The sequence below is a fragment of the Gymnoscopelus microlampas genome (assembly GCF_963454915.1).
Source record: "Gymnoscopelus microlampas genome assembly, chromosome: 18".
NCBI lineage: Eukaryota > Metazoa > Chordata > Actinopteri > Myctophiformes > Myctophidae > Gymnoscopelus > Gymnoscopelus microlampas.
The window spans coordinates 39,680,169-39,752,257 of NC_139955.1; the positions used below are offsets into that span (position 1 = coordinate 39,680,169).

The following is a 72,089-nucleotide window of genomic DNA, read 5'->3' on the forward strand; positions in this document are numbered from 1 at the left end:
CTATCTAAGAGGCAAAAAAACACAAAACAAACTGTAGATATATAGTAAGAAACCCATGGGGAGCTAATATTATTCAGACAAGGGATCTTCCATCCTATTTACATCAACACATTTTTCAAATAAAAATTGTATTTAGCAAGTGGTTCGGCAGTGTAATCTCTAAATAGTCTGTATGGAAAGGTTTTGGCAACATAATATATCCATCAGGTTCAGGGGCTAATTTCCTAACTACAATTTTATGACTTATTTTAACATTACTCTGAAATGTCATGGCCTTGAAAAATAGGTCATAGTTTGGTCTAGAAGTGAATAATGCGCTGTTCATTTTGGCCAGTTCATAGATGAACATCTAGCTACACAGGCCAAAGAAAAATATCTTATATCTTTTTCCCCTATTTTCCCTATAGCGATACTCTTGACTCTTGCTTGGAAACTGTTCTACATTCAAGGGTGTCAAAACAGTGAGGGCTAGATGACCAAATCATAATTTTATGTACGTATGTATCTTGGATTCCTTCCCTGGATCAAGTTTGATTGGGGGAGAAGACGACAGACTCTACGCAGCCTGTCCCACAAGTAGCACAATAGGCTCTATGCACAGCACCCATATTGGAAAGAAATTGGGCCTCTTCCTTACTTCCTTCACAGGTCTTACCAATTATTACGGCTCTGTTCCATTCTGGTCAAACAGAGTCAGGGTCCTGATATTGTGGTGCTCTGTTTGACGAGTGTTTTCGATTAATCTATCATGGTTAAAATGGAGTTTGAAGTTACAATGGGTTTGTATAGGAAGGGGGTGTGTCTGATAAAATGAATATCAAATATCTAAATACTGTATCAAGCAACTTAAAAACTGTCCAGGGTGCTCACAAAAGCCTGAGTACTGTAGATGTTAAAATGACCCCAAACATGTTTGAAAGTGAAACTTTCTCTTTTCCTTTAAGAGATGGAATTTTCGGAAGGCTAACTGGCAGTCGTTCGCTGCGGAGACGGAAAGAAGCACTGTCTATATTCACAAGCAGTATTTCATGACCATTTATGTTGACTTTTTCAACATAAATTAAGTAAATGTTTTCCAGGCTGAATTCAATTATCTCAGTCAGAGAATAATGAATAACAGTCAGTGCATGCTGCTCTTATTCAATTTATATATCCCCTGAGGAACGATGTTTGTGTATCTCTTGATTTGTTTGTTTTAAACAATTATGTTATTTTAATGGTTGCTTAGTCAGGCAAAACATCAATCAAGCACTAATTTGATTATATGCATCAGTAGATGACAGCACATATGGTTTTCGTTTTCTTCTGTTGAGTGGGAAATTACTTGTGCTTTTGTAACATTACAGTCCTCTTTAGTCAAATAAACAATTCTGACACATGTTCACCACTTCCTTCAAAGTTGGGGCCAACAAAAAAAGAGAGGCAATTTCAGAAAAGTCAACAGATGCCAACTCCTCAATCCCTTCAATCATGTTGCCATGAATGTAAACAAAAAGCACTCTACAGTAATTGGATGTCAGCCAGCTCATTCCAGCTTCAACATACAGTATTAATGGAAAAAGGATGGTCGATCCTCTCCGATCTGAAGACTTGTACCATCATGAATTTGTTCAGTTAACAGGGACATATCTCATGAATTATTCAAATTCAATTACTGCACAGTAAATGTGACCCAGACCTTGTGGGTATCTTAACCATCATGGCTGTATTGCATTTTTAAGAGTCATTCAGCATGTCCGTATTCCCATAGCTGTCACATACACATTAGGCAAAAACAAATATAAATAGATTGGACACAAAAAGTGCCACTGTATAATACACTATGATTTCATAGATTTCCTCAACACAAAAGTAAAAATTAACATTATACTTTGATCACACAAAACACAAGGTGTGAGTTTTGTGCTTTTGCTTCCTGAAAATCTGGGAAATATATCACTTATTATCATTTTTCCATAAAATTATGGTACTATAATCGTGTGGAAACCTCATTATGCCCAAAACTGTTACTTTTCAGGATTCAAATTCAAAAGCAGCAAAAGAAGCAGATCTACGAGCTTGTAGATCTGCTACTTTTGATGCCTTTGTGTGACGTTGCAGTATGATCAAGTAGGGCGTTAATTTACGAGAAAAAAAACACAAAAAGTTAAAATATGGAGACAAGAGGTTTCTGCTCGACAGCAGCGTTATGTTGTACTAATAATATGCCCTTTCGAACGAGAGGTGGTTTCAGGTAGCTGCTCTGAGACCTGTCAGTAAGAGGGGATGATATTTAAAGGTTCCGCTCAGTTTAGCACTGCAGTGTTATTTGGTATCATCCATCTGGAGATCAATGAATGGTGCCGTTGCGGCTCAGACAGGAGCGAAAAATGTCACACGTTGAAGGTCAGAGGTGCCTCATTAACACATTGCGTGCCAAACACGAGAATGTTCGTGTTTGCGAATAGACCCGTCGAGTTCCATAAACGAGAATCTTCGTGTTTGCAAATTCTTTTTTTATTTCATTTTTTCCACAAGGGGGCGCTCTAACGCAACCTAGGAATCATCCTAGATCCCTGTAAAATGGAATGGACGGATGTGACAAGGGCCGAAAAAAAACGTCTCTTTCGTCCTCTCCAATGATACGATCTGGAGAAAAAAGGGCCATATCTCCATATCTTTTTACCGTGGTGAAAACAAGCCATTTTCGACGTGCGATCACTCTGCAATGGCGGATCGCGTTAGAAATATTATTGTTCCAGTCGTTAGTCGGGACCTTCGACCATCGCACACACACCCTTTGTTTACATCCGCTTCCTCGTGGAGGCTTCTACAGCTCTAAACACATCAGCGTAAACAGTAAGAACGGTGGCACTAGATGTACCCCGTTTAAAAAAAACTTCTGCCACTAAATGTGTTAACTCCCATCGCCCCGTGTCTAGGGAAAGACAGCTCATTCTGCGCTCAGGACAGGGGGGAAACCTTTGTCTTTTGGATTCTTCGTGGCATCCCGTGCCCTCTACTTATCTGAATCTCTTTCATTTTAATTAAGCCTATATAGCCTGGCTTTTTCCTCCTCCACTCTTACCTTCAACATTTCTTCCCCCTGCCCTGATAATTAGCAAATGATGATGTGGACATGGAAGGTTGAGGTGACTTCCTGACCAGATAGTCACACCTCATTAACAGAGTGGTGCAGTGTCGCAGTACACAGACTGGTATCTCCCTATAGTTAGGAGGAAAGTAATGGGGTGCATGGGCATCATTAAAGTACTATATATATATACAGACAATGTGTTTTTGGCACCACAACCTTTCTTTGACACTTTTAGTTTTTTTTCCAGGGTGAGAGGGGACAGCTTGGAGTCTGACAGCGTTCTCTAAACTAGATTTGACCAAATTCAAAAGGAGACCACCAGACTATAGTCTCTGGGTAATTTCCTTCCAGCATGAATATTAATGGAAATGGGTTTCACAGTGCAGAACTACTGTGAACCAGGGGTGGACAACGAAGTGGGCAGACAGGGAGGGAAATGCAAGAAAACTGGGTCATTTCGCGAAATGGTCGTGTCATGGGGGACAACTGGGGCCTTTTGCAAATCATTACGTTTCATTATTTAATCAAGTATCATTACTTATAATTGTAAAATATGATTACTGTATATCTTACAAAAGTATTACACAATGTCACTGATTAAACAAAATACACAAATATATAAAGAAATTGTAAAATATGACTACTTTATATATTACTAAAGTATTTAGTTTTATTATATACATAATGTCACTGATTAAACAAAATACACAAATGCAAAAAAATTGTGCATGCGTGCTGTTAACCCCTCTTCACAGAACCACAATGTTCCTGGTTCAAACCCTGGCTCAATGACTGGCTCCCTGTCAATCCCTGGTCATTTCGAATTGTTCTTGAGCGAGACACTGAACAGCCAAACTATATGGTGAGCAGGGTGGGGCCTTGCCTTGCATGGTTGCCTCGTCAGATTGAATTAAACACATGCATTTCCACAGATGAAGTTGCATCTCAATATTTCAAGGCACTTGCTCGGCAGGCGCCACGCTCGGGCACGCATCTCGGCTTTCAAGCCCACTGCTGTCAACTCAGCACATACCGATGGCCAGAGAATAGTAAATGATCCGTATTATAATATCATTAAAAGTTGAACTTGACTTAAAAAACTATAGGATTGAGTTGAGTCGACATGGTCCGCATTTGGAAACGTTGATAGGCAAAAATCTGCTTCAGTTGTTCCCAACCTTTTCCTGGATCAGGGCTTGAAAATATCGAAAGCATTTGCGCCGGCCACCCATTTGACCACGCGGTTAAGTGGTCAGATGGGTGGGCCACATGCATTTTCAGAGGCGTTGCCAAAAAAAGACTACTGCAATGAATGTATGTTACACCGTATGACTATAACCTTGAATGTCAGGACTTTTCCTCCCTCTGCTGTAATGAAATTAGACCTGTTTGCTAATACAAGAATGACACAGTGACAGGCCATCTTCTGATGGCAAGTGCAGTTAATGAACAGACAAATAGAGACAGACGGGGACAAACAGAGTGGGAGAGACATAACATCTTCATAATGGTACAACCGGACAAGTGAGCACATGTAAAAGGCCAGTGCTACAGAGCTGAGCTGTGATTACTGGATAATTGAATACCGTATAATTATTATTATTGCGATATACACAACTATACATGAAGTTATAAATACTGTTTTTAATGTACTATTTCAGTACTTGGTGTGTACTCATTTCCCAACACAGAGGCAAATTGTACACCCTAAAAAATATACTTAAAACCTTTTATTTGGCATTGGTAAAAGAAAGAAATACAGGTTTATGAATGATAGCACATTTTTTTTAGGCTATTTTGCACAGATACTGTGCAGGTGTGAGATTGTGACTTGCACTTTGGTGTGCCTTGGGCAAGAAAAGTTTGAAAAGCATTGGATAGATGAGACACAGAGGGAGCAAGCTGGGCAGGTGGGTAGGAGGCAGCGAGCGAGGTACCAGGTCTCACAAAGAGCATTCATTATCACCTGAGCGACCTGCACACAGCGCTGCATGGGAGTAATAGGAGAGGACACGCTCATCAGCTCCAAGCCCAACCAGAAAATCAGCCTTTTCATTCCTCTCCTCTCTTCCCTCTCGTCTTCACCACTCCATTCGTCTCTTACGCCATTCAATTTCTATTCCTGTGCTCATTGTCTTGGACCAGCCTTCTATTCCTCTTTCATTTCTCTCTCGCTGTGACTGTCCTGACATGTCAGATCTAGTCTAATAACCCTGCATGAACAATATTGCCCTAATTGTGACCATATGAGTCATGGTTCATCTTTATGCACATATCCTGAATATTGTTGCTGTCGGGCAGGAACCTTGAATCTCCATATTTGTATGCCCCCCCCCCACACACACCCATAAATTAATGCCCTACTTCGTCCTACTATATACTGTATATCTACCTATAACCTTTGCCAGAGGAAATGAGCCTTCACTTTCATGTAAAACCCCTCTAAGAGAGAGGTGAGGTCTATGACGTCACTACTGTCAGAGTCTGGGTGTTGTATGAATCACACCAGGATGCTGGTGGTATGGAAAGTAAATGTAGGGAAAATGTGGGGGATAAGTCAACATGCCGGGCATGATGGGGGAGCGGTTGGTTTTGTTTCACTCAATGTCCTGCACATGTGAAAACAGGTAATAATAACCTATTCCATCCACCACCACGGCTTGCCAATCCGGATGCCATACTCGTCGTCGACAAGCGAGGCCATCTGCAAGCTCGCAGTGGCCTCCAGGGGACAATGGTACCATAATCAGACACAAAGTACTTACCAGAAAATCCTCTTTGTGCTGTGAAATCTGTACACTCCGCCGGTCATGAGAAGTAGCCTCCAGTGCTGTAGAGCACACCTCGTGTGGATGCAGTGGTGGAAAAAGTACAAAATGGTTTTACTTGAGTGAAAGTATCAATACTGCAATGTACTAGAAATACTCTGTTACAAGTGAAAGTATTATTAGTATTGGCATCAACATATACTTAAAGTACCACAAGTAAAGGCCATTGCACACAGGATGTGATTATTGCGATTATTAGGTTGGCTCAGACAGGGTGCGTTTTTTACGTGCGAATAATCGCATCATGTGTGCAATGGCCTTTAGAGTACTCATTGTGCAAAATGTCCCATTTCACATGTTCAAAATGTAAACAACATGGCAGATCTACAAGCTCACAATGCGTCGCATTGGGACGCATTGTGAGCTTGTAGATCGGCTATTTTGAAATGGCCCAACTTTATATAGGGAAGTGGTTATTGTATGTTTTGTGATAATAATCTAAATCTGCAAAGTAACTAAAGCTGTCAATTAAGCTGCCTCTGAGATGTCGTGGAGTAGAAATAAAAGTATTGAAAATGGGAAATACTCCAATAAAGTACAAATTCCTCAAAAGTGTACTTAAGTACAGTACTTGAGTAAATGTACTTAGTTACTTTACACCACTGAGTGGATGAACAGGCACGCACGCGCGCACACACGCGCACGCACGCACGCACGCACGCACGCACGCACACACACACACACACACACACACACACACACACGAAACAGCCTCTTACCTGATCTGTAGTCTATTTGTACATCTTAGAGTTGTGGCAGCATCACCGTGGGTTCTCAGCTGTGAGCAAATCTCCTGTATTTTTGGAAAACAACAACTAAGATGACAAAGGCCTGAGATCAGTCTCTATTGATTGTCTTTAGAAGCACACAGCCAAACAGAAAGTCAAGCCCAACAACACTGGAGTGAATCCCAGCTGATCTATTCTGTAGCCTCCTCAAGCATACTGAGAGGACCAGGTAATAAAAGGAACCTAAACCATTTCAAAACACACAAAAGTTATTTCGACAACGTGGAAAACAAAACAGAGAATCAGTGGTGGATAGCAACTAAGTACTGTACTTAAGCACACTTTTGAGGTATTTTCACTGGAGTATTTCCAATTTTCAATACTTTTACCTCTACTCCACTACATCTCAGATATTGCACTTTTTACTTCACTATAATTATTTGAAAGCTGAAGTTACAAGTTTCTGTCTATATTTTGATTATTATTACAGGACATACATTAACCACTTAAGCCCTATATATATACTTTGGCTATTTGAAAATAGCCGATCTACAAGCTCACAACGCGTCACTTTGCAACGCGTTTTCAAAGGACATTTATACTTTTTATACATTTGAAAACTTGTGAAATGGGAAACTTAATGAGCACTTTTACTTTTGGTACTTTAAGCATATTTTGATGACAATACTTTTGTACTTTTACTCAAGTGAAATTTTGAACCTCTGACTTTTACTACAGAGTATTTCTACATTGTGCTATTGATACTTTTACTTAAGCACAATATCTGAGTACTTCTTTTCCACCACTGCAGAGAATTAAAGTGTGTTTGGTGCAGAAACAGAAACACAAGCGCATTTCAAGACGGAGGACACACTCACTTGAGCTGCAGGCCAGGGCTTTATCACAGCTCACCAAGCAGACATGTTCTTTCTAACACAATATACACATCACCATCACCAGGAACAGAACTGTTGTGTCCAAACCACCAAAAGCTGAAGAAAACCACTTAAGAAAGCACTGAACTGTGGTTTTCTAGAAAACTGCAATTAATCAAAGCACTGCTTTTAAACTGGAGAAAAGCAGCACTTGTATGGTGATTTTCTCTTGGTTGCCTCTGTTAAATGTCAGAGTTACGGATGAGAAATGTGTTGGCGTTCTAACTATTGAGCATTAGTTCATGTGCAGAGTTGACCAAACAGCTAGTATACTTAATGGCATGTCAGCCAGGTTAATGTGAAATAATTAGGTTTACTTAATACATTTCCAACAGACTAGGCTATGTTATGCTGGTGAACAGCAAAACTCAATTGAGATGGATAAATCACTGTTGCTTAAGTGTTGCATTCATTTAAATAAAAGTACCTTAACCTGACTGAAGGCAGTCAAAGCTATGGAAACAGCACCTTCCACAATGGTAGCTGCACTGGTTCAAGGTTTTTGGGGATCCTAAACAAAACGCCTCTATGGGCCCTCTGATTAATACATAAGTCGCACACAAAATGCACCCCCCTATAACCTCTTGGTTAGGGTCCATCGGGTTGCTCTTACGGGCAGTATTCAAAATTGTAATATGTATCCCTCTATTCAATCTACCATCCCCTGTGTCATCCCATTAAACCTCATCCACTTATTGCACTTATCTCCCTCTACACCAAATCTCTTCAATGCAAATAGCCAGTCCACAAGCTCCACAATGTGTTCATGTCAGTGGGTGTTCCGTGTGTTTATCCTCGACTACATCTCTTTTCACACTAAGTTGAGCGTTCAGATCAGAGAATCCCCACAGCGAGGAGGAAAAGATTATCAGAGTCAACAGGCTCTGGTGATGGAGAAGAGAGATACGGTAGCACTCAACATCTCATATGATATAGAGTCATTCATCGCCAAGATGAATGACTCTTATATGAGATAAAGGAACTACAGTACGTTTATCACACGGCTTGGTTGAATGCTTGATTCTGATTGGTCAATCACTGAATTCAGTTGTGTGTTATTTCTGAATAATGACCGATGATGAGCTTGATAACGGACCGCTGTCTAATCGAAGGCTCAGAGCACCTGCTGCGCTGCTTGATTTTATGCCACATCAATGTCATTTACAACTAAACATTGCTCTCAAGAATGTTTTTGAAAACACTTGAAGCGAGAAATAGACAATGCAGTAACCAAAAAATGTATTCTATTTGATCAACACTTCCTTGTTTTCCGAGGTGACCGTGTTGTGTTGGACGGATGGCCAGCGAAACACTTATGAAATACTTTCATCTTCAATGGGACCTTCTGCATAATGAGTACGTTTGGTACTTTAAGTACATGTTGATGCCAATACTTTTGTACTTTTTAAAAGTTCAGATTCCCCCCCAAAAAATGACTTGAGTAATACTCAAGTAAATTTTCAATACCGAACTTGTACTCGTAACAGACTATTTCTACAATAGGGTATTGATACTTTTACTTAAGTAAAAAGTTTGAGTACTTCTTCCGTCACTGCTCAGGAGCTCATATAGAGCCATTCATCTTCTGACTGCACTGCAGGGACACGACAGCCCAGCAAGGCACAGGACAATGCAGGGCTCTGCAGCACTTTCCAAACATTGGATTCATCATAACAGCTTTACCAGAACTGATCCATACTTCACAAGAAGCTCCCTGGACTCTTCTTCCCCCTCTTGTGGTCTCAGCACACATACTCATCTTTATAAGGACATCCACCTGTAACAAGACACACAGGAGGTTTTTAACATGATTTTGAAAGTCATGGCTATACTGTATGTGCAAATTGGGAGAGGGGAAAGGTGGTTCACAATTGCTGTCCACCCCCCTTTGCTGTAGCACAACTATGCTACTCCTGCACTAATCTGAGTTCCCAGAAGTTTTCGGCAGCTCTCGACGAGGAACTTCTGGGCCAGAGCCCTGGTATTTGTGGGCGGGATGTAACTTACGCTCAGAATCTGAGCGGACACGCCTCTTACCGGTCTGAGAGCTGTGCAACTCGTCTAAAAAGTCCGACGAGAGGCAAACAGCAGTACACAACAATGGTGGCCGCAATTCCTCAAGGGGAAATTGCTTCCCGTCGATCCTATTTAGATGCAACACCCACTGCATGTGGATCCCGCCCCCTTTTCTTCATTGGCTGTTGATTTGAATCACAACGCAGTGGCCGCGCCCCTGCTGTCCAAGCTCCGACGCAATGCCTCCCAGACTACTCCTGCACTAATAATACACTTTGTGTGCCGTTGTTGTCAAGGTGTAGAAAGTATTGTGTTGGACCTTACACTAACCATAGAAATGATAGGTTATGTATGTACTCATTATGGGTAGCAGCGCCCCCTGGCGCCTGTCAGAAGAACTCAAAGCTCCGGTACAGAAATGATGCCTGGATTATACTTGCATGCACATGTGTGTCGGGACCATGTCGGTCATCAAGGTCCCTCAGGCTGGCCATCAGAAAGATTCAGCTACAGTATGTGCATAATGTGTGAGGACCGTGCTCGCCTCCGATTCACTGTTGACAAGGATGGTTAACCTATAGCAACACCCCTGTCTGTCGAGGGGATGTACACTGGCGTTATTATCCTCATGCGTCACTGTCATGGCAAACTGTCATGGCAACTATGCTGCTCGAAGGGAAGGTCAGCTGCAGCGTTAGAACACTGCTAAGCTGTAGATACAATTGTGTAGGACTGAATTGATAGAGGTAACGAATGAAAAACGGTATAACATCCACAGCTCATGAACCAGCACAAAGGAATTGACTTCCTTGAACTATTGGCAGCTTGCTCGAGAATTGCATGCTGATCGGTGCACACGCACGCACACATACGCACACACACGCACACACACACACACACACACACACACACACACACACACACACACACACACACACACACACACACACACACACACACACACACACACACACACACACACACACACACACACACACAGTCTCAGACTCCGCCCCAGCCTGGTGGAGATTATGACCTTATGGTCAACAGAGACCTGGCCCCCTCTAACGGGAGGCTTGAACTGCTTGGAACCCTGGCCTGCAGCACGCTAGCTGCCACAGTTAATCCTAGTTGAGATGGTTAGGTTTTGAAGATCCAGAATGAACAGCATGGTGCAGGAAGCATGCCCTCACTGTATGTGAAAATTGCATCATCCTTTGAAAAGAGGAAAAACACATGAATTCACTGCAAAGTAACCTGGTTCAATAAAATCCTAATGTGTGAAGATTCAGCATGCTACACAGTTTGTTTGCACCCTTGCAGCGATCGAACAATTTTGAATAGTATTACTAGCATTTTTGCTTTACTTACAGCATACAATATTTTGTACAATCTATCAAACATAAACCAAATATTCCTTTGCTCATGTTATAAACTGATTAAATAAGGAATAATATTGTTATGCTGATAAAAAAAGTTAAGTTAAAGCGGCAATACATTTTATTCTAATGAATAAAATGTAATTTTGTCCAATCTGTACGGTAGAGTATGTTAATACAATATAATTTATACAATTGGGGTGGTTGTATTTTGTCTCCCTGCTCTTCTATTGAGACATTTAAATCGTGACAAAGATCATGTCTCACCTTGACACAGGATCTGACACATATGTTGACCTGATGGTCAAGATTCAATTTATCCCCTGAGCAAGCAGTCCGACTTGGCTCAACGGTAACATTTTCAGCAAACCGGGTTCAAATCCGGGATAGAAGAGGAAAGTTACATAGTGCAGCTTTTAAGTGATACAAAACCAGGGCAAGAGATTTGAATAGACTCCTAAATGGTTCAACCTGTGAACATTAATGCCTCTTCAATCTTTCATGCATACGGCTCAATATTTCTGCTGGGGTTAACCCATTAAGACCGGGAGCGCATCTGTTTCACTTTAGATTTCTTGGCTATTCAGAAATACGTAGCAAAACATCTGTGAATACATGTTTTTTAAAAGCAAACTAAAATCTTTGCGTCTGGGGGGGTCCCTGGAACAGAATATTTTGAGATGGGGGTCCATGGCCAAATACATATCATTTTGAGGGTCATTGACATGAAAAGGTTTGAGAACCACGATGAAGCAACATAGGTTTTTAAAAAAAAAAACTGTTCTGGATTTAGAAGACATTTTGTAGAATCGGCCTCAGGTCTGAATGGGTTAACACAATTCTCTAACCTTCATTTGGTTTTAAACATGAAGCAAACTCAGTTTAATCGCTGCACTCTGACAAGATCTGTGAACATTTTAATTGAGTCAGAATGGTAATGGAGATGACTCATTACCACTGATAATGGCTGATTGGTTTCACTAAATTTGCTCAACACTTAGCTCCAACACTCAGTTTCTCCTCTACCGTATAGCATTATGGCGCCACCGTGAGGTCCATTTGAACGATCTTGTGGATTGCGTTGATCTTCCATTCAACACACTAGCTCACGTTCAACATAGTAGATCAGTGGTTCTCAAACGTTTTCAGGTCAAGGACCCCCAAAATGATATGTATTTGGCCGCGGACCCCATTTGAAACAAGCCATTAGGCTTTCATGGGCTTTTTAATTCTATTTAGCTGACTTTGTATTGAAACTGTACTTTCATGTGCTTTTTTTCTGCAAACTTCTAAATAAAGTATTCAATCAATCAATCAATCAATCAATCAATCAGCAAAGATTGTTCGCTTTAAAAAATATATTCAAAAGGTTTGCAAAATTGTTCATGATTTTTCAAAAATGCTATTTTTGAATAGCCAAAGTATAAAAGGTTAAAGTGGTTAAAATTACTGTGACGCTAAATTAACACATTTTGCTGGGGACCCCCATGGAACCCCCCCAAAGGACCCCCTGGGGGTCCCCGGACGGACCCCACTTTGAGAACCAATGTTGTAGATGACATTTCTGCAGTGGTGGTAAAAGCACTCTTTTTTTTTTTAACTTAAGTAAAAGTATCAATACTGCAATGTAGACTTACTTTGCACCATCGCTGTTTCTATTCATGGTGACAGGCTGGATGGCCCAGACATATTGTGCGCGGATAGGCTACTGTGTGATTTAAGTGCGTCTGTCATGGTTGGCCAAACAAGGAGCCGATTCCCTGGTCTTGAACACAAGCTGTGGCCATTTCCCATATAAGACCCTGTGGAGACAGACACAGTTAAATAACCTGGGCTATAGGGAGCATCACAAATCAACAGCCTAGAAGAACAGATACTGCACTTCATGACACGGCCTGTTAGAGAGAACAGAGTATGTTTTGTTTAAATCTGACAGACTGCAAAAAAAAAAAGAGACTCTAGCAATAAACACGACTGTTTCCTCAAGACAATTTTCTTACTTTTACTTTAACTTTATTATTTTATTCATTTCTTTAGACGGATTTTAATGAAAAATACATAATTACATTACCAATGTAATGTAAATACACCGGATTTTGCAAAGATGCTAATTTACACCCACAGTCCCCAGAAAAAAACATAAAAACAAGCAGACAATAGAGAATTACATTACATTACACAGGGAAAACAAAGCATAAATACAAAAACAGAGGTACGAAACAAACAGGTACAAAAGGTATATCCATTTAAGGCTAAGACTAAAACTGTTTTCTTCTTTTCTTGGCAGGGTAAGGAAAGAATCTGGAATATTTAACAACAAAAATTAGAATAATTCTCCTGATCCTCTTGACTTGATCCTCAGCATGTGTGTACTCAGTTTTGGGGGGAAAAATGTATGCACAGTAAAACGAAGGAAACATGAGATAATTTTAAAAGTGGATGACACATGATCCTGTCCTTCCACATTGTTCATGCTAATATATCAATCAAAGGCTGCAAAGCCAACAATGCATATACCATACATCTAATTCAGCAAATAACGTAAAGGCAGCAGGGTGCACCATAGCATCAATTTAACATACTGTATATCTAAACATGTAGGCCTATTATCCATTGGCTTGTTTAGGTAACCTAAGAGTGTTCGAAAATGAATGGCAGTAGGTGAGGTTAGATTGAAATGCAGACCAGTAAATGTGAGACTGCGGTGGGGTAGGAGACTATTACTTAACTGGGGCAAACTGTCAAGAGTTGTTACTCACATACAGGAACTTGTTTCCTCCCATCCTTTGTAGTGAGTGGGGTGTAGCTGCAGCATGGCTCTGTCTGCAAGGTCTTATCTGGCTGTGAACCATGGAGCTCTATGTGCTGCTGTCTCTATTGGCATGGTGATGGAGGCAAGGCCTGTCTCCCCAGATAAACATTGCTCCTGTTCTCCCAGCAGCACGCCTCCTGGTTTGCATGTGACAGAGAGAATGGCACAGAGAGAGAGAGAGAGAGAGAGAGAGAGAGAGAGAGAGAGAGAGAGAGAGAGAGAGAGAGAGAGAGAAGAAAGAGAGACAGACAGACAGACAGACAGACAGACAGACAGACAGACAGACAGACAGACAGACAGATACATTACACTGATGCTGGCAGGTTGGTTGCCTTGCCTCTGATTGGAAACAACTGTAAATGGAAGACCGGTGGTGGGAAAAGTACTACTTTTAAAGAAAAACTTAAATCAATGCTGCAATGTAGAAATACATCCTAAAATAAATAGTTTAAATCAATACTTTCAATGTGGTGTCTCTATTGTGTATGTCATCATAGTGCTTTCATCATAGTGCTACAAGCTACGAGCTTGTAGATCGGCACATTTCGCAACGAATACTGCCTTGGACACAAGGTAGTATAATATGATATTATTAAACATCCATTAACCACTTTAGCCCTATTTTATACATATGGCTATTTGAAAATAGCAGATCTACAAGCGCATCGCGACATGTTGTGAGCTTGTAGATCGGCTATTTTCAAACACTTTTGTACTTTTACTTTTGGTACTTTTGGTACGTTTTCATACCAATACTTTTGTACTTTTACTCAAGTAAATTGTGAATTCCGGACTTTTACTTGTAACAGAGTACTTCTGCATTGCAGTATTGATACTTTTACTTAAGTAAAACATGTGAGTACTTTTTCCACCACTGTGGATGCCTAATAACAAGGATGGTGAACAACACTGTGTTTATTATCATGATTCATGAGGGGTCTTCCTCCTCTAGCAGAACATGGAACGATGCACGGTGTTCCCCCGGTATCACCTCCTGGATCTGTGAAAGAGTTCTGTGCTGAAACCATCCTTTTCACAATGTATCAGTCAGCTGGTGTGTTGGTACAGCTGTATGATGGCTGTGTTTGCATGTGGTAGTTTGTGTGTTTACTTTGGTGTGTCTGCCTTCTACCCAATATGCACTATAGACATTACAATTACATTACAATTTATATTCATAGTTTCATTATTTAGTTCAAGGGGAGCCTAATATTAATCTAACCCGTTCCATGTCAATGTTTCATGTAGATTAATGAAGTGTAGTTAGTATGCATCTACTTCACAATTTTCAGGCATTTTATTTTTTTAATTAATTTTTTTCATTATAACCACTTAACATCTATTTCAGGGGTCTTCAACAGGGGGTCCGGGACCCCTAGGGGGTCCTCAGAGTTACTACAGGGGGTCCGCCAAATCTTTGTGTGATATTATTTTTTATTTTACCTTAACCACTTGAACCCTAGCATCCCTTTTCTGAGGAGAACTTTAGCCAAACATAGCAGATCTACAAGCTCACAAGCTTGTAGATCGGCTATTTTTTGGCAAAGAGGCATACACTGTAGGTGTAGAGGGAAGAAAGAGCACACCACGTGAACAAAAATGTTTTAATCTGAAACACAATAATATACGATATAGAGGGGGGTCCCTGCTTCATCTCTCTCTCAGCTAGAGGGTCCTTGGCCTGAAAACGTTGAAGACCCCTGATCTATTTCTATTGTATGAATAGGTTATTCAACAATAATAATGTAATTTCCTCAGTCAACTCAAAAACAGAAAAAAAGAGAACCGGACAAGGAGAGGAAAAAAAGATGAACGTAAACAACTAAAATAGATTAGGACCGAGTGAGGTGAAAAATGGCAGGAATAAAAGGAGGCCAGGCAGAGGCTGTAATGACCCCCTGATGAGGATGGTTATTTCTGGGAGCCAGGGGACAAATCTTGTCTTATTGAATATTCAGCGGCCATATTGTTTCCAGGGAGATGGAATGAATTTATATGAGAGCAAAATACATCATGTTCTGTTACTGTTTAGGTAAAGTGAACTCAGGGCTCATGTATAATAACGCTGCTGTTAATTCGAACCCTCCCTTTGAAAGCAAGTAGCTGATCTCAACTAGCCTCTGTGAAGTGACGACTAAATTACAACAGCCAGCTGATGTGAGTGGACTGTTCATTTGGAGGATCAATTTCAACCACTTAGGGCACGGTCACACCGCACTTTTATTCTACCTATGAGGGCGGATTCTGCCAATGAATTTCAATGGGAATGGAGCGTTTTTTTGTGCAGAAATCCGCAAATGGCAGCAAACCGCTCTATTCCCATTGAAATGCATTGGCAGAATCCCTCCTCATAGGTAGAATAAAAAGTGCGGTGTGACCGTGCCCTTAAGCCCTATTTCAAACATAGCAAAAATACTGTAGCCACTCTGCAAGTTCACAATGCACCCAAAGACAAGACAGGCATAGGGTATAGGGCATATGTTCAGACGAGCTAGCATTCCCTCTCAGCTATTCAACTATACTCTCTCCAAGAGAACACCATCCCTATTACTGTGGATTGGAAGAATTCTGAGATAGGCTACCAATCGATCGTTTTTTGCCTATAGGCCAAATCGATCAGTGGAGGTTACAGTGATGATGACTGTAAACACCACCTGGAGTCTAACAGAGAGGCATATTATGCCAGGATCCTGATTGTGGAGGCTGTTTCTCCTCAGCCTTCAGTCCCAGATCCACTGTGCCAAACTGCAAGAGCTCCAGGTGGATTCCCCACATGATCCTCTGGATAATGGATTTCTTCCTTAACACGGAGCAGTTTGTTAAGGTCAACAGCCCCACCTCTTCTGTCATGCTCACATCCACCGGTGCCCTCAAGGGAACAATGATTTACTCAGTCCTGTTTGCGTTAGACTTCAACAACGAGAGGGGCTCGGCCAGTGTGAGCAGCATGGCTGTGAAGTTCACAGATAATACTCCACTGTTTTTATTTTTTTATCTGACTAGGGCTGCAATATCAATTATGTCCTCTGCGATTATTCTATTGATTACTTTTTATGGGGAAAAAAATGTGTGTGTGTTTATTAACTAACACATTGGGATAATAAATACAACCATGGAGTGCCAAAACCGTATATATACGGTTTTTGAAAACATTTTTTTTTCCCCTTCACAGCACCAGGAGATATCATTTTCCGAAGATTTAGACTCCAATCCACTTCCTGGTTAACTTATGACTTCAAAAGCCTGTATCTCGGCTCCTAAAAAATGGTTAAAAATCCTGGCACTCAGTGTACTCTGTTTTTAAAAAAACCTGGCACCCCATGTGTTAATATGTACATATTTTTTTCATAATGATACATTGATTAGTTCGATTAACTGTTGCACACATGCCCTTTAGTTTGTATTTTTCAGCTTGGTATTGGGGGCTCTCAGAGACCAACAAGGTCCAGCTACGGAGGGTGACCACCTTGGGGTCCAAGCTCTGTGGGGAGTGCTCCATCCCTCCAGCAGAGGGCAGTGGAAAAAAAATCAAGAACGCATGGATTATTAAAGTTCTCAGTCACCATAAAAGGTTATTTGTATTCCATAGAAGCCAGCATGTCTTCTAAAGCATGTTGCGCAGAGAAAATAGTCAATCTACAAGCTCTCAATGCGTGTATAGACTATTTTTGGTTTCTATTCTTTAAAGATTAGTGCATTTGAAGTGGTCAAACTAGCAATTATGTTTAGAAGCATTTTCGATGAAACCCTAATAGTCTCGGATATTTCCTAAAAGCAACAAGTAAAGCCTCAGTCTGTGATTAACTCACCTGGTTGGCAGTCAGGGACGTGCTGATCACTGGGAAGTGTGGGACAACTCCCGAACGGCCGGTCCATTCCAGGCCGAACCAGGCAAGCCGCTTAATAACATTTCTGATAATAAAGTATTCAATCAATCAATCAATAATTTTGTTTTTGATAAAAATATGTATGTTCACCGCAATAACCCTGCCATCCTTATTTTAGGCACAAAAGATTGCCGGTTGAAAAAATTCAACCGGCACTCACTAATAGTAGATGGCCTGTACAGTAGATGGCCTGCCTCTGAAAGAGGGTAGCCGTAGATGTCATCCATGGCCATGATAGCTTCCAGCTTCCTCGCTGTTCTCACATTAACCACCACCTCCATCCCAACAAGGGAGCCAGCCTTCCTCGGCAGCCTGTTCAGGTTGTTGGTGTTCCCAGTGCATCATGTGATTTTTTTCACATGATGGATCATCTGTTGCATCTGAACACACCTCTGTGGACATTCTGTTTTTTTATGTGTGTGATGTGTGTGCTTTCCTTTAGGCTTATACACACTTGACTGGAATACTTGTTGAAAGAGAGCAAACTTTTGGGGGTCTTACTGTGTCACACATCAAAAGTAGAAAAGAAAGCCGACAAAATCCGCGCCGACGTGAGCACAATACTGACGATGAAAGAGCACATGCAATATTTTTTGTCGTGCCTTCTGCAACTTTTCTTGAGGTTCTCACCGAGTCTTTGTGGGCCAGAAGAACCTCACTGCCACTATGAGCAACGTGCTGGCTTGTGATGGGGACAGTGTTAATTCTGGAAAATCTGATGATAATGATGCTTATAAAATACAATACCAATTGCAAAGGGGAGACCGAAGTTAAGTTTCCAAACGTTTTGTGGGCAGTTCCTTTTATTCACCATTGTCTTGTTGTAGTTGTGGTGTGGACTCTGCCATCCACTTGAGTTAGAACGGCTTTTAAAACGATATCTTTATAGTTATAGTTAGTTATAGTGGTTGTGAACAGCCTTTAACCAATTAAACCCCAGCATCCGTATTGTGGGGAAAGCTTTCGCTGAAAATAGCCTATCAACAGGCTCACAAGGCGTTGCGTTGCAACACATTGTGAGCTTGTCCATCGGCTATTTTCAGCTACAGAATAAGATATTTAATGTAGAGCAAAAACAGAAAAGGCCCTAGTATAGAGCCCTGAGGGACTCGGCTTAACCATATGGATTTGAATTGGTTAAGAGAGAGGCCAACAGAAAGAAGAGAAAACAAGAGAGAGAGAGGAGAGAGAGGAGAGAGAGCTCAGCGGGGACAAAGGGAGATGACCTTTCCAGCTTTCCTTTTTCTCTCTTTTCAATATGAGGAATTACGTGAGGAAGCCTTGGAGAGGCAGAAACACACATATTGTCTCCTTTCACTGACAGTCTATCAGCAATGAATATTGCCACTGTCAGGCAGAAACCTTGTATGTCCAAAGTCGACAAAAAGAACCCGTGTTCCAGTGGATCCAATGTAATTATTATTTATTTACAAACTCTTGTTAAGACTTTTCAATTGGTTCAATGTTTTAATAACCTTGCCCGACAGCAAAATGTAAATGTTTCTACAATCTATCATTAATGAATACATATATAGTTATCAAGTTAACAAGCACATGGTAGGTAGGTACTTTATTTATCCCGAGGGGAAATTAAGGTGTTACAGCAGCTCTCATATGTAAATAAAAACACATTGTCATAAAAAAACATATAAAATAGGTATCTAAGCATAGTCAACCTACAATATAAAAAAAGACAGACCAAACACAACTAAAGAGTCCGATGGCTTGCATCCCACATCCCCTCCATCCTAATCATCCTGATCAAGCCAACCAGATGAGGAGTTGTACAGTTTTATTGCTGCATGCAGGCAGAAAATATCTCCTTCAGCGCTCCATCCTGCAACTTGGGTGTAACAGGGGGTTGCTAAAGGAGCTTTTCTGCCCTGCCACAGTGTCATGTAGGGGATGAGGGGGATTGTCCATGATGGCCAGGAGTTTAGTCTTCATCCTGCTATTGGCCACCTCCTCCAACAGTATCCAAGGTGGTACCGAGGACAGAACCAGCCTTCTTGATAAGCCTATTCAGCCTCCTGCTGTCGCCTTCCTTGATACTACCCCCACCCACCCCCCCCAACATACCACCGCATACAGCACTGCGCTGGCCACCACTGACTGGTAGGACATGTTCAACGGAGTCCTATCAGCTGCATACTTAAATAAATGGCAAGTAGCTGTATTGTGCCTGAAATCTGAGGTGTAGAGGCTAAAAAGGAAGGGAGCCAGAACTGTCCGCTGGGGGGCGCCAATGTTACTCACTAGTGGTGGAAAGGGTACTCCAATTCTTTACTTAAGTAAAAGTACCAACACAGCAATATACTCTGTTACAAGTAAAAGTCCAGAATTCAAAATTTACTTGAGTAAAAGTACAAAAGTATTGGCATCAAAATGTACTTAAGGTAACAAAAGTAAAAGTACTAAAATGTTTGAAAATAACAGATCTACAAGCTCACAACGCGTCGCTACGCTATCAGTCCACCTACACTCACTCACTGAGGGCCAAAGGTATGAGTTCTACTCAGCAGGATACAAGAGACAGAGATACAGTCAGTATGGGAGTAAATAACTGACTTTGTAAATCATAATGACCCTTTTCCTGTAAACTTGGCCTGCATTAGAAACAGCAATGTCAAACAGTAATGATTTTCTTTTCTCTCACAGCAAGAAGGGATAAATTCCATTTTCATGGGTCATGATGGGAGGTCGATACTGGATATCGTTGCTGTCGGCCAGAAACCTCTTATCTCCATATTATTATTTTTGTTGTGTTTTTCCCTAAATGAATGCCCTACTTGATCATACTACAGTGTCACACAAAAGTATCAAAAGTAGCAGAAGTTTTGTTTTAACCAGAACTATAACTTCAAAAATCTGCCTAGGGATTCATGCACCTTTACACATGATTAAAATAAACATGGAAAACAGCTTATAGGCTATGAAACACACATTAAATACGTCCACACAGCAGCATAGCAATCGCCAAGTAAATTGGAGGGATTATAATGATTGAATTAGCCATTAACCAATCCAATCCAGCATTACGCTTCAGCTTCAGCACGATTCTTAAATGTACTAAACTGGAGAGAACAAGTTCATTCTCAGTTCAACCAGACTGTTGCATTCTGACTTTCTCATTCCAATGCAGTAATACTGGAATGACCAGTAAAGTCATGATTATAATGATTTTTACTGACAACTTTTAAAGCCTCCAACTACATTTCAGACATGCCGGAGCCGTATTAGCGGCCGCGCAGCCTTAGATCCTCGGGCAGGGCTCTGCTGGAGGTTCCTACTACTCGCCTTGTTGTCACCATGGGTGACCGGGCTTTCTCGGCCCGGGCACCTACAGTATAGGCTCTGGAATGCCCTGCCCGAGGCTCTAAGACTAGCTAGCTCACTGCATTCTTTTAAGTCACAGCTGAAAACATACCTTTACACCCAAGGCTTTCACTTAGACTCTTGGATTCGTTTATGTATATACATTTAGTTTTTTACTTGATTACCTTTTATTTTTATTACCGGTAACTGTTGTTGTTATTTCACCCTGTTGCACTGTATCGTTTTTTTCCTGCCATTGGAAAGCACTTTGTAACTTTGTTTTGAAAAGTGCTTCATAAATAACGTTTATTATTATTTTATTTTTTTATAAAATGGAACATGTTTTATTCGGTTCATTGACTTCATAGTGCCACTGTGCTGTGGTGGGCCCACACATATGATATGTTGCTGTAATCTCACGATGTCTGAAGGGCAGCTAAACTAAGCTGTAGCTCAAAGCAAAGCCATCTGCAGAGGACTGAGGAGTTAACATAGTAAACTGACCTACAGTATAAGCTAAGTTGCACAACGTATTGTAGCTATAGGGTTGGGATCCGTTAGGATTTTAACGATTCCAGTTCCTCAACGATGCCCTCTTAACGGTATGATTCCTTAACGGTTCCCCTTAACGATTCCTATGTATTCAAAAATATATATTTAATTTAGACTTTCGTTCAAATTTTTGGATAAAGACAAATTGAATCATGCGTACAATATTGCATATATTATGGTAATGGTTCTCAAAGTGAGGTGCAGGGACCCTCCGGGTTACTTGAGGGGGTTCCAAATGGACCCTTAGAGGTAAGTAACTCTGAGAGTGTACAAATGGAACCAAATGGACCCGTTAAGGTCCATTTGGTTCCATTCGTACACTCAGAGTTGTGGTGGTCCTTGAAATTTAAAAAGTTTGAGAACCACTGATAGCGTAATAAACCGGTTCTGGAAACGGTTCCAAATGTGAGTCCGGTTCCACAATGTTGGATCCGGTTCCTCCGATTCCACATCCCAACCCTAATTGTAGCATCCTGAAGGTGTGCCATTGGCTATTGTAAATGAGCAAAAGAGTTCTTCATTTGAACCCCTGTTTCATTACATATAATATATATTCAAAGATTTTTTTCCCCACAAAATTGTTATGAGCATATGCGCGCGCGCGAGCGCACACACACACACACACACACACACACACACACACACACACACACACACACACACACAGACACACACACACACACACACACACACACACACACACACACACACACACACACACACACACACACACACACACACACACACACTTGGATTGAACAGGTTAAAGTCTCTTTGCAGACATCCACTGCATGCTCCCATACTGTCATCTCTCACACGATTCTTGTGTTTTTGAATATAAAGAGATGGTTAAAGTTCACATAGAGATGTATTTTTAACAAGTGCCATCATTGAAATAGAACAGAAACTGGGTAAAGTGAGACCCCTGGAGAGCAGGTAAGAATAATTAAGCTAGTCGGAGTGGCTTATTGTCAGTATCAGCAATATTAGTAGTCAAGCTAAATGTCTTCAGCTGTGTAAAATAAGTCTTCTTTTCTTTACCTGTGAAACACATAAACCTGATGATGAGCCAATCCTGCTGATAGTGACATACTGTACCAGTGTGGCATAATACACAGGTTTTCAAAGCTGCAGCAGGTTTTCAAAGCTTTACACTATTTCATTTTTATAAATAAAAAAGGCTATATGGCTATTTGGGGGTCCTTTGCATGGAAATCTTAATGGGAACCTCTGGCTTAAAGGAGTAGTTCACCCCAAAAAAAATTACTTATTTTCTATCAATTACACACCCCATGAAGTCTTGAATTCATGGATTTTGATTTTGTTGTATTCCTGAGCCAACAATTTCATGACCGGGTCATCGGTCAATAGGATACTCAGTAGGAGACTCTTTGAGTCTCCTGCCGGAGAATCTTTGCCGGTCATCACATTATTGGCTCAGGAATGCAACAAAAAACAAAAAATTTCCATGACTTCAAGGCTTCATGGAGTGTGTAACTGATAGAAAATAAGTCGTTTTTTGGGGTGAACGACTCCTTTAAGCAATTAGCCAAATAAATGAATTTCCTAAAGCTTCCTATATTCCATGAGGCCTTGGATACAGCACTGCGAAAGAGTAGAACAATCTTTACAGTAGGCTCTCATCGAATATGTTCCTAGAAGTTCAAAAGAACAATCTTTAGTTAACCACCACACAATCAGAGCTAACTTCCATAACAACCAGTGACAAATAAATGAGTGAGAGGATCTTGCGATTATTTTGATCAGGTTTCAGTAATCCTGAGAACACGACTGAACCACATAAATGCATTTTAACGGCTGTGACAGCAAATAATACAGTAGAACCAGACTTTCAAACAGTATCATCACAAAGTGGAAGTGTGCCTTTTGAAGCGTTGCTACTTTTATGGTCTAGTTTGTATTTCAGTTGATTAAATAAATAGCCATGCTGGTCTTGCAACCAAAAAAATCGTTTTCTATATCGATTCACAGATGTGATATCATGATTCAGCTGGTGCATCTTTCTGCAGGGGGGGCAGAAATATGCGACTGCTCCTCCACTGCTCCAGGAGGGCAGACTACAACTATCGATTGGCTCGGATGGCACCTTCTCTCTCTGCCAGCCTGTTCTTTTATCATCTCACCAATTCCCTTGAGGGTCAATTAAACACCCCATAATGAGAAATGCCACCCTACCTCACCCCGAGAGGAGCGAAAACTATTTCACTCAGAACATGAGGAAATGTTTTCAACATTTTTCAGCAAAATATTGCATGATAGCCTGAGGCAGAGAGGTCTAGACCAGGGGTTTCCAACTGATTTATGAAACAGGGACCACCACCCTGACTGAGAATCAACTTGGGGACCACTGTTGTGTTGGGAACTTGGGAGGGGGGATATGGGCGTGGTGTGGGGGAAAAAGCTTGAAACTAAATATTGACTGTTATGGGCTTCATTTAATTTGTTTATTCAAAGTGAATTAAATCAAGCCCTTAAAGGAGTAGTCCACCCAAAAAAGTACTTATGTGTTTTCAGACGTTGACCAACAGGTGCATTTGGTTGCTGTGTCGTATAACGGTGTTGCTCACTGAGAATTATACAATGAAGTGTAAATCAGGCTCCAGGGTCAGTGTCTTCAAACCAACTGGGAATGTGGGTCAAATCTGATTTGCAAAAATCAGTTTCCATTTCTTTTTTTTTGCTGTTCATAATAATCAAAATTTAAATACACCTGATTTGAATCTGGATGGGCCATAAATCTGATCTGGGCTAACAGTGTGAGCCCAGATCTGGCCTAAGGCAGTGGTGTAAAAAAACTAAGTACATTTACTCAAGTACAGTACTTAAGTAGCCTAAAATTCTGAGGTATTTTTACTTCAAAATTGTTACTTCTACTCCAATACATTTCAAAGGCAAATATTGTACTTTTACTCACTACAATTATTTGACATTTGACTAGTTACTTTGCAGATATACATTATTGTATTATAAAACATACATTAACCACTTCAGCCCCATTTTATACTACAAGCTCACAACGTGTCGCATCGCGACGTGTTGTGAGCTTGTAGATCTGCTATTTTCAAACATTTTAGTACTTTTACTTTAGGTACTTTAAGTACATTTTGATACCAATACTTTTGTACTTTTACTCAAGTACTTAAATCTCTCCCCCACAATGGTGAATGTTGAAAACCGGTTTTTAGTGTTTTACAGATATTTGTCTAAACTCGGGACACAAAAACTTGAAACTGTGACAGTCCCAGTCAAACCAGGACGTCCGGTCACTCAAGATGCATGCAATAATTATAAGCGCTTAAAACCCTATACTTAGTTGACTAGAATACCCCAGGCCAGGGCTGGCCAGAGTAGGATCGCTAGGGTTCAAGGGGTTAAGTTATGTCTTCACCTCAGAACCTGTGTGCCTGCATTGAAGGTGCTTTGAGTGACTGATTTATTTCCCCTGAGAAAAGATGACTGGTTTAACCCTTTAAGACCGGAAAGGGAACGCATCTGTGTCATTTTAAGATGTCTTTGAGCTATTCAAAACAAGTTTCACAAGTAGCGCTATTCAGGTGTTTATATATAATGCTGCATGACAGCAACACTACCAGACACAGACACAGACACAGACACACATACTGTACATACACATACACACACTGCAGCTCCCTGTGACTTCTACCTCTGTAGGACAACACAAACATGGCAAACATGGATCTGAGTAAGTAAACTGTATATTATTATTATTATTAATTGGTTATTTGATTTGATTAAAGCTGCAATCCAGAACTTATTTGAATTAATAAACCGTTATTTTATCTGTAGGCCTATGGTGTTTTTTTTGTTGTGTGCCATTTGTTTTTAAACCCTGTAGCACTTTGTGATTTGCAAAAATTCTAAGTGCGTTAAATAAAATGCATTATTATTATTATTAATAGTATGTTACATTGCCTGCCAGAGTTTTTTCAGAAAAGTCTGTAGCCTCTGCCAGGGTTTTGCCATGATTTTGGTACCTGTTCGCGTAGCCACAGATTTTTTTCCTCCAGTATGATTGATCCCCAGATGGTTTCTAATCACAGATGAGATTCAGGTGTGGTTTCACAAATGTCAACGAGGTCATTTTGACCTCGTTGACATGTTTGGTTGATGTTTCAATATAGCTCAAAAGCAGTAGTTTTAAACCAAAAAACAAAGTGAATTGTTTGTCCGTTTGAATTTTAACATTGAAGTGAATGGAGCAGCAAATCTTCGAACATTTTTAGCTCCTAATCTGTTCATAATTCGACAAGGGTTGAAATTATAAAAAAAATGCAAAAAAAAAAAAAATATTTTTTTTTTTGAAAAAAATATATTTTTTTTTTCCTTTTTTCCAAAGACGTATATATACGTCTTTGGCGGACAACAGCTGATAATTAAAAGACGTATATATACGTCTTTGGCAGCTAATGTGTTAATACAACATAGCTTTGCTGTCAGGTGGAAACCTCATGAATGCAACCTCACACTGCATTCATATCCGTGTGTGCGTGTGCGTGTGTATTACCAAATGTCCACATAAGCATTTTATATGTCAAGCTGCCAGTAGGTCAAGGAAGACGCTCATTAACACACTAACTCACATAACTCTTGAACCGTAGGTCGTACAATGTTCAAGAAGGTGGACTTCCACTGTCAGACCAATAACTCCTCCCACCACACCAGTGACATCACAGTTGACCAGCTGATCGTGAGGCGGGGACAGTCATTCGTCTTGACCGTTGACCTGCTGCGACCTTATAACCCTGACGTCGACCAGCTCCGCTTTACTATTGATACAGGTACCGTATGACCCGCCACGCCCAATTGTGAACTTGTAGACCTGCTCTTTTTGGCGAAGAGGTTTGGTGTAGAGGGAAAAAAGGAGGGGGCCTAGCATAGATCAACTGATTAAATACCTTGTGAGAATTCCATAAAATCATTGGTAACACCTACGAAAGAAGTAAGGAAGAGGCCCGATTTCTATTCCAATATGCTGCTATGCATAGAGCCTATTGTAAAGTGTCATCTTGTATTGTAAATTGTAGGTCCCAGGGCCTCGGAGGAGCTCGGCACGCGGGCTATGTTCGGTATCCGAGGCCTTGAGGGATTCTGGGCCAGTAAGGCGATATGGAAGGCGGTGCTTAACAAGGGTTCCGCCCTTCAGCAAGGCCGCGTGATCTTGGATGTGACGCCCCCTGCTGACGCTCCCGTAGGGGAGTACTACCTGTCCGCAACCAGCGAGCAATTCCTGTCTGCAGCCAAACGGGAAGTGGACATGGGCAAGCTGGTGGTGCTCTTTAACCCCTGGTGTAAAGGTACGAATGGAGGGAGGGAGGGAGACACCTTTGAACATTAACAAATCCATAATCATCTCATTATAGAACATCAATACGGGGCATGGTGAAGTGTCTGCCCACCACCCACCTTTGTGGGTGGTGGGCAGTGACAACTGCTGTTGTCAGGAATCAATTGGCATAACGACTAAATTGGGAGAAAAAGGGGTAAAAAAAATCAAGAAGGTTTTATATAACGTATACATTGCTGTTTCTCTTCAATTCCTAATCCTTCCTTCCTAATTAACATCAAGACATTTCAATATATATACTGATTCCTGACTGTGGTTGAAGATGGATGGCTGGATGGATGTGATAAAGCCATGCTATTTATAATGTGTACATTGTGTGTGTGTGTGTGTGTGTGTGCGCGCGCGTGTGTGTGTGCGTGCGTGCGTGCGTGTATGACTGGATGTTTGTTGGGTTGTGTATTTTATGTAGATAACTGGGTGTATGTTATTTTGTGTGTACTGTAGATTGACTGGTTGTTTGTTGTGTTGTGTGCTTTGTGTGTAGATGACTGGGTGTTTGTTATGTGTTGCGTTTTTTTCTCTGGATTCCTTGGACCACAATGCAACTCCCCACACACACCACGCCCATTTCCGCCATTTAGCGTTTTTTTTTTCAAACACTTTTCGCTCCTACACATTTTGTCCAAAACTCCTGCAAATCATTACACATCATCTCTGTTGTCACGTGATCATGATGTATATGTCAGCCTTTTCAGATTCCCTTTTGGGATTGGCTTTCAAAGAATGCGGAAAGGGCCTGTTTTGCACAAAATGCCACAAATCAGGAACGCAGTGTTTCATTGCCATGAAACTTTGCAAATGAAGGCATTGTATTAATTTGCTTTTAATGACCAAAATAAAACTAGGCCTACTACCACAAATATCTTTTCCCCTTGATTCCTTTGATCAAGGCCCTGGCCATTTGTGCTTTTCCGCCATTTCACATATTCTTTAGTCTCGCGTAGCCAGACCCAACTGAAAATGAAAAACAGCGACCTCTGCTGTTTGTTATATGTCTGTTGGGTCTGGCAGGAAGCAAACGTAACACCAGTGCGCAAGGAAACCGGGGTTTGTGTCTGCCTTCAGCGCATCACTTCCGGTTGGTGCGACTATATTTTCATTCCCACTAACAATATTTATACACGGAACACTAACACCACTTCTCCCAGAGAACATGGATGGTTTTGGTTATAAGCCCACTTGTTTCTATGATGAAAGAGCAAGTTAAAATGTGAATATCTTTCCGTGGTTTTGTCTGCTCCGAGGACGCTATTGCTAAATTAGTTTCGGTTAGTTTCGAGGGGGGAAGGGTGGAGGGACACGTGAATCCCGCCCACTACATTTGATTGGGTAAAGCGCGGCCTGCTTCCTGATCTGAAGGCACACCCACTTGAAACCAATGCGCACAGGTTGTCAACACGGCTACCGACAGATTCCAACGCAGAGCAGAATCTGTTCTTGAGAGATTACATATTCTTCAAATTACACTTTTTGCTATACCACTCCTACGAATTTTGTCCGAATGTCACTCAAAACATATCATCTCTGTCATGTGATGACGATGTATCAGTCAAATTTAGCAGATTGCGTTCCAATTGCTCTCCACATTTTGCGGGTCCTGGGTAGTCAACCTGGTCTAGTGGGGATCTATACACTTTTCTTGTTTTGTGTGTTTTGTGTATAGATTGACTGGATGTTTATTGTGTTGTGTGTAGATGATTGGGTGCATCTTCCTGAGGAGGCTGAGAGACAGGAATATGTGATGAACGAACAAGGAATCATCTACAGAGGAACAGACAGATACATTACTGCTTTGGCCTGGGATTATGGACAGGTAAACATGACATTAGATTACACAGTGACAGGTGTGCATTACAATGAACAGAGGGACAGACAGATACTGTAGATTGATATTAAAGTGTTGATAGAATGTCATATCCTTGTGGTATTTAATTAATAATGAATTCAATGGTATGTGATGAACAAACTATCGCCCAACATTAGGCGTTATTTCCTCTGGTCAAAATCTAGATTTATTTAAGAATCTCATGATGTGACTAAAAAAGGTCTTTATTAAACTCAATATTTTGATGTGTCTCTTGCCGTCCAGTTTGAGGAAGACATGGTGGACATTTGTCTTAAGTTGTTGGACGTCAACCCCAAGTTCAAGAAAGACTCAGCTGATGACACCGCCGCTCGCTGTAACCCCATCTATATCAGCAGAGTGGTCAGTGCTATGGTAAGGCAAAGGCAAGGCAAAGGCAAGGCTTATTTGTATAGTAGCCTGTAGACCAGTGGCTCTCAACTTTTTCTGGATCAGAGCCCATTTGAAAATCTTGAAAGTGTTTGCGATTTATCACTATCACAATGAAGTATTATTATTATTTTATTTTTTTCATATTAATGTTATAATATATCAATAACATCTTGGTGTTTTGCCAATTACTTGGGGGGGGGGGGGGTAGATTGACTATTTTGCTATTGTAGTGAAGTGAATGTGAAGTCGTCATATATGGGGTGAACCCGTATATGACGACTTCACCCATTTTCAACCTATCGTCATATAATTCAGGGGTATCAAACTCTCTATTAGTGAGGACCAATTATTTGAAGATAGGTTGAAAATGGGTGATGTCATCCTTATGTGGTTAAGAGAAGTGCAAAAGAAACATTATAAGAGGAATACGTTGCTGTTTTTTTATGACCTGCTTGTTTGTCTGCCGACATATCTTATCTATTGTCAGTGGTGGAAATGAGTGCATACATACAGTACTTGAGTAGTTTTCAGGTAGGCAACTTTTACTTTAATATTAAAATGTTCTGATACTTTATACTCCAGTCCATCTGAGAGGGAAATAATGTACTTTTTACTCCATTGCAGTAATTAAAAATAGCCCACCTTAACCAGCTCTAACCTTAAAGTGCTGAACACTTTGATGCATTACTAATTACAATCCAATAATATGATTCTGAATTAGGCCATTCTACAAAATTAGTACTTTACATTTTGGTAAGCCAATACCTTTGTACTGAAGTACAATTTTGAATTCAGGTCTGCTGTAACAGAGTATTTCTACTTGTGTTACTTTTACTTAAGTAAAACGTCTGAGTACGTCTTCTGCCATTGTGTATTATTTGTGCAGATCAACTCTCTAGATGACAGAGGAGTGCTGGCCGGATCTTGGGGTGATTATTCCGGCGGCGTCTCGCCCACTCATTGGAGCGGAAGTATCGAAATCCTGCGAAAATGGCGCAAATATGACTGTCAAGCGGTGAAGTACGGGCAGTGCTGGGTGTTCGCCGGGGTCATGTGTTCAGGTAGAAAACCCGAGTTAATGTGACCTGGTCAAATACATTTGGAAGTGGAAGTGGAACACTATAAAAGTGAAGCTCATAAATGGGTTCTGTACATCCAGTGATAGTGCTGGCCCATGTCGTCGAGACTGACATGACATGACAAAAGGCCTCAGCGCTTGTTCAGTGTAGATGTGTAGATGTGATATACTGTGTGTGTGTGTGTGTGTGTGTGTGTGTGTGTGTGTGTGTGTGTGTGTGTGTGTGTGTGTGTGTGTGTGTGTGTGTTTTTTCCAGTGATGAGGTGCTTGGGAATTCCATGTCGTGTTGTCACCAACTTCCAGTCAGCTCACGACACGGACGGCAGCCTGACCATCGACGTGTTCCACGCAGGCTACGGAGCCTTGCCCAGAGATTCCAAGGACAGTGTTTGGTGAGTGTTTCTGGACAGTGTTTCTCATCGCACGACGGCGTCGTTGCTGACAAGAACTGATCTACAACTAAAGGCTTTGACACACTGAAAGCAGCAGACACACTTGACCTATAGTTTTGGCGAATATGCAGACTTACAGTGGTCATTTGTTCTCATGTTTCGGTTACATATATAGGCTTGTTTTTTTTTTTTATGGTTAAATTGTCATTTAGATAGCATGTTATTTAGACAGATGCTAGGTTAATTGTTTACCTGGTATCCTAATGTAGCCTACATATTATTTTGTCCCTTTTATGCCCATGCAAGCCTTTTCTGTTATTTGTGGACATTACTGCCGGCCTCTTGTACCTGGCTTTAACTTTGGCAAGTCTTGAGTTTAGAGCGCAAACCTTTCTACCTTACTGTTGTTTGTGTCATGCAGGAATTTCCATGTGTGGGTGGAGGCCTGGATGAGACGGCCAGACCTGAAGGAGGATGGAAGCTATGATGGCTGGCAGGTTATAGACCCAACCCCACAGGAGAAGAGCAAAGGTACCTAACCTTTTTCCATTTCAACGACCCCCTGTTTGACGTGCATTGGGCCAGTGATTCGCAAACGTTTTCATGTCACAGACCACTAAGTGAAAATACTTTGTCCCAGGGACCCCCATACAATATTTGGGTTGTTAAAATGTTTCCAAATGTGTCCAAAACTTTGGGAAAAAACGTAGATCAGCTATTTTGAAATAGCTGATGTATAATATAATATATACATCAGCTATTTCAAAATAGCTGATCTACGTTTTTTTATGGAAGGGATTAGGTTAAAGTGGTTAGACTGATTTTGATTCCATGTTAAGTAATTTAGCTGGGACCCCGTGGAACGCCCTAAAGGACCCCACTTTGAGAACCACTGTTTTAGGCCACAGAGCCCACATTTGATACCATGTTTTATCTCTGGGACCCCCCAATATACATAGTAAAATCCTCATTGTTGATTTAACTCTGAGAGTGCACAAATGGACCCACGAGTGGTTTCATTTGTGCACTCTCAGGAGTTATGGGAGTCTGTGGACTAATGGCATACCAAACTGAGGGTCCTTGAAATAAAAAAAAATAGTTTGAGAACCCGTGGAATGGACTAACATTTTGTTCTCCTCTCCTGAAGGTGTGTTCTGCTGTGGTCCGGCTCCAGTCGCAGCGATCCGCGCCGGACACACCGACCAGAAATACGATGTTCCGTTTGTCTTTGCTGAGGTCAACGCTGACTGCATTGACTGGCTGGTTAGTACTTGCTGGACGGGAAAGGAACTATATCAGTGGTTCTCAAAGTGGGGCCTTAAGCGGGTTCCAGGGGGTAGTTTAACCAATTGGACCCTGTATACATCAGCTACTGTACTTGAAGAGCCGAAAATAGCCGCTCTACAAACCGCTGCACAAGCTGGGAGCTTGACCTGCTATTTTCCAAAAAATATTGAGAAGGTTTCAAACTTTTTAACAACATAGATTTTATATGGGGGTCCCTGGCACAAAATATTTTCAGATGGGGGTCTGTGACCAAATACATATTATTTTGTTAAGGGGGAACAAACGGCATAAAACATTTTCTTAACCACTTAAGCCCTACTTGTATATACTTCTTTGTATGACAAAATAGCTAAATTAGCCAATCTACAAGTTCACAACGCAACACGTTTTGAGCTTGACGTCCCCCAATCCAAATATGGACGTCTTCCACCGCAAGTGCCCAAATACGGACACTTGTTCATCGTCCAAATTAACCCAATATGAAAATCTACATCACAGCGAGAACCGTATAAAAGGAACGAGACATTATAGCCCTCTTGGCCCACTAGATTAAGCACCGAGTCAGATAGCTGTCTCGGGAATCACATACATACAGTAGCAACAGTCTGATACTGAACTCTTGGAAAAAAATGTTTGTGTGTGTGTGTGTGTGTGTGTGTGTGTGTGTGTGTGTGTGTGTGTGTGTGTGTGTGTGTGTGTGTGTGTGTGTGTGTGTGTGTGTGTGTGTGTGTGTATTAATATCTATACAGTTTGACTTATCTGCTCACAAATACTTCCTGTAGTCATGATTACATGATTCAGAAGCAGACTACTGGCAAATGAACATTCAGGATGAAACCTATATCAGTGGTGGACACGGACAGCAACACATTATCTACTTTGTATTCGTTTTTTGGAAGCTTATGACTTTCACTCCATTACATTTCACATTCATTACCCAAATATGGTGACTATGATGTGAACCTACTAACAGCAATATGTAGATCTGCTGTTTTTGCCGAATGTTTGCCCCATAATAGGGATCCATGTGGTTAAGTGTTTTGTAGCTACGTTTATATTATAATTATTATTATAATTACAATGATGTGTTTTTGTATACTGCTAGGTTATGGCTGATGGATCAAAGAAGAAAATCTTTTCTGACACTAAGAGAGTTGGTCAAAACATCTCCACCAAGTCTGTGGGCTCCAACAAGAGGATGAATATCACAGACAGCTACAAACACAGAGAGGGTGAATATTATGTGCACACATGCACGGATATAAATGAGGACACACACACGCCTGTCTACCCAAATGCATATACAGTACATCAGTGGTAGATAATGAAGTACATTTACTTGAGTACTGTACTTAAGTACTTTCTTTTTGTAATACTTTTGTAATAGGAAAGGACCCACGGAACCCCAAACATACAAAAATACATGAAAAAAATATATCAATGAAACCCTAACCACTTTCACTTTATACATCTTTCGAAAATCGTGAAAATAGCCGATCTACAGGCTATCAATGCGTCTCATCGCAGCGCGTTGTGAGCTTGTAGGCTAGCCTATTGTCACTACTTTTTAACATTTCAGAAGATTTTTGAGGAAATGTCAAAATATCAATACAGCAAAGCATTGATATAAAAAAAAAAATTGTCCTGTAATTTGTACTTTTGAATTCTTCAGTATTTTTAAAAGCAAGTTCTCCAGTACTTTAACTCAAGTACAAATTTGACCGAGCTACTTTCACTTGTTGAGTAATATTTGACTTTTTTTTTTGTAATATTGGGTAGTCAGAGGTGAGATTCAAAAAGCTAAAAAATAGCAGTTAGTTAAAGCTGCACTATGTAAGTTTCCTCTTCTACCCCGCAAGTGCTGAACCTTTTACCATTGAGCTAATAGAGCCTGCCTGCTTGCTCAGGGAGGGGATACATTGAATCCCGACCGTCAGGTCAAAATCTGTGTCAAACCACAAACAGGATCTATAACATAACTATAATAACCCTTCTTCCTCCTAACCAGGGGAGTCATTTGGGGTCTCAGGGGATGGCAATTGTCACCCCATAGTGTTCACATTTACCCTCAAATGTTACTTTATGCATATGTTCCCCAACTCTGAACATTTCTTGCAGATTAATCTGATTTCAGATCAGCACTGAGTGCACCTCAATCCATGCTTGAAGATACTGTAGATACTGTATGCGCTTTCTTGTCTGCAACCATACATTTATTAATCACTTTCAACCTGGCATCCCTATTTTTGGGCACATCCAACTTTTGTAGCTGCAACAAAAACTACAAAAGCTACAAAGCTACAAATATACTGCGTTTCTTTGTATCTTTTGTATCTGTCAGTGTGAACGCAGCCTTGCCCCACCCCCTATTTTCGTTTCTGAAATGACACCTCTGCTCCTAACAGGTACCTACAAGGAGAGAAGTGTCTTTAAACACGCCCTCACCAGAGATTACTCCATAGAAGGACGGCCCAGAAAACCAACGGAGGAACCCGAGATTGTTCCCCGAGATCAGGGAACAAATGGAACAAATGGCGTCCATGCTCCCCAGGACATTTCAATGAACATCGAGGAGGTACTTACTTATGTACTTGTACTTGAGGACAATGGATGTATGGTGGATGTACAAGCTCACGACGTTGTGTGAGCTCGTAGATCAGCTATATTTGGAAAAAAAGGTTTGAAAGATTTTGAAAAAAGATTGTGAAATGGGCCATGAGTATTTTTACTTTGGCACTCTAAGTATATTTTGATGCCAACAACGTTTGTTCTTTTACGCAAGTCACATTTTGAATACAAGCCTTTTACTTGAAAGAGCATTCTATATTGTGGTATATTGGTACTATTGGAAAATCTAGAAAAGAAAAGAAAACATCTGAATACTTCTTATAACATTGGTTATGTATTATTCTAGGTGTCCAAGCTCATCAACGGTCAGGACATCAGTTTGAAGTTGCATATGAGCAGTAAGGACCAGGCAGTCAGGAGGTTCTCTGTTAACATCAGTGCCCAGGTCATGAGGTACACCGGTGTTCCTTCTGCTAACGTCTACACCCAGCTGAACAATGTCACTCTACGGCCTAGACAAGGTAAACTATAGTCCATCCCTACGGTCAGTTCACAGACAGACAGCTGAGTAGAGAGGTAACACAGGTCGGAGCCCAGTCCACGCCAATGATTTCACTTCTTGCAACCACTTTCATTCCTTGCGTCTCGACTTTTCTGGAAAACCTATGTTACTATATCAGTGGTTCTCAAAGTTTTTCATGTCAAGGACCTCCAAAATGTATTTGGCCGCCGACCCCCATCTGACAATACGTTGTTCCAGGGACCCCCCCCCCAGAAGCAAAGATTTGAGTTAAAAATGTTTGCCTTAAATATATGTTCAAAGATTTGCACAAAATGTTCACTATTTAAAAAAAATAGCATTGGCAAACGTTCTTAATTGGCACATACCTGGAATGATTTATTTTGTTCTGACACACCGCGCTGCTCCATTCAGCTAAACGGATCACTGGGGATTTAAATGGACACGTCAACTTTCCCAGTTCTGAGCTGGTTCTTAAACTGGTTCTGCGCGGCAGTATGTCCAGTTAAAGGTAGGGTAAGTGATATTTTTTGGTGAAAACAAAAAGTGTTTTGTTAAAAGGTTAAAGGACTAAATTCTGATAGTAATAATTGCTATAGAGTGTTTGCTCAGTAATAGGGGTCTCTCTGTCTCTCCAGCTCTTTTATAAACAGAAAATACATTTTCAGGTAGGTGACAAAACTTCAGCCAATCAGAGAGTACCCATTTATCACCTTTATTTTTGTGTTTCGGTTCCAATTTTGTCTGCTCATTTATTTGTGTCATCACTTCCATTTTAACTTCTTTAATCTGTATCCTGACTGACTTCTCTATCCTGATTGGATACAATAGGTATCCCGACCTGAAAATGCATTTTCAGTTGCAGTTACTGAACAAACGCTATATGGCGATGAGTACTATCAGAATATAGAGCTATTTAACACTTATTCTAACCAAAGAAAATCACATACCTTACCTTTAAGTCTCTCTTTCTCTCTCTCTCTCTCTCTCTCTCTCTCTCTCTCTCGGAAATGGATTGGAAATGAACTGTAAGACAGTTTGTTTATCAATTATTATTACTGCTGCAATATGGCCTGCACTATCTATTCTATTAATTGTGAATTTAATTGAATTCGGTCTGTCTCTCTCTCTCTGCAGACATGTGCGTCTACATCCTGGTTCCAGCCTCAGCGTACAGGGGACACATGCTGAACAGTGACAGTGTGAAGGTGTCAGTCATGGCCACAGACAAAGAACGGCCAGATGCCATCTACCTGACAGAGGCAGACATCACACTGGAAAGCCCCCCTATCTCTATCACTGTTAGTACTACATTAGTTACATCTACTAAAACTGGCACTAATCGGTGGTGGGCAAAGAATGTTCAGAAATAGTCAGACATTTTTGTAAGTTTGGGTCACAAGAGTCCCCTTCCTAGATATGTAGTGGAGTCAAAAGTACAATATTTCTTTGAGTTAACCCATTAAGACCTGAGGCGATTCTTAAAAATGTTTTCTAAATCCTAACAGTTTTTTGAAAAAAAAATCATGTTTCAAGATTTTTCAAAAATAGCAGATCTACAAGCTCATAGCGCGGCACTCGGTGCCGCGCTATGAGCTTGTATATCTGCTATTTTTGAATAGCCAAGGAAATCTAAAGTGACACAGATGTGTTCCAGGTCTTAATGGGTAAAGTCATCAGCTTGAACAAAAAAATAATAATACAGTAATCCAGTATTTAGTTACTGTCCTGTAATACCACCACCACTACTACTACTACTACTAAGTCTGATTATCAGACTGAAGCAAGAGAGGCAGATTTAGAGAGTGGGTGGGGTCTATGGTCTGGATCCAGGCTAACTACTACTAGTCCTACTACTACTAGGGCCGTCTGTGACCTCCCCTGCTGCTGTAGCGCCGGGATGAGGTCCCTAAATAAATAAAAAAACCCTAACCCGAGAAATCAAAGCTCACAAGGTTTAATCCAGTAAGGCAGGGGGGTCCTCAGAGTTACTACAGGGGGGCCGCCAAAACTTTGTTGTGAGAGGATATTTTTTTCTTTTACATTAACCACTTGAACCCTTGCATCCCTATTTTGAGGAGAACTTTAGGCAAAAATAGTAGATCTAAAAGCTCACAACGCCTCGCAGGGCTATTTTTGGCAAAGAGGGGAAAAAGAGAAGACCAAGTTCAGAGAGAAAGGTCAAGTTTACTAACGTATTGACAATGTTAAGTGTTTAACGTCTGAAACGGTTCATGAACATGAATCATATTAAACGTTAATTCACACAATACCGATGATAGTGCTGTCAAACAAGTCTATGAAATCTATGAAAAAAAGTTTAATCTGCAGCACAATGTGTGTGTGTGTGTGTGTGTGTGTGTGTGTGTGTGTGTGTGTGTGTGTGTGTGTGTGTGTGTGTGTGTGTGTGTGTGTGTGTGTGTTGTAGGTTCCAGAGCAGGGCCAGCAGAACACAGCGCTGCCAGTGGAGATTGTGTTTAAAAACCCACTTGATGAGGTGATAAGGAACGGCACTCTGACTATCAGTGGCAGTGGACTGGTCAAATATGCCATTACGGCCAGGTCAGTGTGTGTGTGTGTGTGTGTGTGTGTGTGTGTGTGTGTGTGTGTGTGTGTGTGTGTGTGTGTGTGTGTGTGTGTGTGTGTGTGTGTGTGTGTGTGTGTGTGTGTGTGTGTGTGTGTGTGTGTGTGTGTGTGTGTGTGTGCGCGCGTGCGTGCGTGCGTGCATGTGTGTATACCTCCATACAGTATGTTTTGGTAATGAATGTGTTGTTGTGTATGTGCAGATTAGCAGAGCTGGGTCCAGAGAGCCAGGTGAACTTCAAGCTCTTCATCCTTCCCTACAAGTCAGGAGTGAAGACTCTGCTGGTGGACTTTGACTGTTCCAGCTTCAGAAACATCAAGGGAAGCTGCACCGTCCACATTCTACCAGCCACACGCTTGGGAATGTGATCTGAGCTGTCCACCTTCTACCAGCCACATGCCTGGGGATGTGATCTGCACCGTCCACCTTCTACCACTCACACCCCTGAGGATGCCCCATCCACATTATATCACTCACCCCCCCTGAGGATGCCCCGTCCACCTTCTATCACTCACACCCCCTGAGGATGCACCGTCCACCTTCTATCACGAACACCCCTGAGGATGCATCGTCCACCTTCTATCACTCACACCCCCTGAGGGTGCACCGTCCACCTTCTACCACTCACACCCGTGAGGATGCATCGTCCACCTTCTACCACTCACACCCCTGAGGATGCATCATCCACCTTCTACCACTCACACCCCTGAGGATGCACCTCCGTCCACCTTCTACCACTCACACTCCTGAGGATGTAATCTATCCTGCTTCAGTCTGGGACAGTGGTTCACTACATGGGATCAACAAAAAATAATAATCTCTGGGGCACCAATCTCAGAACATTCTAATTGTTATACATGATTTGGTGTGGTGTGGTCTAAATTACTAAAATAAAGTTTTGTTTGTATTTATATAAAGTATATTGCATATCCAAAGGAATCAACTGTTTCACTTCATTACCTTTATCACAAAATGCTTACAAGCATTTCTCATACTGCCAGTGAAAAAAAAAGAAAAAACCTTAAGGTGATGTCAAATATAGCCTATATACTCACCCCCCTGAGAAGTCCTGGTTGGTTGTATGTCTGAACTGCAATGGTGTGTCATAATTACAGGTTGAATATTTCAACCCATCATTTCAACCCTAGCTTTGTGTTTCCTAGCTTTGAGCCAGTACACAGATGCAAACCTGCAGTTACAAGTTTGAGATCAACCAGCAGGTGGTGCTATACTGCCATCTTGTGAACCAACCCAGCGGTCTGTGATGTTTAAGATGTTGTGTTTGGATGTCATTAAAGATCAAATCAAATTTGTACTCTCTTGTGTCAATCATAAAAATGTCTAGATGCATATATAAAGGTTTCACGGCTGATTCATTTATAGCTTTTAACCTCTACAGGGGCCTCTCATGGGTCACAAAGGTAGAGCGGCCGCTTGGGAACCGGCAGGTTCCCAGTTCGATGTCGGGCTCCCCCGGAGTTAGTGTCGAAGTGTCCTTGAGCAAGGCGCTGAACCCCTAATTGCTCCCGATGAGCAGGTACAAAGGTCAGAGCGAGAAGGATGAGGCTGGCTGGGCACCAGTGTTGATTTCGTCGACTAAAACTATGACGAAAAAATGTTCGTCGACAATCTAAACTAAACAAAAACCTATGATGATTAAAACTAAGACTAAAGAAAACAACAAATAAAAACTAGACTAAAATATTAGGGAGGGACGAGTGGAGAAGAGATCCAGTAGAACTAAGATAAGTAATTTTATGTTTGGTTAGGCTCGGGTGTTGCGCTCTGAAAGTAGCAGATCTACAAGCTCACAACGCGTCGCAGCGGGACGCGTTGTGAGCTTGTATATCAGCTATTTTCAGCATGCAACCAAGTGTAAAAACAGCCATTACGACGCCATCAAGGCACCGCCAGAATACATTTTCAAATCTGATGATATTTAGTCGACTAAAACTAGACAAACACCAAAACATTTCAGATGACTGAAATATGACTAAAACTAAAATGGAATTTTATTCAAAAGACTATGTCTAAAACTAAATCAAATATTTGCTGTCAAAATCAACACTGCTGGGCACTGTGTCAGGCACCCGCAACTGGTGGTGAGCAAACTACACAAGGCACAGCTAGGAGGGGAAAGAAACGCACCACCTACGTAGACACACTGCGGCGCGACAGCGGAGCTAATAACACTGCAGAGCTCAAGACGATTCAGAGATCGAGTCCCGAGTTAGTGTTGCCCAGGGGTGTAAAGTAACTAAGCACATTTACTCAAGTACTGTACTTAAGTACAGTTTTGAGGTATTTTTTACTTTACTGGAGTATTTCCTATTTTCAATACTTTTACTTACACCCCACTACATCTCAGAGACAAATATTATACTTTTACTCCACTGCAATTACATGAAAACTTTAGTTAATTCTCTAGTATTATGCATGGCACACAATGATCATTCTGCAGTCTGAATTATTAATCTTTGCTGACAGTACAGCCTCACATCATGAACAGACCAGCCTAATGCCAGAGTAGAAAGCTGGCCCAAGGTTTTGCCTTCAAAATGCAACTTCATTCAAACTTTGCTCCACTACATTTAGCAAAGGTCACTGTGTTTCACACCCACATTGAACTACAGTAAACTGACAGAGCTCAAATACACTTCAAATAAAAGGGATGGGTGCCAGACCAGCTCACTGAATAGCCTATTATAAATTAGTAATCCCGTTTTAAAATGCAGCAGCTTAATCCTCCCCTTATCTCAGTAATGAGAATGCAATAGCCCATAATGTTTTAATACTGTGGCCACAAATTGAGTTAACCCTTTAAGACCGGGAATGCATCTGTGTGTCATTTTAAGATTTCGTTGGCAATTCAAAAATAGCAGATATACAAGCTCATGAGCTTGTATATCTGCTATTTTTTTTTAAAATGTGAAAATGTGTGCAAATATTAGATTTTTTTTTAAAAAGCGAACATTTTTAACTCTGTTACAACTTCCGGGGGTCCCTGGAACAAAATATTTTGAGATGGGGGTCCACGGCCAAATACATAGCATTTTTGAGAAACACTGATATTATAGCAACATTAGTTAGGATTTAGAAGACATTTGTAAAATCCCCAGAAACAAAGATTTGAGTTACAAATGTTCACTTAAAAATATATATATATTCAAAGACCCACGATTTTCCCCAAAAATAACCCAAATAATTCTAAAACTGACAGATGCGTTCCCGGTTTCAATGGGTTAAAGTGGCATGAAATATTTGGGAATGCGATGCATGATGCATGAAGATCACATCAGTCACTGGAGCATTAAAATGTCCACATAGCCTACAGCCATGTTCAGCGCTGTCAATATATATCAGGTACTATGCCTCAACAGAGGTCGTAGATCAGATAACATGGTTATGAATGCAGGTCTTATTTGTGTAAAGCAAGGTCAGAACCACCTGGATGCTGGATCAATCAGACGGATTAATGAAGCCCAACCTGCTGACATGACGCTTACAGACACCCCATACATATATATCTACAGTAGGTCCTATACAGTACATTCACCAGCCTTTATGGATTCCAGACTGAGAGTCTTCATGTCATGTGATAGAAGATAAGAACAGGTCACATTGGTGAAACAGATCTTCCCCAAGATACTGTATATCACATACTCTCAGTTTCTCTGCAGTCCTGTAGGATGGCAACGATGCACACCAACAGCTGTGGTGGAAAAAGCACTCACATTTATTTTACTTAAGTAAAAGTATCAATACTTCAATGTTGAAACACTGTTACAACTAAAAGTCCGGTACCCAATTTACCCAAGTTATCATATGTCTAAAATGTATAAGAATCTTTTGAAAATAGTCGTTCTACAAGCTCACAACGCGTCGCATGGCGATGCGTTGTGAGCTTGTAGATCGGCTATTTTCAAATAGCCAAAGTTTAAACAGGGCTCAAGAGGTTATTGGTTAATGCATGTTTTTGTAATAATAATCAAAATCTACTTAACTAGTAATACAGTTTTCAAATAATTGTAGTGGAGTAAAAGTACAATATTTGTCTCTCAGTTGTAGTGGAGTAGAAGTAAAAGTATAAGTATAGAACATTGGACATACTCCAGTAAAGCAAAAAAATACCTCAAAATTGTACTTAAGTACAGTACTTGAGTGCATGTACTTAGTTACTTTACTCCACTGACCAACAGTGTAAAGCATTTAAAGACAGGTGTCCATGTTCCAAAGAATATGTTTGACAGGCAGAAAAAACATAATTATCTTCCTACAGTAGAAGCAGACAAGCAGTGCATGCATATTTTGAACAGTAGAGGCTCAGCATTTGAGTTTCTAGTCGGTTTATAATTGCTATTGGTTTAGAATGAGAGAACTGTACTTAGTGCATCTGCTCATTTCCCTTGATAAAGTCAAGTGGTCAAGTCGTCCTACAGCTTCAGATAAATTCACAAACTTGGTGGAGTGAAGGTGGAGCTTCACTGACACAGATTTGGTGAAGAAACAAACAGATAGTCACATACAGTGCAGCAGATCAGTGAACTGCTTTGAGATGTACGTCCATGTTTCTTAACTACAGCTGGGAGGCTGTAGTTAAGATAATTAAGACTAGAGCCTGACCGATATATCGGTCTGACCTATATATCAGCCATTATTTTACTTTTTTGACTATAGGTGAAGGCAATATGCAGCCGACGTGTACCGATTTCTTTTTTATAAGATACTTTTTTTCCTCTTTTTCAGCTCACAACGCGTCACGCTGTGAGCTTGTAGATCTGCTATTTTCCCCAAAACAATATGAGGAAAGAAATAACAACACAAATCTGGTATGGGGGTCCCTGGAACAAATAATAATTTCAGACGGGTGTGAAATACACATTCATTCGGGGGTCCTTAATTTGGTTTAAACAATAATCCAAACATTTGGAAACAAGCCCAAGAATTTCTGAAGAATTTATTTTGACAAACAGAAACCATCCTACCAATCTTTTTTTTCTTCTTTTTTTCTAAGCAACTAAATGGACTCTTAATAACCCAATACAATATATGGAGCAGGCCTTTTTTTAAAAATAGGTTTTCAGCATCTTTTTATTTCACTCATAGCAATTTAGAAGGTCATTTTTTAATGAAATATAAAAACATATATATTATTCTCTAGACTATTGTCCTTCCTCAGCACTCGTCTTTCCTTCGCTTTTAGCATTTTTGAAAACACCCAGTAGGATCATTTCTGTCCATCTGCTGCACACATACAGTATCCTCGGTGTGGTGCTGCCATTATTCTTCTACAGCTACTTAATGAGTTCCCTTGGCGTTCCTATTCCAAATGAATAAAAGGATCATTATGTAGATGGACATGAGATGCATAAGGAGAGGACACTCTTACAATGAATTTAAAATTACTTATCAGCAGCATATTAACAAAAGAAAATTGAACTGCAAATTGAAACCGAACAATTACCTCCTATCACGCTTCTAAATCTGGTGTAAACATCCACAGCCTTCGACATTTCTACGCGCTCAGAAGCAGTAATCGGCCCCTCCATTGTCCTGTCTGGGGTTTCAATATAGTGGAGGGACCATCGCAGATAAAGACAGATGGTATCACACATTTTCTAGTTACTATCTCACCGCCTTTTCATTGGAAAAAAAAAACACATTCTGTGAATATGGACATTTTCTAAAATATTGACTGTTCCAGATGGCTCAAGTCACGGTTCTGTTTATCAAATTTAAGCATAATAACTAACTTAATAATTATTTCCTGCAGGAGTTTGCACTGGCTCTACTCGAAGGCTGTCTTTATTGTACTTTTTTTGGGGGGGGTTTGTTTGTTTGGACAGTAGGCAACATGAAGTCCGGGACCCCTAGGGGGTCCTCAGAGTTACTACATGAGGGTCCGTCAAATCTTTGTGTGATAGGATTTTTGGGGCGGTGTAACCACCCCTATAAGTGAGGTTTGGACACTGACCAATCCTGCACCGTGATTGGCCAATAGTCTACAACGCAGTCTACAACCCTAACCCTTCCACAGTCAATGCAAATCTATACTTTTGCAAAGTCAGCCAATCACATTACAGCTAGTGTCATCACCACTAGCTGTAATGTGATTGGCTGACTTTGCAAATTCAGGACTGTGATTGGCTAGCGAAACACATGACACATGTGCAGCCCTATGAATAGCAGTATGGACTTAAAAAAACACATTTATGTTTTTTTTAAGTGAGTCATGTTGTGATGACCACACACCGCCCACTTCACACTGGGTGTGATTTTTGGGGCGGTGTAGCCGCCCCCCTATAAGTGAGTTTTGGACACTGACCAATCCTGCACCGTGATTGGCCAATAGTCTACAACGCATTGTATACCCCTAACCCTTTCATTGTTAATGCAAATCGATACTTTTGCAAAGTCAGCCAATCACATTACAGCTAGTGTCATCACCACTAACTGTAATGTGATTGGCCGACTTTGCAAATTCAGGACTGTGATTGGCTAGCGAAACACATGACAAATGTGCAGCCCTATGAATAGCAGTATGGACTTAAAGTCATTTATCCTTTTTTTAAAGTGAGTCATGTTGTGATGACCACACACCGCCCACTTCACACTGGGTGTGATTTTTTTTTTACATTAACCACTTGAACCCTTGCATTCCTATTCTGATAAGAACTTTAGCCAAACATTGCCGATCTACAAGCTCGTTGTGAGCTTGTAGATCAACTATTTTCGGCAAAGCGGTTTGGTGTAGAGGGGAAAAAAGAGTAGACTAAGTAAAGGTCAAGTGAAAGGTCAACTTTACTAAGTATTGATGGTTTAAGTGGTTAAATGCCTGAAAATACACATTAACATGAATCCAACATACACTGATGAGAGTGCTGTCAAAAGTCTACAAAACTATCTATGGAATCTATGAAAAAGTTGAATCTGCAACACAATGTTATACAATATGGGGGTCCCTGCTTCATCTCTCTCTCGGCTAAAGGGTCCTTTGGCTGAAACACGTTGAAGACCCCCGGGATAGAGGATCAGATGTGAACATTAAAGGTAGGGTAAGTGATATTGTTTTGTTAAATTAAGCGTTAAATAGCTCTATATTCTGATAATACTCATTGATATAGAATGCTTGTTCAGTAACAGGAGCCTCCCCGTCTCTCGTGCTCTTTAGTAAACTAAACAAAAATGCATTTTCAGGTCGGGATACCTATTTTATCCAATCAGGAGAGAGAACTTGCACAGAATACAGATTAAACTAGTGAAAGAGTGAAAATAGAAGTGATGGCACTAAGAAATGAGCAGACAAAATTCGAACACTACAAAATTTAAGCTGATATATTATTTCCTAATTGGCTGAAATGTTTCCACCCACCTGAAAATGTATTGTACTGTTTATCAAAGAGCTGGAGAGACAGGGAGACCCGTGTGACTGAACAAACACTCTGTAGCAATTAGTGCTCTAACCTTTTAATAAAAAAACTTTTTTTGTTTTAACCAAACATTATGACCCTACCTTTAACTAGCTCAAAGCACTTCATGAGCTGGGGAGGATTCTTGGGTAGCCTACTGGGATAATGGTGGACAACTGGGCCAGGGAGAGGCTGATATGGTGGTGAATACTGGCACCAGGAGGTCAGTGCAGGTCTTGATGACCTGCCCCGGGGTGCTGCCAGGGCTGCTTGGCTGCTTTCCAGATGTTCGCCCTTTTCAACACCCTTCACAAGTCTGGTTCAGAGAAGACAAGTGTGTTCTCTGCTACAAGGGTGGAGCACTCCCTTCCATCATTGTCCATAGGGTTGATCATGCCAGCTGCCAGGCTGGGGCTAGCATTTTTAGCCTCAACCCTTCTGTAGAAAAGCATTCTGATTGTTTACCAGTGTAGCCTAAGCACTCTCAATCGAGTGGCCCTTGCCCTTGCAATTTGAGATTTTTCTTAGGGTAATTTACAACCAATTACACCCCACACATACGATGATATTGTCATCCTTTTTCTATGATAAAATTAGTTAATGGGAGGGTGGGCGGGCCGGAGGACCTCTGACGTCATTCTAACTCAGCCATATACAAACCACGGCCACGCCACTATGACAACATAACCATAAAAAAAACACGAGTCAACTCCATGGGCACAACAGGGACAAGGACTGACAGAAACAGAGATCTCAATAAGCATTAGAGGGACACGGACTGACAGATACATACTGTAGATCTCCTTATATGGGCATATCAGCATGCCCAATGCCCATATATGGGCATATACTGATGATATCATGGATCGCCATATATGGGCATGAAAGGGACACAGGTGGACAGACAGAAACAGACATCTCCGGGCAAAAAAGAGACACAGACAGACGGTTAACAACTGGTACTCTGACACTATGACTCAGACATATTGGTCAGATCAGCAGTGTGACGTAGGTGTGAGGGCCGCATTGCGGCCCGAATTGTTTTATTACAATTTCATATGCATTTCTCTGGTTGCTCTGTAATGAAAATCTGTTTCTTCAGAGTGACTAAACAACAACCATTACTCTTCCCTGTGCGACACGCATGCTCCAACTGGACTTAACTTACTGGTACAAATACTTGGCTGAGAGATATATCACCATGTAATGCTCCATTAATATTCCCAAATGGGTGATGATAGCCATTAATATCTCAGTCACTCACAGCAGTGGTTCACAGCGGGCTGCTTCAATAAGCACTCACAGCACAGCTTCAACTTCACACGAACCAAACAGCTGCTTCCAACAAAGCTCAAATTAATTTTCTAATCAAAATCAACCTCGTGTAACCTGACTCACACTTTACTTAGGTTGTGAAATCAATTATCTGTGCCAACGTACACAACATATTCTGGAAGTTGTGGAGTCATGCAGCCTTGTTACCGGCTTTCAATCATTTATTGCAGTGATTATGTTGTCAGGTACAGGCTCGTTGAGAGTGAAACATCCCAGGAGGAACACACCAAAAAAGATGACCTACACAATATAACTTGGTGTCGACTTGAGGAAATCTGCAGTGTAAGTGAGAGCAGGCAATATCAGCCCTCCTGCAGGCATCCAATCTCCTTTCAAGCTGCTGTCTGCAGTCTCAGTGCCAGTCTGTTCTGCTCTTCTCATTAGGTTCCCCACTCACATGCATCCAAAGTGTTTGTGAAGTTCATCATGTGGGGAATGATGCAAAGCATTCGAGCGTCAAGCCTGCACAAATCTCATCATGTCCATCCATAGTGTCTCAAAGTCAAGGGTGCTCTCTTTCCATGAGGCAGTTGTTATACTATGTCTTTCCTTGTCTTATGACCACTGAAGTAGTTGTAACCATGACAGCTGCCACGGTTATGCCTTATGTTTAAATCAGTTATATATTGCTGAATTAAACGATCGCAGAAAACATTTTCTCCCTGTCTGGCGTCTTTTCTCGTGCAGAATAAAACCAGGACACGCTCTACCCATGATTTAAAAAAAGGCTTCATGGGGTATGCAATTGATTGAAAATGAGTCATTTTTGGGGTGAACTACTCCTTTAAAATGGCTTTCACTGCATCCAGGTTTGTTAATATCGAGTTGTCATGGTCAGTGGTGTAGAGTAACATTTAGTCAAGTACTGTACTCGAGTAAATGTAATAGTACTGTTGTCACGGTTGCCCAACCACTGGACAATGGACGATTGGACTACTTGGGAGTGAGGTATGACATCATGGACCCCATATATTTGTGCACATCTGACCTGTAATCCCATATTTGGCGATGGCTGAGTCATTGTGACATCATCGGGATGACGAGAGCATCCTCGGCAGACAGTATATATAAATAAACGCCAGTCTCAGCGAGAGGCAGATACATGACGCACCCCGACGCCCCTTTGTCCCCATGGTTTCTTTTCCTGGTGAGAAGACCTCCACCAGCGCCGTCGACAGCGCGGTATCAAGCGCTGTCGTGGCGGACATGCGATGGCCCGGTGGGCGCTTCCTGGACACGCCGCAGAGCAGCGAGCACTCTGCCGCGGGGCCTAGCGAGACAGACTACGAGGGGCTTCCTGAAGGGGTGCCCACCAGCACCCACATGCTGGCCGGATCCGTGGCCGGCATCATGGAACACTGCCTCATGTACCCCGTCGACTTTGTGAAGACACGCATGCAGAGCCTGAAGCCCGAGCCCGGAGCGCGCTACCACGGCGTGACGGACGCCCTGCGGCGGATCGTGCGCACCGAAGGGGTGTGGAGACCCGTCCGGGGCTTGAACGTGATGGCGGCCGGGGCGGGGCCGGCCCACGCCATGTACTTTGCGTGCTACGAGAAGATCAAAGTATCCTTGAACAACAACGCGGTCTACCCCGGCGCCAACAGCCACTTGACTAATGGAGCGGCGGGCTGCGTGGCCACGCTGCTGCATGACGCCGTCATGAACCCCGCGGACGTGGTGAAACAGCGCATGCAGGTGTACAACTCGCCGTACCGCGGCGCGCTGCACTGCGTCCGCGACGTGCTGAAGCACGAGGGTCCCGCCGCCTTCTACCGCAGCTACACCACGCAGCTGACCATGAACGTGCCGTTCCAGGCGCTCCACTTCGTGACCTACGAGTACCTGCAGGAGCGGCTCAACCCCTGCCGGCAATACAACCCCGCCTCCCATCTGGTGTCCGGAGCGCTGGCCGGCGCCGTGGCCGCCTCCCTCACCATGCCCCTGGACGTGTGCAAGACCCTGCTGAACACCCAGGAGCCCCTGGGTGCCGTGCACGTCATCCAGGCTCCTCAGGCCCCGTCTGCGGCTGCGGGAGGGGTCGGAGCCGTGGTGGCGGCGGCGGACACGACCACGGCCACCTCCTCCTCCCGTTACGTCTCGGGCCTGGGCCAGGCCTTTCGGACGGTTTACAGGACGGGCGGCGTGCCGGCCTTCTTTAAGGGCGTCCAGGCCAGGGTCATATACCACGTGCCCTCCACGGCCATCTGCTGGTCCGTCTACGAGTTCTTCAAGTATGCCATCACCGAGCGGCGGAAGCCAGGAGGTGTTTAGCTTAAGCTCCACACATAACTGGAAAGAAATCCAGGGAAAAAAGGCTGTTCAATAATGGTCATATACTTTGTTAGCTCACTGTAATGAAGCTGCGCAGAGTCACAAAAGGTCGCCTCTTTCTGACATGCTGTTAAATCAGGAATATGGAATAGTAAGAAAATGATTGATAAGTCTTAACTGTTAGATATTTTTTGGACAAAGGTTATAGCTCTATTCTAATACATGCTATATAGAGTGTTTCTTAAGTAAGATGAGTCTCCCCATCTCTCCAGCTCTTTAGTAAACCGAAAATACACGTTCAGGCGGTACACCAATTTCATCCAGTCAGGAGAGAGAACCCATTTATCATCTTCAATTGTATGTTCCCCTTCCAATTATGTCTTCTCATTTCACTTTCTTATCCTGTATCCTGTATGAGTTACCAACTGCATGGATGAAAATGCAGGCACACAGATTAGGCCAAGTGCAAACGCACATGCACGCACCCACGTGCACACATGCATGCACGCACACACGATGCACACTATCGCAGCAGCCTGCCATTTTGATCTTTAATTAACAGTTTTTTTCCATATCATACTAAGACATACATAAATCAACTCCTTACCGTGAAGTTGGGATTGAACATTGTTTCTTGTTCATACTGTATATAGCTCAATGAAATAAACTCAAAGGCACCGCTTACTTCACACTAGATGTGATTTCTAAATTTAAATCTGCACGGCTTCGTAGCACTTATCGTAATTTACATTACAGTGAAAATATGTAGGACAATGGCAATGGTAACATTACTGCTACTATACTACTACTACTACTACTACTGCTGCTGTTATACAAAGCTTCCAAATAGCCACCACACACTTATCACACATCCAGGTCCAAACCAGGTCTTTTGAGATTGAGACCTCAGTTCTCAAGATGACCTGTATTAATAGCCTAGATGTAAAGGTAAATAAGTAAAAAATAAAAAATAAAAACTACAAAGCAAGAGAGAGATGTGCATAAGATGCAAAGAGATGTCAGCTATGTTTTGGAGACAAATTAATTGAACAATATGAACATATAAGACCCAATTGTGTCAAGGTCAGTTGACCAGAACCGAGAATCCAATAATCTCTGTATCAGTCCGTCTATCTGTATCTTTGTGTCCATTTTATGCTCATGGAGATCTCTGTATCTGTCTGTCTGTCTGTGTGTGTCCCTTTTATGCCCATATATGGAGAACACTGAAATCATCAATATGTCGTCATAGTACGGACATCATAGACTGGCCTCCAAGTACTATGATAAGGGGCACTGCACCAACTAAAGTACTGTACTTGCCTCACAGTCCTAGTCACTGTAATGTAACTACTTCTTGCAAATTTAACATGGAATGTGCGTTTAACGCCATTTTAACGCTAGGTAGAACTAAAAATACTGACAGGTTGCCATTGAATACATGCTTCCTATATCTACTAGTTTTCATCATAGTGAGCTACAATAGATGAAAGTTGTTCCGCAGCAACATGAAAATGTATATACATTAATATCGAGAAAAATGAAATAAAAGTGAATGCAAAAGTAACTAGTAACTAGTTACTTTTATAATGCAATAACTAGCAAAGTAACTACGTTACTTTGATGTAACTTGACGAACACTGATGATCATAATCAATTTGAGGGATTACCACGTTACTGTTCATGTTGGTGAAATATGGGGCGTACAGGTATTTGGATCCGAGTCCCTTATTGAGCTAATTAATGTCTTACTAGCTTTAATCCTGACTCCTGGTTTCACTATCACCAACGTGATGGAGAGGTTAATCCTCCCATTGCTTAAAAACTCAAAAACAACCATTTCTCTTGTCAGGACCAGGACATTTTTACAAATTCTACTTTACTTGCACGCACGCGCACACGCACACGCACACTAGGGCATTAACGACTTGTGGTTTTAGGAAGTCGACTCGACTTCAGTAAAAGTCGAGTTGAGTCGACTCGTCGAAATATGCGACAAAAAAAAATTGCGCGGGGGGGGGGGGTGCGGTAGTGGCGCATACGATTTTAATGTTGGATGCATTCATGCAATGTTGGAACACAATAAAGTGTGGGGCTTCTGTTACTCCTCACATAGTGCAGTTTAGCCTGTTTGAATTATATATATATATATTATATTATAAAAATAAACATAAAAATAATTTTCGACTTTCGACTTCTCCTGTTGGGAGTCGACTTGTGTTAATTAAGTCGACTTAAGTCTAAGTCGACTTTTTAGTGAATGCCCTAACGCACACACACACGCACACACACACACACACACACACACACACACACACACACACAGTTTAACAATGTATTCATGTCCACACACAGGGAAAGCATACAGGGACACAAATAGTTTAGTTGCAGTAAAGGTTACATTTACAAACTCATGGATATGTCCTCAGGATACAACACGCATGTCACTCAGCACTCCAAGTAGCGGCGGCTCTGCCACGTATGGCAGCAGAGACGGCACAACACTTTGCCAGCCTTTCTGCCTCGTCTTTGGGCATCCCAAGTTGTTCGAAACCCTCCAACAACCAGTCCGTGGGTATGATGTCCTTGGCTGGATCACCAGAGGAAACAAAGTTCTTAGTCTTGCACTGCTGCATGGTGTTAAAGCACCCTCTGTAGTTGTTCTCATGGGCCTGGATGTCAACCTATTGCTATTCCTACAGCGGACGGACATACCGCTGGAAGGCCGCCGGGTCTATTTGCCTCTCTTCCCGGTAGCTGTTCACGGGAAGGAGGGGCCGTCAGGTAGCGTCGGCTGTTGGTAGATTCCGCCGGTGAGAAGTGCCTTCTTGTATGCAAGCTACATGGTCCACAGAAATTGCAAATGCATCCATTGCACCTACTGCATTGACGATGGTAGTTACAACGGGGCAGTTTAACGTCATGCCCAGGACACACACAGGGCCGCGAAACTAGTTAACAAGCCGGAGTCTCGTTCGTTATCGGAATCAACACACGCACGCGCGCGCGCGCACACACACACACACACACACACACACACACACACACACACACACACACACACACACACACACACACACACACACACACACACACACACACACACACACACACACACACACACACACACACACACACACACACACACACACACACACACACACACACACACACACACACACACACACACACCTTTTTCTTTCTCACCAAGAGCCAGAAGCTCTGGTTGGTATTTCATTGCTCTTGAGGCATTTTCCACAGATCAACCTTGGTGACGAGTGTGTCACACAGAGGCTCTCCCTAAAGGATGATGCTCTGTGTTGGTGGTTGTCTCCCATCAAATCAGAAAGTATTTTTATTTTCAACAGGACACTGTTGGTTGCTGGTGCAACACGACACACATGTGGTTATATCAAGATGCTGTGCGTATCGCTGTCGGGCAGAGACCTCTCATCTCCATATTCATTTGTGTGTGTGTGTGTGCGTGTGTGTGTGTGTGTGTGTTTTTTCGTGAATGAATGCCCTACTGAATCATTTTGTCACACAAAAGTATCAAAAAGTAGCAGATCTGCAAGCTCGAAACGCGGCGTGCCGTGAAGCGATGCGTTTTGAGCTTGTAGATCTGCTACTTTTGCAGACTAGACGAAATCCTTTTCCAAAATGAACAAACAAAGCCCTTTTTCCTCATGCCTGTATCTTGTTAGTACTAGTAGTAGACATTTGTCTTTTGCAGTCAGTCGAGTCGTTTTCTTTTCTGTTTGAGTCTGAGTGGAGCTGAATAAGGCTGGTGACTGCAGGACCTGGATGTAATAGGGGTGTCTCTGTATCCGTCATGTCAGCAGGCTGGGCTGCATTAATCTGTCTGATTGATCCAGCATCCACATGGTGCCATGACCTTCCTTTACACAAATTAGACCTGCATCACCTGATCTACAGCCTCTGTGATGCACATGCAGCTGATATACCGACAGACTGGACATGTACGAGTTCTGGAAATCAATGAGGGGATTCTGGATATGTATGAGTTCTGGAAATCAATGAGGGGATTCCGAGATCGATGGTCTTTTGTCTTCAATGCCTGCAAATAAAACAGCAAATCTGATCAAACTATAAAAAGCGCTCCCCGGGCACAGGTCTCCGCCAGGTCAGGTAGGTTATTGTGAGCCAGCAATGTTCGGAATTCACCAATCAGGATGGAATATGAAAAATGTCTTGATCACTTGACTAGAGATAACGTCTGCCGATGTTTGGACACAATTTGTAGGAGTAATATAAAACTTTTTTTTTTTTAACCTCACACACACACGGATAGACGGACGGACGGACAGAGAGGGTGCAACACAGTCTCGGCCATGCCTTTCAGCCTGGCGGAGACAATTAATCAAGAAAATGTAATAGTTCACTTGGAGGAATCACTTAGCTGTTCATTTCAATGTAAAAAATGTGTGTCTTATTGGTTGTTTTTCATGAATTATGCATTACTCACACAGGACACGCACGCACGCACGCACGCACGCACGCACGCACGCGCACACACACACACACACACACACACACACACACACACACACACACACACACACACACACACACACACACACACACACACACACACACACACGCTGAAGGACTGACCTGCAAGCAGCAGGCCATGTAGAGTGTATAACCGCATTTGCACACATTTTTGATTATTTTCCTTTTAACATTAGATTACACTTGAAATAGCACCGTCATGTTAATGTTGCCAGGAAAATTGCATCAATTGCAAACTGTCTGTTGTTGTTGAGGTCTGCTGCCACTCTGATTTCTTTTTTAAAACACAACTAACTAAAGACCTTTCTGTTTGCCGCTGGCTTTGATTGAGTTACTTCTCTTTTTTCTGACTCTTCTGCACAGTAACTGTTGTTTTTTTGTTTGTTTTTTTACTTCTTTTGTTTTATGCATCCTAATGTCATTGTATATTAGTGTTTCCTTTCCTCTGCTGTTCTGTGTAAAGCACATTAAATTGCCTTGCTATACAAATACAACTGCCTTGCCGTGCCTTGTTGCTGTTGTTGTGGGAGCAAGCCAATGATTGATATGTTCTGTTGCATTGCATGTTTCCCCCTCTCTTTCACCCTTTCTTCACTTTATTCTAGGCTGTGAGTTTTGTCAAAGAGGCCCTCGGTAGAGTAACATTTCCACTGCTACAGATATAGACCACGCATGCACATTCCTCCTCCTGCAGAGGCCATCTCAACAACAGGGACATTAGAGGGACATTTATTGCCCATCCTGGCCAAAATTGTTTTTCGTCCTTCACAGTGAGGATGCCCCGGCATTTCTCATTACCAAAGACACTCTGTTGACCCTCAAGGGCATTTGGTGAGATGAGAAATAGATGTAGATGCATGTGAAGGAGTTCCATTCCACCAATCAATATCGTCTCTGTCGGGTGGAAACCTCACACTGTATGTCCAAAAATGATATACTTTTCAGGATTAAAAACGTCAAATTCAAAAACAGCAAAAGTATCAGATCCGCAAGCTCGAAACGCGTCGCTTCGCGCCGCGTTTCGAGCTTGCGGATCTGATACTTTTGATACTTTTGTGTGACGCTGTAGTGTGATCAAGTAGGGCGTTAATTTACGCAAATAAACACAAAGGGTTAGAATATGGAGATAGGAGGTTTCTGCCTGACAGCAACGATATGCTTTTTACTGTGTGTGGCTTTGCTGGCAGACAGACAGAGCAGCACTGTGTGTGTCCTCCGCTCTGCACAACATCACTGACATAGAACTGAATCACCAGTGGTGGAAAGTAACTACAGTAAGTACATTTACTCAAGTACTGTACTTAGGTATAATTTTTAGTATTTCCAATAGTACTTCAGTACTTTTACTTCTACTCCACTACATCTCAAGAGGCAAATATTATACTTTTTACTCCACACTACAATTATTTGAAAACTTTAGTTAGTTACTTTGTAGATTTTGATTATTATTACAAAAACATACATTAACCACTTCAGACCCATATACTGTACATTTCGGCAATTTGAAAATAGCCCATCTACAAGCTCACAATGAGTCGCATTGCGTCACATTGTGAGCTTGTATATCTGCTATTTACAAAAGATTTTTACACATTTTATACATTTGAAAACTTCTGAAATGGGATATTATGCATAATGAGTACTTTCTACTTTTGCTACTTTAAGTACATTTTGATGCCAATACCTTTGTTCTTTTACTCACTTTTACTTGTAACTGAGTATTCCGACAATGCAGTATTGATACTTTTACTTAAGTAAAAAATGTGAGTACTTTTTCCACCACTGTGAATCACTAGCTGATATCTGTGGATCACAGCCCACTATACTGGTTTCCTGCAGCGTGACAAGCTACGCATCTCCTCAACTGCAGCGATCAAATCACTGCAATGATATCGTCACTGTCAAGGCAGAACCCTCTCATCTCCATATTCTAACTTGTTGTGTTTTGTCGTAAATTAACGCCCTACTTGATCACACTACAGCGTCACACAAAATCATCAAAAGTAGCAGATCCACAAGCTCGAAACGTGCCGCGAAGCGACACGTTTCGAGCTTGGAGATCTGCTGCTTTTGATGCTTTTGAATTTGAATCCTGAAAAGTTACAGTTTTGGACATGTGAGGTTTCCACCAGGCAGAGACGATATTGTGTTTGTAGATTCACCATATGTTCTTCATTCTCTGTAACTTTGAAAGCGATTTCATCCAGACTTCACACACAGACACCAACCTGTCCTGTTAAATAAAGGTTGGCAAGTTGTCAGCTTGATCAGAGCCCCATTGACTTCCAATATTAAAATTAAAGGTAAACATTTCAAAAAGTAGTGTACACAAGAAATGTAGCACCGATCACTCTCATAAACACCATTATTGTTGCTGTTGGGGCAGAAACCTTGTATCTCCATAGATCATTGTTTCTTAAATGAATGCCCTACTTCAGGGTCTTCAACAGGGGGTCCGGGACCCCTAGGGGGTCCTCAGAGTTACTACAGGGGGTCCGCCAAATCTTTGTGTGATATGATTTTCTTTTTTACATTAACCACTTGAACCCTAGCATCCCTTTTCTGAGAGAACTTTAGCCAAAAATAGCCGATCTACAAGCTCACAACGCCTCGCAGCGCGGCAAAGAGTTATAGGTGTAGAGGGGAAAAAGAGCAGCAAAAAAGTATCTGAAACACAATTTTATACAATATAGAGGAGGGGGTCCCTGCTTCATCTCTCTCTCAGCTAGGGGGTCCTTGGCCTGAAAACATTGAAGACCCCTGTATGGGCTTAAATTAGTGCCAATAATATTTTGTACTTGTAAAAATAATTTGTATTTGTAAAAACATTTTGCATTTGTAAAAAAAATATTTGTACTCGTAAAAATAATATGTACTCGTAAAAATATTTTTTGCATTTGTAAAAAAAATATTTGTACTCGTAAAAATAATATGTACTCGTAAATAAAATATTTGTCTTCGTAAATAAAATATTTGTCTTCGTAAATAAAATATTTGTATTCGTAAATAAAATATTTGTATTCGTAAATAATATATTTGTCTTCGTAAAACAAAGTTTTGTATTCGTAAGATAAAAATGTGTGTTGTAATTGTAGAATTACATTTACAATGAACATTGTGACCAGAAAAAAACAACAGCTTGCTCGCTCGAAGATCTGTTCTACGGATTGCAAAACTTTATTTTTGGCACTCTGCACTTCCGGGTCTGAGCCAATCACGTGAGGCCTTTTCCACTACCCAATCATAAAGCTCCATAGGTCTCCATGGCAACATGGCAAACGGGGTTGCCATGTTGCAACCCCAAGAGTTTTAACTGCAACATAATTCCATTGCTCAGGAAATAAACAACGGATTACAATAATATAACATTCCCTATAATCAGTAACATGTAGGTGATACCTATGTCTATCAAATATGGTTTTATTGAAAGGCAATCAAAGGCTAGATCGAGTTTAGAAAGCAAACAAGTCATGTCTGGGGGCCTCAGTGCGGCTGCAGAGTTTGATTGAGTGTGAGACTAGGACCCACATTCCATATGTCAAAATGAGAGGCTTCATCGGGAATCGTGCGCGTGTATTTTGCTAAGAGATTGGTTACATAGTTTAATTGATATTAATTTATTAGTGCATTAAATTTCCCCATCCACTTTAATGGGAAAATTTAAAAACTCGATTTCAAGTATTTTTTTCCCCAGAAACTGTAAGGGCTAGAGTTACAAGACTTGGAGGGGAGGTTCATAGTTTAATCCGAAATTATCAAAAAAAGAAATACACCAGTCGGCCTCATGGTGGCGCTATAAAAGCCCCCTTTACGTTTTGGCCTATAACTCTTGAACCGTAGGTCGTAAAATAAAAATCATTTTTTCCCTAGATTCCTTGGGTCATGACGCAACTCCCCATATAGGCCACGCCCATTTGCGCCAGGATAGATTTTCCGCCATTTTGAATTTTCTTCAATTACACTTTTAGCTCCTCCTCCCACATATTTTGTCCACATTTCACAAAAATCGGTACACATGATCTCTGGACCCATGCAATAAACATCTCCAAACCGAATTTTGATAGTCCATACGGTTCTTCCATAAATGGCTTCCAAAATTTGCGGGAGGGGCCTGTTTTACAAAAAAGCCCCCACCCCCTCCTCCTCCTCCAGCATTATAGGCTTGACAGCACTGCTACTGACCTATAGGGTGTACCAACGTCGCGTCACCAAAAGTTCGCCACGCCCACCTTTTCGATGCTACAGCCCTTGAGGGGTCAGACTGTACATAGAGACACGCTTAAGACTAGAGAGTGACGGTGGTTTGTGTTTGTAAACATTAACTTCTTTGCCGACTACATAGTGATCATTGCACACTGCACATGTGTGGCTGGTCTATGAGAAAGCTGTCGCAGCTCTCCTCTTCAAGATTGAATACAGTGTGAGGCTAACAATGTAGGCTATTCAAGAGACCTAGTATGGCTTGGATCTCAGCTGTACCACACAAAGATTTAACGTTCAAGAACCTACCCAAATACAGCCGTGTTTGTTCACGTCATTTTCTCAAAGGTACATTTTTACCAAAAACATGAAACTGCTATTTTGTTTCTGCTTACTAAAAGTAACTAGGTAATGCAACTAGGCTATAGGGTGGTCCAGAGTGTTAGGTGACTTTTTTTCCCCTCTCTAACGATTTGACATGCGGGCTGCTCTGCTCATAGATCGAACATTCCACTACCGTGCGAGGTCTCCAACTTTAATAAAAACTAGACGCGTAGCAATTCTGGGAAATTGCAAAGTGTGGTTGCGCCGACGCCGGTCGCGGGTCTCGGCCGCGGGGCTCGAGGGATACGCCGGGAGGAATACCGTCGCAGGCCGCGCGACGTGCCATTCGAATCGGGTGCCGATCGGATCCTGCCTTTGTGATACGTGCTGTTTTGATTTTAAGAAATATGCCCCTCCCACTAAATAAATAGGCCCTCCCACAAATGTAACGGGCCAATCATATTGTCACGTCACTCCTATCGCTTTTATTACATTTTGAAAGGATTGTTCCCCCCAAAAATCATGTTTTTTCATCAAACGGTTATGTTTTGTGCATTTGTGAGGCCCCCTAGTCAAAGTGGAAATGCTTTTGGGGATTCGTTGAGTAAACCACCCTCGACATGTGATTTAAATTTGGGATTGACCGGACGTTTCGTTCGTGATTTCTGGCATTTTTGGTAAAACAGGCCCCTCCCACTAACTTTGGAAGCCATTTACGGACGAATAGTAAGGATTATCAAAATGCCGTTTGGATATGTTTATCGCATGGGCCCAGAGATCATGTGTACCGATTTTTGTGAAATTTGGACAAAATATGTGGGAGGAGGAGCTAAAAGTGTGTTTTGAAGAAAATTCAAAATGGCTGAAAATCTATCCTGACGCAAATGCGCGTGGCCCATATATGGGGTGTTAGATTTTTATTTTACGACCTACGGTTCAAGAGTTATAGGCCAAAACGTAAAGGGGGCTTTTATAGCGCCACCATGAGGCCGACTGGTGTATTTCTTTTTTTGAAAATTTCGGATTCAATTATGAACCTCCCCTCCAAGTCTTGTAACTCTAGCCCTTACAGTTTCTGAAAATAACATTTTCCCATTAAAGTGGATGGGGAAATTTAATGCACTAATAAATTAATATCAATTAAACTATGTAACCAATCTCTTAGCAAAATACACGCGCACGATTCCCGATGAAGCCGCTCATTTTGAAATATGGCATGTGGGTCCTAGTCTCACACTCAATCAAACTCTGCAGCCGCACTGAGGCCCCCAGACATGACCTGTTTTCTTTCTAAACTCGATCTAGCCTTTGATTGCCTTTCAATAAAACCATATTTGATAGACATAGGTATCACCTACATGTTACTGATTATAGGGAATGTTATATTATTGTAATCCGTTGTTTATTTCCTGAGCAATGGAATTATGTTGCAGTTAAAACTCTTGGGGTTGCAACATGGCAACCCCGTTTGCCATGTTGCCATGGAGACCTATGGAGCTTTATGATTGGGTAGTGGAAAAGGCCTCACGTGATTGGCTCAGACCCGGAAGTGCAGAGTGCCAAAAATAAAGTTTTGCAATCCGTAGAACAGATCTTCGAGCGAGCAAGCTGTTGTTTTTTTCTGGTCACAATGTTCATTGTAAATGTAATTCTACAATTACAACACACATTTTTATCTTACGAATACAAAACTTTGTTTTACGAAGACAAATATATTATTTACGAATACAAATATTTTATTTACGAATACAAATATTTTATTTACGAAGACAAATATTTTATTTACGAGTAAATATTATTTTTACGAGTACAAATATTTTTTTTACAAATGCAAAAAATATTTTTACGAGTACATATTATTTTTACGAGTACATATTATTTTTACGAGTACAAATATTTTTTTTACAAATGCAAAATGTGTTTACAAATACAAATTATTTTTACAAGTACAAAATATTATTGGCACTAATTTAAGCCCATACCCCTGCCCTACTTGGTCGTATGATAGTGTTGCACAAAATTTGCGCAAATAACAGATCTACAAGCTCACAACGCATCACAATGAATTGTAGATTTGTAGCTATTTTGGGGAAATATTTGATAATAAAAGTGAAAGTGGTTAAGTGTGTCCATGGGTTATAAACATTGAACAAATTAAAAGTATTAACAAGAGCTTGTGATTAAGTACAATGGATATGGCTCTAGTCCAGAGCGTTAGTGAGTTCTCTCTCTAAACGCTCAGCTAGGCGCGGCCCAAAAAGTGGACCTTACACAAAAGGTGGGGTCCTGAGACGTTTCCCACCACGGAGAACAGTCATTCAACATTGTAAAACTGCCTTTGTGTAGCTAATCCTTTTCTTTATTTTTTACTACAGTTGGAGACCTCGCATGGTAGTGGAAGTTTCGGTCTATGGGAAGAGGCGCGTGCCTGTAGAGCGTTAGGGAGAACTCGCTAAACTCTCTGGACCAGAGCTACAATGGATCCATTGGAACACAGAACTTTGTTCGTTCTTTTTTCCATTTCGTGAAAAGTAAGATTTGGACATACTGTACCACCATACCATACCATCCACCCGACAGCGACAATATGTTTCAAACAGACAGCTGTTCAATGCTGGGGCTGATTGTGTTTTCGCTGTTGGAATTGAACCACCAGAAGCGGCGGTGATAAGGTATGTGTTGTTTGATATAAACTAGTAAAACTGACAGGAAGATCATTGCTAGCAATACCTCGGTCAATCCTGTCCCGACATAAATAACTTGGAAGACACCTTCCTAGCTCAAGTTAATGGGACTTTGCATTGTCTGCTCCCGGAGTGGTTTTGCCATCATCTTTTAAAAATGATCATCATTTCACTTTCACTTGTTTTGGATTGAATGTATTTGGGGATGACACTGGCAAAACACAGCGATTGTTGGTAAAATACAGTTTTACAAGTGTACAAAAAGTCAGGAATAATCAATAAACAATATTATATGTTAATGCCAAGCCCCCAGAACCCAGTGGTTTCACTGAAGCGCATTGGACATGCTGGTAATTCATAGGTACTGCAGCTCAACCTGAGCTAGGGCCACTGTACATGATCGAGCGAAGACGGTTTCGACCCATGGGCTCGACTCACGAGCTTGCGCACAAGCTTGCGCACAAGCTTGCGCACGGGGCTGTGCACCGAGGTGACGCAAAACGTGTCACAGTGGCCCCAAATAGGCCTCGCCCATCACACTTCACAACCCGGAAGAAGGGGTGAATTCACCTCATGCGCTGGGCGAGCAACTCAATGCAAGTGGATGGGAGGCGATATCCGGTGCCCTCTCTATTATTTTTTAACTCTATGGTTAATGCCCATTGTGTTACAACAGTCTATTCAATAGACTGTTGACCCGCTCAGAGGACTTGGACCAGGTGTTCTAAATAGTCAGGGTAAATAGCAAGTTGGCACTAATGTGACGAAGTCACTTTATAATCCAGTGGAACGAGGCATGCGTCCCAGGATGCTGTCTGTCTAAAATGGCTGCCCGACAACTGAGCTACTGTAACTGTGACACAATGTTGATCATACTCACAAATCCAGTGGTGGAAAGTAACTAAGTACATTTACTTACGTACTGTACTTAAGTAGAATGTTGAGGTACTTTTACTTCACTGGAGTATTTCCAATTGTCTATACTTTTACTTCTACTCCACTACATCTGAGAGGCAAATATCGTACTTTTACTCCACTACAATTATTTGAAAACTTTAGTTACTAGTTACTTTGCAGATATACATTGTTATATTATAAAACACACATTAACCACTTTAGCCCTATCTTATACCTAGGCTATTTGAAAATAGCCGATCTACAAGCTCACAACGCGTCACATCGTGAGCTTGTAGATCTGCTATTTTCAAATATTTTAGTACTTTTACTTTTGGTACTTTAAGTACATTTTGATACCAATACTTTTGTACTTTTACTCAAGTAAATTTTGAACTCCAGACTTTTCTTTGTAACTTCTACATTGCAGTATTGATACTTTTACTTAAGTAAAACATTTGAGAACTTTTTCCACCACTGCACACATCTGAGAAAGCAGTTTAGATTTGCATAATATGTAGGATTATCCAAACAAATGCCAAAGCAGTAAACACCCCTCCAGAGATACAATGTGATCTGCTAACTAAAATGATGAAAAAAAGTTTTAACGCACAATCCTTTGAACCAACTGAAATAATTCTCCCTCACAGTGTTTTGTAAAAAGCTGTTGCTCTCCCATAATGGTAATAAATAGCTGTGCATATTTTAATGGGACTGTAGAGCTAGAGTTTTATATTCCACCCTGTGGCTGTAATTAGTGTGAGCACTAGAGAGCTGCGGAACACGGTTATACTTCAGAGGCGTGTGGTTCTTCTGTTGCTGAGCTTTAACCCATTAAGACTGCGGGAACGCACCTGTGAGTCATTTTTAGATTCCTTTGGCTATTCAAAAATAGCAGATCTACAAGCTCATAGCGTGGCACCGAGTGCCCAAGTGTCTCTGGCAGTGATACTGATATTATGCCTCCAGCATTCCACTTCAGCTAAACCTGAGGCAGCTGTGCAGTATTTCCACTAATTTCCTGGTGCCTGAGAAGCATATTGCTGTCCGTGTGCCAAACAATTCCATAAAGTAACTTTGCATTACCTTTCATCACGTCCATAAACACTTAGAATTCTCTCTCTATAATGTTTGGGTAACAGATTTTGTGCCAAGAGTATCACTAGTTTCAATTTTTCACCTCACAGAGGTGGGCCGATTCTACAAATGTCGTCTAAAATGTATTTGGCCACAGACTTTTTCATGTCCAAAAAATGATATGTATTTGGCCACGGACCCCCATCTCAAAATATATATTCAAAGATTTGCACAAGAGTTAAACATTTTTCAACAATAGCAGATCTACAAGCTCGCAGCGCGTAACAAAGTGACGCGCAGTGAGCTTGTAGATCTGCAATATCTTAATAGCCAACATATAAATGGATAAATGGTTGAAATGATTTTGATGCTTTTTGCTGGGGACCCCCTGCAACCCCCCCCCCCCCCCCCCCCAAGGACCCCACTTTGAGAACCACTTCAAATTCTCTCTCTATACTGTTTGGGTAAACAGAGTATCACTTGTTTCAATGCTTCACCTCAGAGAGGGTGGGACATGTTATGTTTTTAATTCACCACTACGCTAAATTCTTGTTATTGGCTCCAGATGCATGTGTCCTCCATCTCCCACAATAGCTTGAGCGCATTACAATTGGTCCACACATCAATACATGAATAATTCAGTCTCTGTCTCCATGGATGCTGATGAATAGTGTTCATCACCTTTGTGCTTATTGGCCTGTTGTGGAAGATATTGGAAAGCGGTAATGTGTCCGTTAAGTTCATTGTGTGCCGAGCAGTGGTGTAAAGTAACTAAGTACATTTAATCAAGTACTGTACTTAAGTACAATTTTGAGGTATTTGTCCTCCACTTGAGTATTTCCAATTTCCAATACTTTTACTTCTACTCCGCTACATCTCGGATCCAAATATTGTACCTTTATTCCACTAAAATGTTTTGAAAACATTAGTTACTAGTTACTTTGCAGATATAGATTATAATATTATACAACATACATTAACCACTTTAGCCCTATACAAGCTCACAACGCCTCGCAATGTGACGCGTTGTGAGCTTGTAGATCAGCTATTTTCAAACATTTTGTACTTTTGGTGCTTTATACATGTTGATGCCAATACTTTCTTACTTTTACTCAAGTACATTTTGAATTCCGGACTTTTACTTGTAACAGAGTATTTCTATATTGAACTATTGATACTTTTACTTAAGTAAAACATATGAGTACTTTTTCCACCACTGTGTGCCGAGTGCGATTTTAAAAAGGTCAAATATGAGCAATTATCGCCGTTGTCGCTTCACAACAGAGAATGCACATCAGCATTTCACAGTTTCAGTTCCATATATTCATATTACAGTACAACTCAGGGCAGGTAAATTCTGCACTCCGGGAAAACGTGCTTCACATTACAAAAACAACAAAGAATTATGCAAACATTATATAAACAGCCAGCACCCCCATCTACCCACTCACTCCCCAAAAAAAGCATTTGTAAACCCCACAATTCAAATGACTATGGATAAATGAATGTTCAGCCCCCTCACGCTCCCCGTAAAACGCGCGGGCACACACACGCACGCACGCACGCGCGCGGTGTATTCCAGAAAGTGGGTTCAGTGAAAACTGAGTTTTGAGGGGAAACCCTGGGTTTTCTTTTAGCAGAGAGAGAGGTGAATGATAAGTCAGTTACCATGGTAACGGACTCTGTGAACCTAACCTGCTCGATGGCAGCTTTTTAACAATAAATTCCTCCCTGTGGGCATGGATGGGATGTCCCTTCCTTTGTTTACCACAGTGGTTCTCAAAGTGGGGTCCGGCGGGGACCCCCAGGGGTTCTTGGGGAGGTTCCAGGTGGTCCCCAGCATAATGGGTTAATAGTCACAATAATTTTAAGTAACCCATATTTTATCCTTTGGCTATTCAAAAATAGCAGATATACAAGCTCACAGCGCGACACTTGGTGTTTCAAAAGGAAAAGTTCCCAGCCCCATTATTTTTAGGAATAATATTTTTTAACAATACCCACATTTGTCACAGTTTTTGCTGCTATTTTAAAGGGTTTTTCGTTTTTTTGGGGTGAAATTTCATGTTGAAATGTTAAAGAAGAGTACCTCAATTTGCCATGTATTGTTGTACTTTAATATATTTATTAAATGAAATGTATTAGTAAATGTATTATATCGGGTAAAATATACCAACGTTAGTGATGGGGTGACAATTTTCAAAGTTAAGTGTTCTAGGGTTAAATGTGCCATCATTCCCTGGTGCAGAGATGCTCATAGGCCTGCGTCCTGCGTCTCTGACGCACCATATTGAAAAAGGACTCATTCACGGCACCCTCGTTGCGTCCATGGGACGCACTACAATTTAGCGGAAATTACCGCGGATTTGAAGGCCATCCGTGGATTTCAAAGCCGTCCGCGGATTACAAGGCATAGTGCAGAAAACAAGAAAAATCTCGGTAAAACACCGCCGTATGGAGAAGTATTCTCTCTCTGTCTCAGGGCATTGCGAGCTGCTGCTAGAGGGAGAGAGTGAAAGTGCTGCGCAACTTACAGCCCAACTTCAAAGCAAGTTAACGATGGCTCGTTGACCCCAATTTGACCACTAGGCAATCAACACTGAACAGCACTAATTAATGGCAGCTGTGATTCTTGTGTCTTTCCGTGCAGCCAGATATCAAATAATTCCCTGTAGAGCAGGGGTCTTCAGTGTTTTCAGGCCAAGGACCCCCTACTTGAGAGAGAGATGAAGCAGGGACCCCCTCTATATTGTATAAAATTGTGTTTCAGATACATTTTTGCTGCTCTTTTTTCCCTTTACACACCTATAACTCCAAAAATAGCCGATCTACAAGCTCACAAGTGTGAGCTTGTAGATCTGCTATTTTTGGCTAAAGTTCTCCTCAGAAAAGGGATACTAGGATTCAAGTGGTTAATGTAAAAAAAAAAATCAAGTACTACAAGTACTAGTTGTCGGATTTGGAATTGTGTACTTTTCTTTCAGATACATGTTCTACATGAATATAACCATATAAGATGAAACACGAGTTAAACGCTGTGCATTTTTGTGGGACCCATAAAATGTCCCTGGGACCCATCTAAAAGACCACCCTTGCATCCCAGGACCCATTGCATTGAAAACCTAGCAACATCACTGCTGGTGACAACCTAATCGAACGCTACATTCTATCATCCGTATTGAAAATTATATTCTGTTAAAGACAAGATTCTGCCGGAAACTGCAGTGGGGATACAGTAGACTATTCTAATCCTAGGTCACAGACAGACACACAGCACACACACCACACACACACACACACACACACACACACACACACACACACACACACACACACACACACACACACACACACACACACACACACACACACACACACACACACACACACACACACACACACACACACACACACACACAAATATGGCTGCTGAAGCACAAGGTGTCACTTTCTGTACTGGAGTGCCCTCTAGCTTCTCTATTTAGACGCAGTAGTGCAATATATTTATATAATCATTACTTACAATCAAATTACTTTGAATAACAAAACATATAAAACAATGATGAGAAGCAATAAACAAAACCAACATGTTCTGGGTTATCTTCATAACTTTGATTGTATGTCAAAGGTCAAATTCTCAAATAATTAATTTAAGTCAATCTATTTGTAGCAAATACTTTGAGCTTGCTTGGTTATCGGAAATATTCCTGGCAATGAAGTCAATTCTGGAGTCCACAGGGAACAATGGATTATCTAGCACAGTGGTGGAAAAGGTACTCACATTTTTTACTTACTGTAAGTAAAAGTATCAATACTGCAGTGTAGAAATACTCTGTTACAAGTAAATGTCTGGCATTCAAAATTTACTTGAGTACAAGTACAAAAGTATTAGTATCAAAATGTAATTTAGTAACAAAAGTAAATTGCCCTCCCCCCTATAGAATCGCCACTGCATAAAGTACACATATACTCACTCACATACGGACGGAGGCAAGGACGGACAGGCCCTGATATGCTAAGCTGAGTGATGTATACAGCCAAGTAAAATTAGCTGAAGGCCTCCAAGACAACGAGGACTGGTTAATCAGATGATAACATGCACTGGGTTGATTTGACCGTGACAGTAAGTATTTTACAAAGGAGAAACCTACAGTGTATATATGTATATTATGCCTTCAATATGCTTTTGCACAGGTGCTTGGGTGGCACAGTGACAAAGTATCTGTTCATCGCCGCAGAGTCTATGGGATTGAAACCACAGAGGTGTGTCCAGCTTAGCCGAGCGCTAAATGAACACAACATGATTTGAGGCATTTTGTTCCAAAAATGTGTTTCGCTAAATTAGACCTGCTGGTGGCGCTATAACAGGCCAATGTGAAAAAGGGTGGCATTTCTTCCTTGGCCTAGTGGGAATGTGTGTGTGAAATTTCACGGAAATCGCAAGCTGCATTCATGATTTGAGGCATTTTGTTCAAAACGGACCAATCCTGCACATTTTGGAAGCAAACCTTAGCCAATGAGGATGGAATATGGGAAATCGGACAGATCCGTGTTGATCACATGACTATAGAGATACTGTGTACCGATTTGCATGACGTTTGGATACAATCTGTAGGGAGTAATGTAAAAAAAATGGGTTTTGCACAAATCGGCCTCCAGGTGGCGCTATAACAGGCCCATGTGAAAACATTGAGGCAGAGGTTCTGAATTGGCATCCAGGGAGTGTGTGTGCACAGTTTCGCAGCGACCGGGCCAACGGTGCCAGAGATTAGCTGCTAACACACAGACAGGACACACACACGGACGGACAGAGGGTAAAACATACTCTCTCGCCATGCCTTCGGCCTGGCGGAGCCAATAATTGGCTAGAAAAAGAATAAAAAGTGCTTTTGGATTGGGCCAAACAAACAGTTTTGTTGGATACAAGCATTTAATTGTTGTCATATCTGGGTCGGAATGGATTAACCCAGTAAAAGCCAGTTGACTCCCAGTCCCTTAAATTTCTGCTGAAACAGACAAGTATAACACTACTGTGATGACAATAGCAATAGATGAGAGTGTGCTTTGCTCTACGCCCGTAGACCTGGGCCAGACAGGTGGGCAGCAGATAGCATAAATCATGGTCTTCATTCGCACCAAAATTGCATTGCATTACTAATTTGCAAATGACACCGCCCTACTGCACCCCTCCTTCCACATAGATGCACGTAGAGTCCCCACAATTCCAAACGCATGCAAGTGATGGGGAAAACACTCTGCACTGCACTTCAGGAAATTGTAAATTTGCCCGTCCACTTATGTGCCTCGTGTCAGTGTGCGACCACTCCAAAATACGCCCCATCAATAACCATGTCTATGCTGTTTGGCTGGGATTACAAATGGAGTTCGACTGCCAAAGTTATGCACTTAAAACTGAATGACTTTCCACAGATCAAAATCACTGCCTGTAAGTCTGTATGGCCAGAAAATGTTAAATAAAAGAGCTTGTATACTGCACAATCATTTATAGATTGCAAGAACAAGACATACTGTACACCTTTCCAATATCTGAACAAGAACTACTGCAGAACAAGAACTGCATTTCAGGAGGGCACCGTCTATCATATTAGTTAAATAATGGCCTATAGATTAGTAAAGGGAACAGATTTGGAAAGGGGGATTCATTTGTATTTTGCAGACACCATTGGGAAAACAAATCGCAAAATTGGACCAAATGAGCATAATTTCAGAGCCCTGTCTCTTTTTTTGTCTGTGATAAATGCTTGGCAATTTTCTGAGCCATTGGATTTGAATGCACTTGGCCAGCAAAATATGAGCTGCCTGCACATTGCTGGCTTTGGGATAATGGAGAACAATACATTTCTATGCTGTGTTTCAGCCTCTGGAAAGCAGAAGACATTGCCAGCTGTTTGCAGCAGAGAGAGGGAGTGTCACGGCCTACACAGGGAGTCGTGTCATGATCGAAGGAATCCAGGATGAGAAAATGTTTTGTATGACCTATATAGGGTTCAAGAGTTATAGGCCAAAAGGTGAATCAGCCTGTTAGCATCAACATGAGGCCAATTTGAAAACTTTAGGGTGGCAGTTCGTCCTTGGCCTAGTGGCAATGTGCATGTAAAGTTTCATGGCAATCGGACGGACAAACAGACTCACAGGAGCGAAAATGGCAGGGATAAAACACATCCCTGTACACGTTAGGGGAAATAAACATTACATACTGTAACAGCGCTGTGTATAAGCAGTGATGGAAAAGGTACTCACATTTGTTACTTAAGTAAAGGTACCAATACCACAATGTAAAAATTCTCTGTTACAAGTAAAAGTACTGTATTCAAAATTTACTTGAGTAAAAGTACAAAAGTATTGGCATCAAAATATACTTAAAAGTACTCATTGTGCAGCATGTCCCATATCACAAGTTCAACATGTATAAAGTCTTTTGAAAATAACAGATCTACAAGCTCACAATGCGTTGCATCGCGACACATTGTGAGCTTGTAGATCGGCTATTTTCAAATGGGCGAAATATATATCAGGCTGAAGTGGCTAATGTATGTTTTGTAACAATCTAAATATGCAAAGTAACTAGTAACTAAAGCTGTCAAATAATTGTAGTGGAGTAAGAGTACAATATTTGCCTCTGAGATGTAGCAGAGTTGAAGTAAAATAAGTAAAAAATACCTCAAAATGTAACTTAAGTACAGTACTTGAGTAGATGTACTTAGTTACTTTAGTTTACACCACTGAGTATAAGTATTGAGCTTGGGTGAACTGTGACTGAGGGGTTGCTGAGTCTACTCTGTGTCTCTCTCCATTCTAGTGAGTGGGGTGTAGCTGCAGCATGGCTCTGTCTGCAAGGTCTTATCTGGCTGTGAACCATGGAGCTCTATGTGCTGCTGTCTCTATTGGCATGGTGATGGAGGCTAGGCCTGTCTCCCCAGATAAACATTGCTTCTTCCCTCAACAGACCAGCAGGCTGCCTGTTTGCCGTGAGCTTTAACCCATTAAGACCTGAGGCCGATTGAAAAAATGTTTTCTAAATCCTAACACTTTAAAAAATATATATATATTCAAAGATTTGCACACATTTTCACGATTTTACAAAAATAGCAGATCTACAAGCTCGTAGCGCGGCACTCGGTGCCGCACTATGAGCTTGTAGATCTGCTATTTTTGAATAGCCTAAAGACATCTAAAGTGACACAGATGCGTTCCCGGTCTTAATTAAAGAATTAAAAAGCCTGAACAGAAGTAAGGCAAAAGTTATTAGCACGTGCGCGTGCACACACGCACACATTTTTACTCTCTTCAATCATATTTTGGGCATGTCATAATAGGTGAACATTCTGCAATAATAGGCGAACATTCTCTGAAAATAACAAATCTACAAGCTCACACGCACACTCCCAGTAATCTTGGATTGATTGCATTATTACCAATGTAGAGGAAAAAGGAAAAAAACATCTATTTAGATTCTAAGAATTAACATTTTACATTCTTAGCTGTGTTTTTTTTGCAAATTGACTTGATAGAAAATAGAGTTGCTGTGAGCACAGGTGCACATTAAGGTGTCATTATGGTTTGATCCGGGGAATTCCGGGGAAAGAGCTATGTTTCCTGGCTGATTTAACAGATTAAATCCATTTCTGTTAGGCTCTCTGTCTTATTTTATCTATTTATTTTACAAATGAGAAACATGAGCAAAGCATGTTGGTTTTGTCAAAAGGAGCATTGTGCAAGTGAGGCCAGATGTATGTAAGGGCTTCAAAGTGTCCACTGAACAATGAGACCCTGAAGGATCGATAAAGCGAGAAAACAGACATAATAGGCATTCAAATATTTGTATCCCATATTGCATAACGTGTAATGTTGTGTGTTTGTGTGTGAACATATTTTCGTCATACTGCACATGTACAGTGGCGTGCACAAACATTTTGAGGGGCAGGTGCTCAAGTAAATTATACTTTTTTTTGTTTACTTGGTCTGCTCTTTTTTCCCTCTACACCTAAACCTCTTTGCCAAAAATAGCCGATCTACAAGCCCACAACGCCTCGCAGCGCAAGGCGTTGTGGGTTCTCCTCAGAAAAGGGATGCTAGGTTTCGAGTGGTTATGGTAAAAAGAAAAATCATATCACATAAAGATTTGGCGGACCCCCTGTAGTAACTCTGAGGACCCCCTAGGGGTCCCGGACCCCCTGTTGAAGACCCCTGCTTTTCAAAAGGGCACTTCTGGTCAAGAGGGCAAAGGGCAGGTGCTCTAGCACCACCTAGAGTCTATCTGTGCACGTCCCTGCACATGTATAACCAAATTCCTTGATGTGAGAAGCTCTCTTTTCTTTCTTGGTTCTTCTTTTGTTTTGTCACGGATCACTAGAGTTCTAGGTCTCTTGTGTGTCTACACACTACAACAGGGCCTCATGGGAAATAACCAGCATCCAGTGTGTTGGACCGGGGAATCACACAGAGGACCAGAAGTACATCTGTACCGTTCAGTCTGTCACTGACACTGCATACAGTACGAAGACAGGATTTATCTCACGAGACTCAGATGTGGCCAGGAATAATGGAGAAACAGCTGGGACAGTATCGCACAGGGATTGTAAATGTTTTGTATTTTCTACACGACTTCATGCTACAGTACACCATTTGCTATCAAATCGTACATTACACCAGTGGTTCTCAACCCGTGGGTCGGGACCCTCAGGGGGATCCCCACATGTTTTTTTTGAGGGGGGGAGGTCCCCAGATGACAGTGAAGTGACAATTTAACCCTTTAAGACCTGAGGCGATTCTTTAAAATGTTTTTTAAATCCTAACAGTTTTTTGGAAAAAAAAATCAAGATTTTTCAAAAATAGCAGATCTACAAGTTCATAGCGCGGCACTCGGTGCCGCGCTATGAGCTTGTATATCTGCTATTTTTGAATAGCCAAAGAAATCTAAAGTGATACAGATGCGTTCCAGGTCTAAATGGTACTTTTAAGACCTTTTTAATACCAAAAAAAAAAGAAAGAAAGAAAAGAAAGAGACCATTACGGCATCAAAAGTTATCAACAAACTATACTATACAAACTAGTGAAACATTGGCCAAAATTGTCAAATAATATAAGAAAGAGGCAAAAACCATGCCTCGCAAAGCAAGGCGTTCTGATCTTGTAGATCGGCTGTTTTCACAATATTTATCTGTGGAACCGAGTCAAACTAAACTTAAAGGTAGGGTAAGTGATATTTTTTGGTTAAAACAAAAAGTATTTTGTTAAAAGGTTGAAACACTATATTCTGATAGTAATCATTGCTATAGAGTGTTTGTTCAGTAACAGGAGTCTCCCCGTCTCTCCAGCTCTTTAATAAACAGAAAATGCATTTTCCGTTAGGTGTCAAAATCTCAGCCAATCAGGAGAAAGTACCCATTTTTAAGCTTCATTTGTATAGTGTTCCAGTTCCAATTTTGTCTGCTCATTTCTTAATGTCATCACTTCCAATTTCACTTGTTTAATCTGTATCCTGATTGAGTTCTCTGTCCTGGTTGGATAAAATTGTAAATGAAACTGAAACTGAAACGAAAATGCATTTTCTGTTTAATAAAGAGGTGGAGAGACAAGGAGACTGAACAAACACTCTATAGCAATGAGTACTATCAGAATATAGAGCTATTTTAACACTTATTTTAATGCCTCAACTCCTACATTCCAAGTGTTTGTCAGGATGGGGGTCCCCAGTTAAAATCTGATTATTTTGGGGGGGGTCGCGGCCTGAAAAGGTTGAGAACCACTGCATTACAC

General features: G+C 41.3%; 2 protein-coding genes across 2 annotated transcripts; both read left to right on the forward strand.

Moving 5' to 3' along the window:
- Window positions 1-16,562: 16,562 nt before the first annotated feature.
- LOC311034051 (protein-glutamine gamma-glutamyltransferase 2-like) lies at window positions 16,563-38,252 on the forward strand (the record flags this gene model as incomplete). Its single annotated transcript, XM_084041791.1, has 16 exons — window positions 16,563-16,710; window positions 26,169-26,348; window positions 26,595-26,864; window positions 28,609-28,727; window positions 29,004-29,132; window positions 30,037-30,211; window positions 30,485-30,620; window positions 31,042-31,151; window positions 31,768-31,883; window positions 33,013-33,139; window positions 34,313-34,482; window positions 34,822-34,996; window positions 36,133-36,296; window positions 37,424-37,557; window positions 37,782-37,943; window positions 38,105-38,252. The coding sequence occupies 16 exons, from the start codon at window positions 16,563-16,565 to the stop codon at window positions 38,250-38,252; spliced, it is 2,463 nt and encodes an 820-aa protein (XP_083897917.1).
- A 9,202-nt stretch (window positions 38,253-47,454) lies between these two features.
- Window positions 47,455-48,597, forward strand: LOC311034052 (mitoferrin-2-like; the record flags this gene model as incomplete). The annotated part of the gene is made up of 1 exon (XM_084041792.1): window positions 47,455-48,597. The coding sequence occupies one exon, from the start codon at window positions 47,455-47,457 to the stop codon at window positions 48,595-48,597; it is 1,143 nt and encodes a 380-aa protein (XP_083897918.1).
- Between the last annotated feature and the right edge of the window lie 23,492 nt (window positions 48,598-72,089).